At 45.0% G+C, this 72,089-nt stretch overlaps 1 long non-coding RNA gene across 1 annotated transcript; it reads left to right on the top strand.

Moving 5' to 3' along the window:
• Positions 1 to 54,119: 54,119 nt before the first annotated feature.
• Positions 54,120 to 63,726, top strand: LOC118477023 (uncharacterized). Its single transcript, XR_004857961.1, has 3 exons — positions 54,120 to 54,472; positions 55,391 to 55,462; positions 63,380 to 63,726. It is a non-coding gene; the product is annotated as an uncharacterized lncRNA (long non-coding RNA).
• The last annotated feature ends 8,363 nt before the right edge of the window (positions 63,727 to 72,089 follow it).

Here is a 72,089-nt window from a genome sequence, read left to right as displayed (position 1 = left end):
AAACAGGGAGAAGCTCGAAAGTCGTCCCCAAGGGGATGCAGAGTATTACGAAGCTACAAAAAGTCGTTCCTAAGGGAGTGCAGCGTAAGTTTTCTGCTCAAAAGTCGTTCCAAAGGGAATGCAGAGCCAAATACCGCCGAAATAGAAGGCGAAGAAGTTCAAAAGTCGTTCCTAAGGGGATGCAGAACTTATACCGCCGAAATAGAAGGCGAAGAAGTTCAAAGTCGTTCCTAAGGTGATGCAGAACTTATAACACCGAAATAGAAGGTGAAGAAGCTCAAAAGACGTTCCTAAGGGGATGCGAGCTTAAGACTCAAAAGACGTTCCTAAGGGGATGTAGAGTCTGGGTGTGGCTTCGGGTGTGTTTGGACATTCATTTGCACATTACATTACATCATTCATCGCATTCATAAACATTCATGTAGACATTAATAGGTTCATCATCATCATCATAACATAAAACACAGATAGCTACTTCAGCTTTGATGACAATGCTTCGATGAGCATAAAGAAGCAAAGATACGCTTCGTTGTGTACGAAAAGAATGGAAGGTGTTTTTCGCCTTAAAGATACAAGCTTCGTCCACATCAAAGCAATTCATACACGGATAGAAAGGTAAAAATATATTACAAGGTATGAACAAATTTACCGAGTAATGTTCGATTCCTAAATTACAATATCTTTTACAAAGATAATTCAAATGTCTCTAAAGCTTTGTGCAGCAGCTTCATCAGTCTCCGGCAAGCTTCGGATTATTGACCTTCGGCATCGTCATCCTGTACATAACAAAGCAGTATAAGGTAAAAAGTAATCTTAGGAGAAGGTAAGTGTTGGGGACTTGTTCTCAAATGCTATGAATTAAGAACAAGGCAACATAAAATGTTAAATATCAATGCCCTTCGTCCGCCAAAGCATTATTTCCACAAGGATTTAATGAACCTCGGACGAAGGTCACAGGCATAATGCTACGAAGGTTTTCACCTTCGTAAGTGAGCTTATAAAAATAATACAAAGTAAAGTAAAACATGAAATATTAAAGTTAAATATATTGAAAATAAACGACATCATTCACATCTCTTATTAAATGAATTTTAATATCTGAATACAATGTTTAGGTACATTTATACCTTTGCATTTGACAAACAATAATTCCCGAGTGATGCGCTAGCAATAACAGGAATGCGTGAACAGTAAAGGAATATTGTTCACTATTTATAGGCACATGACACAGCTCATGAGGAATTACAATTATGCACCTCATAAAAGTTTACAACAATGACTCAGACCCTTATGGACTAAAAGGTCATTCTATCTTTAAGTCGGTTCGACCCTTCGTCTTCGAATATGCTGTAGTTCCGAAGCTTCGTGAACGGTGTCTTCGGCATCATGTTCAAGCAGCTTTAGCCGAAGCTGTTTCTTTCCGCAGGACCTTCGGCGACGAAGCATGGTCCCAACAGTAGCCCCTTCGCGGTGCTAGATCGTTTTTCATAACGAGCTTGATCCGTGAAAAAAGTCTCTTAGGCTTCAGGAAGCCGAAGGTCCGAAAAACACCTTCCCTGAGCTCGTTGTCGAGAAACAATACAGTTTCCGAGCGCAGAGCGGTCCCACCGTGCAAACCCACCGTGCAGCGGGTGCGAGCAACTGTTTGCCTGGTGTAAAAGTCCTGACGATTCACCTTCTTACCTGCAGCACTATATAAACAGACAGGTAGGTGTGAAGTTACCACAACATTCATTGCTATTGCACTGTTTTGCTGCCAAAAATTTTAACCATAGCCGAAGCTTAACTTTCACGTTCAAACGAAGCTCCTGTTTGGTGTTTGCTTCGTCAGAAGAAGAGCTTCAGAAGAAAAGGTTATTAATTTCCAAGAAATTTTTCAAGACATTCAAAATTAAATGGCCAGAGTGCGCTCTACTGCTAGAGTTGAGCGCGAGGGAGACGAAGCCGAAGGTGCGGAAACTGTTCCTATCTCTGAAGCAATGAAGCGATCTGGATTGATGACATCGGAAGACATCTCTGCTGCTGAAGCAGAACAAGCATCAGCTGCTGAAGCAGAACAAGCAGATATTGAGGAGGCTGATTCTGACGGTGATTACAATATCGCAGTATTGAGCAAGCCTAGTCATCTGGACTTCGGGAAATCGACCATCTCGAAGGCTGATTTTCCAAAGATGGTGAAGTCAGGCTACTTTTGCGAAGATGAGAAAAAGATGATTCGCTTTGGTGGAGAAGAAATTACTCCGAAGCCACAGAAAGATGAAATAGTGATTTTCAAGAGTTTCCTCAAAGCTGGTTTGAGATTTCCTTTGAATAGGATGATCGCTGATGTGCTGAAAAAGTTTGGGATCTATTTTCATCAACTAACTCCTAACGCTATTGTTAGGCTTAGTGTTTATATTTGGGCTCTCCGAAGCCAGGGGTGGAGCCATTTGCCGAAGGTTTCTGCCGAGTACACGAGCTACACTACCAAACTAAGGCCAGAAAGGATGGGCTACATGAAAATTTTGGTTGTTACAATTTTGCCTATCGGAAAACTACAAAATTTCCTGTGATCAGCTACCGAAGCAAGTGGCCGGCAGGCTGGAAATCGGAATGGTTCTACATCAAAGTTGATGACGACAAGGAGAAGCTTGTACAGAGTCTGCTTGAACTAATCTTCGGAGAAACCCGACCCCAGTGCAATATGACACCAGAAGGTCCAACCCAAACGGCGTTGGCTGAATTTAGAATTATTGCAGAGCACATTGGCACTAGGGATTTGGTGCAGGAATTTCTGGCTTTCAATGTATTTCCAACTATGAAGGAATGGGCTATGCCGAAGCTTAAATGAGAGAAGAAAGAGGGGGAGCTTGTCCGACTACCCTATCATTATAAATTCAAGAAATATTTTAAGGCACCCTGCCAAGAATGGCTCAAAACAATCGAAATAATGAGTACTGAAATTCTTGGAAATTACTCTAAAAAAGAGGACCAATTGATGACAGCAGCCTTCGGCACCCGGCCGAAACGAAGGCTAAACAGAGTGCTTGATGCTATAGGCTTTGAATATCCTGATTATGGGCGATTGGGCGGAGATGCTGGAGGCCCGAAGAGAAAAAGAATTTCCAGCGCCGTTGATGAAGAAAGCACCAAAGTGACCAAAAAGAAAAAGGAGATTTCTGAAAAGCTGAGCCCTGAGCCGAAGGTGGCTGCTGCAAGAAAAAGGAAAATTGCATCTCCAGAACCAAAAACGTTGGTTCGAGAAGAATACACTCCTGCGACACCTTTTGCTGCCGAAGTAGAAGAGATTCTGAAGGTAATGACTGAACCCTTGCCTGTCAAGCTAAGTCCGCTGGCGCCGGAACTGACGAAGTTTTTTCAGAAGGACAAAGAAGCTTCGGCAGCAGAAAGTCTTGCACTGCCGAAAAACGAAGAATTATTCAAATAGCAGATGTGATTCATCAGACGCCGCCATCGGCGATAGTGTCAAAAATTGTTTTTGCCGAGACCGCTGAAGCCGAAGGCGCCAGAGCCGAAGCTACCAGAGTGGAAACCACCGAAGCTGAAACCGGCAAAGCCGAAGCTACCGGGGCCGAAGCCGGGACCACGGAAGGTTCGAATCTGGAAACCACTCTTGAAGTTATTGACAATATTCTCCTGAAAATGGCTGAAGAAGAAGCTGCTGTGGCTGCGGTAAACACGGCAACTGAAAAGGGAAAAGAGCAGATCGATGACATTTTAGAAGAAGAAAATTTTAACTTTCAAGATTTGCTTGGACAAGAGCTAACAGGCGCCGAAAAAGAAGAGTATAAAAAATATGCCATATCTTGCGGGTATAAGCCAGGGGCTACGCTATTTGGTGGGGTCAACGAAGGGAAGCTAAGATGCCTTCGGAACCGCACCGAGGCCAAAGTTGTTAGAACCCTCTCCAAAAGCGTTGGCCTGCCGAAGCTAGAAGCGGACCTCTGCAGGTACCAGCGACACCATATCGCCGGAAGCCTGCTCTATGCTAATTTTAAGGTAACAAATTTTATTATTATTATTATTATATATATATTTTTAGGTCGTTTTCTGACGAAGATTGTTTTGGCAGAGTATACTATTAAGTAAGGTTCTAAAAATGCAACAAGATCTCGAAGAGGAGAAGAACAAAACTATCATCAAAGATTTGGAAGAAAAAGTTGAAAATTACGAAGCTGTTCTGAAAAAGAAAGACTTCACCATCTAGGACCTTGAAATCATGGATAAAGAACACGAAGGTGCATTAGAAAAGAAAGACTTTGTTATTCAGTCTATGGAAGGCTCCTTGGCTGAGGTCCAAACCGAGAATGACAATTTAAAGAATGAATTGCTCAAACAATCAGAAAAATCTGAGCAGGAAAAGAAACACCTTGAAGCAAGTCTTAAAACTGAGATGGAGAAGAATTCAAACTTGCAAAAATCCTTGAAGGAACTTCAAGAGAAATGCCTAAGCTTCGGCAGCCGATGCGTGCAGCGGCTGAAGGATGTGTTTCATTCTATCGGAGCCAGCTCTGAAAAATTTACACCTTCAGCTGAAAACCTGCCCAGCACATTAGAATATATTGAAGGCGAGGTTGATGCTCTTGACGAAGTTATTGGTGGCCATGCCGACTTCTGCGCCCTGGTAGCTTCTCGGGGCACAGCTACCGCTTTTCTGAAGGCTGACTGTACGCATGGAAAATTGTGAATAGACCAAACTTCAGCTTGTCATCATCAGATCTGATAGATATTCCAAGCCTAGCCCGAAGCATCGGAAATAGATTTATGACCCAGATTTGGGTAAATGGCGGGCGGAAAATGGCGGGTGACGAAGCTCGAAGTCATCTTAAGCCGGTAAGAAACTTATATTTATTACTTTTACCTTCTCCTTGAAATTTGCACCTTTCTTATTCTGCTCTTTAATATACGTAGGATGACGAAGCTGAAGTATGACGAAGCTGAAGTATGACAAAGCTGAAGTATGACGACCTAAAACTTGATAGTTGCTACAATATTCTTTCCTGCAAAAATTCTGGAGAGACTTTTGTAATATCATTATGGAAAAACTCATGTAAATTTGTACATACCTTGTAATATATTTTGATTCCGCTATCTGTGTACAATCTGATTTGCTGTGGACGAAACTTCTTTTTTGAGCCGAAGGCGAAAAACACCTTCCCTTCTTTTCGTACACAACGAAGCATAATTTTTTTTTCCTTTTTCGAAGTCTTTCCTCATTGCCGAAGCACCTATCTTTTTTGTGTGGTATGATGATGATTCTATATATGTCTAAATGAATGTTTATGAATGCAAATGACATGATGAAATGTATTGTGCAGATGAATATTGGGACACATGTTCAAAAACCATAATCATAGCCCTTCATCCCCTTGGGAATGATTCATATCCTTTTACTTTTCAGCTTCATCGTTTACTTTTCGGTGTATCAGCGTTGACTTTTCGCTGTAAGCCTCCCTTAGGAGCTTCTTCGCCTTTTACTTTCAGCGGAATCAGCGTTGACTTTTCGCTGTAAGCCTCCCTTAGGAGCTTCTTCGCCTTTTACTTTCAGCGGAATCAGCGTTGACTTTTTGCTGTAAGCTCTGCATTCCCTTAGGAACGACTTTTGAGCTTCTCCCTGTTTTCTTTTCTTTTTCCCTTGGCATTTACATTTACATTTTTTGGGGGATATCACTTTTATAGAATGGAAATAAGGAAAAGAAAAATTACATGTTGTGGCCCCATTAAAAACCTTTCTCCCCCTTTGGAAAGGAAAAGGGTGCCACAAAAAAAATAGAAAAAATTACATCAAACTAAACATAATATCGCCGAAGCTCATCCGCATTCCATGATCTAGGAATGTCGTTGCCGTCCATATCCTTCAATCTATAGGAACCGGGTCTTGACGAAGATACTACCAAAAAAGGTCCTTCCCACTTCAGCTGTAATTTGCCTACTGTTTCAGGGTTGGCTACTCTTCGAAGTACCAGATGTTCTGGTTCAATGTTCTTCAGCTTAACCTTCCTGTCACGCCATTTTATTGTTTCGGCTTGATATTTATTGATGTTTTCCACAGCTTGAAGTCTGATCCCTTCTATAGCATCTTTTTCCATAGAGCAATCAGCTTCGTCTTCACCTTCTGCCGAAGCTACCGTTCTTATCAATCCTGCTTTGGCCTCTTCCGGGGTTATTGCTTCATCCCCAAACAATAGTTTGAATGGCGTAAAGCCTGTTGATCTTGACATGGTTGTGTTATGGCTCCACACCACTTTGATTAACTCGTCTGGCCACTTTCCCCTGGGCTGATTGAAGATTGACTTCATTATTCCTGTCATTATGATCCCGTTAGCTCTTTCGACAAGTCCGTTTGACTCCGGATGTCGAACTGATGCAAAATGGATCTTCGTGCCAATTTGATCACAAAATTCTCTGAAAGCTTCAGAATCAAACTGTGTCCCATTATCCACAGTAATGGCCTTCGGCACTCCGAAGCGACAAACAATATTTTGCCAAAAAAACTTTTGAATAGTAACCAAAGTTATTGTGGCTAGAGGCTTTGCCTCAATCCACTTAGAAAAATATTCCACTGCCACTACAACATATCTTAAGTTTCCCTGTGCTGGTGGTAATGGACCTAGTAAATCAAGGCCCCACCTTTGCAACGGCCAAGTGGGTTGTATTAATTGAGTTAAAGACGAAGGTTGTTTTTGATCTCTTGCACATTTCTGACAACCTTCGCACTTTTGGACTAAATCTGCTGCATCCGAAGCTGCCTTTGGCCAATAAAATCCTTGACAAAAAACTTTCCCGAGCAAAGGCCTAGATTCAATGTGAGATCCACACAGGCCTGCGTGTATTTCCTTCATTAATTCTATACCTTCGGATCTGGATAAACACTTGAGCAATAGGGAACAGACCCCACGCTTGTATAGCTCCCCTTCTATTATGACATATGGTCGAGCTCTTGCTTCTATCCTCCTGTTATAAGCTTCTTCGTCTGAAAGAAAATTACCATGAAGGAAAGAGATGATTTCAGTTCTCCAATCTTCACTATAGACAGGGGATATGTTGAGGACCGCTCTTTCAAGAAGCTCGACCGAAGGTGCTTTTATTGTTTCGAAAAATACTTCCGAAGGTAAAGGCAGCCCCTGTGCTGCTGACTTGGCCAATAGATCAGCATATTCATTTTCTCCACGAGGAATATTTTTAACAGAGAATCCTTCAAAAGAAGCCTCAATCCTTCGGACTGTATCTAGATATTTTTCAAGCTTCGGATCTCTTGCTTTATAGCTCTTGTCAATATGACCAGAAATAACTTGGGAATCAGTTTTAAGAATGGCCCTTCTGATCCCCATTGCCTTTAACTTCCGAAGACCCAAGAGCAGGCTTCGTATTCAGCAATATTGTTTGTACAACTGAAATCAAGTCTTGCCGCATAACAAGTTTTAACTTTGGAAGGTGAAACCAACACAGCAGCTGCTCCTGCTCCGAAGGTTCCCCAAGACCCATCGCAAAACACTGTCCATGCTTCGGCATCTTTATTCGTTTCTTCCTCCTGAGCCCCTGGCGTCCAGTCAGCAATGAAGTCTGCCAACGCTTGGGACTGAATCGAAGATCTATGGACATAATCAATACAAAATCCATTGAGCTCTACAGCCCATTTTCCAATCCTTCCAGTAGATTCTCGATTTCTCATAATATCCTTCAACGGTTGTGAAGAAGGAACAATTATGTTGTAAGCTTGAAAATAATGCCGAAGCTTCCTGGAGGCCATCAAAACAGCATACAGTACTTTCTCCAATTCTGTATAATTTTTCTTTGATAAACTAAGAACTTCGGATACAAAATATATTGGGGCCTGCTTCTTGACTTGGCCTTCAAGCTTCTCCTAGACAAGTGCTGCACTTACCGCTGAGTGCGAAGCTGCCACATATAATAACAAAGGAGCCCCTGGCGTTGGTGGAGTTAGTGTTGTTAGATCTATCAAATATTGCTTCAGTTCTTCGAAGGCTCTCTGCTGGACTGGTCCCCATTGAAAAACTTCGGCTGACTTCAGCACTTCGAAAAATGGTAAATTTCTCTCTGCTGATCTAGATATGAATCTGTTGAGAGATGCCAGCCTTCCTGTCAATCTTTGAGCCCCCTTCTTTGTACTTGGTGGTTCCATTCGAAGTATAGCTTCGATTTTGCTTGGATTAGCCTCAATTCCCTTTGTTGAAACTAGGCAACCACGAAATTTCCCCTTCTTCACTCCGAAGACACATTTTTCTGGATTCAGCTTTAAACCAGCCTATCTAAAATTAGCGAAGGTCTCCTGCAGATCAGCAATGTGATTATCTTGCTTCGTGCTTTTTACAATGATATCATCAACATAAGTTAGCACATTCCTGCCTATCTGAGAATGGAGAACCTTCGCTGTCATTATGCTGAAGCTTCCTCCAGCATTCTTAAGCCCCTCAGGCATCCGAAGGTAACAATATGTTCCACTAGGGGTTATGAAGCTAGTTTTCGGTTCATCCTCCTTCTTCATCCAGATTTGGTGATAGCCTGAATAGCAATCCAGCAGACTCATAAGCTCTGATGAAGCTGCTGCATCGACTAAGGAATCTATCCTTGGCAATGGAAACTCGTCCTTCGGATAGGCCTTATTGAGATCAGTAAAATCGATACACATTCTCCATTTACCATTGGCCTTCTTCACCATAATAGTGTTAGCCAACCATTCTGGGTATTTTACCTCTCTGATAACTCCGGCACTGAGGAGTCTTTTCACTTCATTCTGAGCACCTTCGGCCTTGTCATCAGACATCTTCCGAAGCCTCTGCTTTCTGGGTCTGAAGGTGTAACGCCCTGAATTTGGTGGTAGAATTTTTTTCTTCCTTTCTCTCACCAAATTCAGGCGTTACTCTTTCCTTTTTCCTTTTTCTTCTCGCTAAGCCTTGATCTTTTCCAAAGTCACAGCGGGTTTTGGCTTTAGACCTCGTGTAAAGCAAAACCTTAAAACACTTTATTTTGTGTGATGCAACATGCCGAACCATGCATACTTTTTGATTGATTAAAAAATGTGTGTGAATGCTTTCATCTAGAGGAAATTAGAAATTAGGAAAAAGAAAAAAGCTTTTTCTTTTTTTTTCTTTTCTCTTCCCCCCTCTCCCCTTTCGGCCCAACCGCCCCCCCTTCGGCCGGCCCAGCTGGCGGCCCAGCCGCCCCCAACCGTTTCTCCTTTTTTTCTTTTTCCAAAAATCCCCTCCCTCTCCCTCTCTCTCTCTCTCCCTCACCCTCACCCTAACCCTAGCGCCGTCGCCGCCGCCTCTTCCCCTCCCCGGCGCCGCCGCCGCGCCGTCCCCCTCCGGTGAGGTTCCCCCTCCTCCTCCCTCTCCTCCCTCCGACGCCCTCCCCCGCGCCCGCTCGGCCCGGCCTCGCCCTCGCCCGCCCCGGCCCCGGCGACCCCGGCCGCCCGCGCCCTCGTCCGCCTCGGCCCCCGGCTCGGCCGCTCCGGCGAGCTTGGCTCGGCCCCGGCCCCGGCCACCCCGGCCGCCCGCGCCCCCGACCCCGCCCGGCTCGGCCCCGCCCGCGCCGCCTCTCCCCCGACCCCGGCGTCCCCCGCCCCCCGGCTCGGCCGCCTCGCCCGCTCGGCCCCGCCCCCGACCGTTCGGCTGGCCCGCTCCGGCGAGCCCCGTCCCGCGCCCGCCCGCTCCGGCGAGCCGCCCCGCCCCGTTCGCTCGGCGCCCCGGCTCAGCCGCCCCGCGCCCGCCCCCGTGCCCGGCTCGGCCGCCCCTCCGGCGAGCCGCCCCGCCCCGTCCCGTCCCGTGCCCGGCTCGGCCGCCCCCGGCGAGCCCGCCCCGGCTTGGCCGCCCCCGCCCCGCCCAGCGTGGTGGCCGGCCGTGTCCTCGCCCGCCGTGGTCCGCGGCGTCTTCGCTCGCCCGTGCTCGCTTGCCCCGGCGTGCTTGCCCGCTCGCCCCCGCCGTGCCGTGCTCGCGTTGTGACGGCCCCGGCGCGGCCTCGAGCTCGGCCCAGCGTGCCTATGGCGCGTGGCCTTGAGCTCGGCTAGCGCGCGGCCCCGACGTGCGCATAGCTAGTTCGCGGCGCGTGCGTGCGGCCTCGCGCGCGTGCCCGCGTAATGCGCAGTGCCTTGGCACGGCCGTCGTGCCTTTGTCTACCCCCCCAGACGCCCCCGTCTACCCCCCCCCCCCCCCCCCGTGTCCTATGCGCGCTAATCACGTGTTTATATTAATAAGATAGGAGTCTCAATTTGGAAATTGGTTACGTTAGTTAATTTGTATAACTAATCATCTATCTCATTCAATGTTAATCTACTAAAAGTGGTCACGTTTACATTAGTGCATGTAGCTAATTCTTTTGTTAGAACCAATTGGAACTAGAGCACGTAGCGTTGAGTTATTCGTCTACCCGTAGTGCATCTCGAGCATAAGCCTTAACCCCTGCGAAACCTTCCCTCGTTTCTTTCTAACAATGGTAAACTCATTATTGTATGTGATATTCTATGCATGTTTAATCTACTTGTTCTCTTGTATGGTGTATTGTTGGTTTCCTAATGTCAATGGATGGATGTAAGTATGCTTGCAATCGCATAGAGAATGATCCGGTTGAAGAGCCTGAGGAACTCGCAGGAGAAGCCCCTGAGCAGCAGTCGGTTGGTGGAGGCAAGTGTCCCTTGACCTATCTCTGTCCTATTCATTATTTAATTCACCTCCTGCTTTACACATTTATGCCTAAGGATTGACTAGCTTTTGTTATCCATGTCCTTGTCTACCTATCTGGGTTGGATTATTATTGTTTAGCTTTATGCTATTGCTCAAACTCTAATCAATGAACATGATGAGATTATCTATGATACGCTGTTTTCCCTTCTCCTATTATGATGTTGTACTTGTGGTCTTCAAGGGGGCTCGAACGGTTTCTCGAGTGCCTCTCCGTAAGGACCTGTACTATGGATGACCGCCCAGGAAAACATTGCAACCATGAGAGTGGAATGGGATGCCTTTAGCTGAATAATTAGAGGATCCGGGGTGTAGATCACTTAGCCGTCGTGCCGTCAATGGGGCTCGGTGTATGCGGCTCGCTCTGCCAAGTTTGGGTTCGCCCCTTGGGGAGGAGTGCGGTGCATTTAGGAAACCTAACGGGTGGCTACAGCCCCGGGGAATCTTTGTAAAGGCTACGTAGTGATGCCCTGCTGGGTCACCTTGGTAGTGACCAATGGAGAGTCATGATCTCCGGGCAGAAAGGGAATCACGGCTTGTGGGTAAAGTGCACAACCTCTGCAGAGTGTTTGAAAACTGATATATCAGCCGTGCTCGCGGTTATGAGCGGCCAAGGGAGCTCCAGTGATTAGTGGTACTTGATCAGAGGCATTATGGTACAGGTGGCTATGAGATCGATGGTTCTGGTTATGGCTATGGTGCTGGTAAGTGGTATTCTTTCCGTTTGGACAGGGTACATCGGGCTAATAACTTGGGTTAATGCTAAAACCTGGCCTTCTATTAGTAAATAATAATCTGACCAATTAAAAGCAACTTCTTGACTTATCCCCACATAAAGCTAGTCCACTACAGCCAAACAGGATGCTTGCTGAGTATGTTGATGTGTACTCACCCTTGCTCTACACACCAAACCCCCCCATCCCCAGGTTGTCAGCATTGCAACCACTGCTCGGGAGAAGATGAAGCTGTGGAAGGAGACCTTCAGGAGTTCCAAGACTACGGCGAGTTCTAGGCGTGGGTTAGCGGCAACCCCCAGTCGGCTGCTTGTGAAGGCCGCGTTTATCTACGTTTCTTTTCCGCACTTTGATTTATTGTAAGGACTATATGGACGTCTCAGACGTATGATGTAATCGACTACTATTTCCCTTTTAATACTATTTTGAGCACTGTGTGATGATGTCCATGTTATATAACTGTTGTGTACGTGAATAACTGATCCTGGCACGTACATGGTTCGCATTCGGTTTGCCTTCTAAAACCGGGTGTGACATAAGTGGTATCAAAGCCGTGCTGACTGTAGGACTGCTAACCTAGAATAGAATGGTCGTTCTAAGGACTATAGACCTCTGTCCCTACCTTGACTTTGATATCCCTTCAAAAGTTGGTCATACCGACCAAACCTATGTTCTACTATACATTATACCTTGCTGAAAATTGTGTTTTATTCTAATCCTTCATTTATTTATGATTCATTATTTGCTGGTCATATTATTTATGTCCTCACCCTTTTGCTTGCGATGTCTTTTGTAGATGGCTCGACTTAGACACACTGCACGAAAGTCCGTCATCCCCTTCTTACCCTCCCGCCTTGCTGAGCGTCCGCTTCGCCGTCCCGTGGCCGGACAGTCCAGCCACTTGGAGAGACTGCACCACCGCCTGCATGAGGAGCAGGAACGTCGACGACAGGAGCAGCAGGGCTCTTCCTTCTCGCTCCAGCAGGAGATAGAGTCCGTGAGGAGCTGCTCCCCCGTGCTTCCTCTGGAGGCGCCCCCTGCACCACCACTGGGCGCCCCAGCTTCTGGAGTAGCTGCTGGAGGAGACCCAGACGACGGAGGTGGCGACGACAGCTCGAGCCACGACACCGACTTCTCTGCTAACCATGAGCCAGAAGGATGGGTTGCTCGACCCATCGCTCGCGACGCTGCTCGCGGGTGTCACTTCCACGATGCGCTCGACACCCTGCTACGTTGGGCACTTAACCGGCGTACTTGGTCCATCGAGTATCGCTGTGTGGTCTACCAGCACAGTCGCGGGGTCTACCCGGACCGCTGGGAGGCAACCTGCTTGGTGCGCCGTCCGGAGAATAGTCTCCAGGGTGCAGAGGCCTGCTCAAAGCACTATTCTATCTCTGAGCGGGACTCAGCTGAGGCAGCCATGCAAGATGCTGCACGGCGTGCGCTTTCGCACTACTGCTCGGTTCTCGGTAGGGTAGCTGATGGTCTTGACCTGAAGTATTACCCCCGCCGTCCATCTGGCAGCACAGGAGGCGTGATTGTCTCACCTATCGGTGAGGACAATCCTAGGTTGAGCAGCACAGTCAACCTAGCCGCCGTGCTAAACACGAAGCTGGACCATGAATTAGACGAGCTGAGTAGGGCTCGTGCTGAGATCGCCCTGCTGCGGGCTGAGCGCGCGGAACGTCGTCACCTGGATGATGGTTCCCCCGCTCCCATCGGGACTCAGCACCCGTACAGCTCACCTCGGCGTGGACACCGGTCTTATGGCAATCCCGACTGCAAGACCAAGATAAATCTAGAACCATAGATCGATAGAGTTGGATCGTGTAATTAATACAAAATATATACGTAGAAGCTTCAGTCTTAGCGTTAGTCTCGCTCTTAGTTAGTCTTAGTTAGACAGGGTAGTTTGCTATATCCTGTGCATTTATGTTTGTCATGATGAACTATGTTTGGTTTGGATCTTTGTAATGACTGTCACCAGAGTGTGGGTATCCCCTGCATTTTGGTTTACCTATTATGTTAATGGAGTTAGTTATATAGTTGGGAAACCTTTTATTCCACTTTCCTCTTTATCTGAGAAGTTGTGTGGTCTGTGTTGGAGATCAGTGAAGATGCTCATATGTTCAGTGCTGTTGAAGAATTCTATACTCTTTTCTTATGCTGCAAGATTTGCCAGATCAGTTCTGATGTGTGGTTGCATTCTGTAGATGTCAGAGAACAGGCGCAGAGGAGGAAGGCGTGCTCAGCAGGAGCGAGCCACTCAACAGGAGGAGGTGCCCCAGCAACAGCACCTACCGCCCCCGCCCCCGATGTCGATCGAGCAGATGTTTCTGATGCAGACTCAGGCAGTTCAAGCCATCGGTCAGACTTTGGCCGCCATTCAGCAGCAGCAGCAGCAACAGCAGCAGGCCCCACCTCAGCCTCAGATGCCTCAGATGCCTAGAGACAAGCGTGCTGAATTCATGAGAGGTTATCCACCAACGTTCGCTCACTCTTCTGACCCCATGGATGCTGAAGACTGGCTGCGCACTGTGGAGCGGGAGTTGCATACCGCTCAGTGCGATGATAGAGAGAAAGTCCTGTATGATCCCCGTCTGTTGAGAGGAACAGCCCAGTCATGGTGGGAGTCTTACCTCGCCACCCATGCCCACCCTGACGCCATCACCTGGGAAGAGTTCAGAGGAAGATTTCATCAGTACCATGTTCCTGCAGGTCTGATGACTGTGAAGAAGGAGGAGTTCCTGGCTCTCAAGCAAGGGCCGTTGTCTGTCAGTGAGTACCGGGACAAGTTTCTGCAATTGTCTCGCTATGCTCCTGAAGATGTCAACACCGACGCCAAGCGACAGTACCGTTTCCTGAGAGGCTTGGTTGACCCTCTTCAGTATCAGCTGATGAATCACACCTTCCCGACATTCCAGCACCTGATTGACAGAGCAATCATGACAGAGAGGAAGCGTAAGGAGATGGAGGATCGTAAGCGCAAGATCAGTGGACCTCAGCCTGGAAGCAGCAATCGTCCTCGTTTCTCAGGCAACCAATCTCAGCAGTTCAGGCAGAACCAGCGTCCACCTCAGCAACAGCAGCGATTCCAAAGGCAGTATCCCCAGCACCAGTATCAGAACCGTCAGAGCAATCAGTCAGGAGGTCAGTTTCAGAGGCAGAATCAGCAGGCACCTCGTCTTCCTGCCCTAGCAGCCCAGCAGAACAGTCAGGCAGCACCAGCTCAGGTTGGAAACAGAGCATGTTTCCACTATGGAGAGCAAGGCCACTGGGTGATGCAATGTCCGAAGAAGGCAGCCCAGCAGCAGTCAGGCCCCAATGCCCCAGCAAAGCAGAATGTGTCTCAGCCAGGAGCAGGCAACCGCTCTCAGCCACGCTATAATCATGGAAGGCTGAACCACTTGGAGGCTGAAGCAGTTCAGGAGACCCCCGGCATGATAGTAGGTATGTTCCCAGTCGACTCCCATATTGCAGAAGTGTTATTTGATACTGGAGCAACACATTCTTTCATTACTGCATCATGGGTAGAAGCACATAATCTTCCAATTACTACCATGTCAACCCCCATTCAAATTGACTCAGCCGGTGGTAGAATTCGAGCCGATAGCAGTTGTTTGAATGTAAGTGTGGAAATAAGGGGGATAGCGTTTCCTGCCAACCTTATAGTAATTGGTACTCAGGGAATAGATGTCATCCTAGGGATGAATTGGCTAGATAAGTATCAGGCAGTTATCAATTGTGATAAGAGGACCATCAAGTTGGTGTCCCCACTAGGAGAGGAAGTGGTGACCGAGTTAGTCCCGCCTGAGCCAAAGAAAGGAAGTTGTTATCAGATGGCTGTCGATAGCAGTGAGGCAGACCCGATCGAGAGTATCAAGGTTGTGTCCGAGTTCCCAGATGTGTTTCCAAAGGACTTACCGGGTATGCCACCAGAGCGGAAAGTTGAGTTTGCCATAGAGCTTCTTCCTGGAACCGCCCCTATCTTCAAGAGAGCCTACAGAATATCTGGACCAGAGTTGGTTGAACTTAAGAAGCAAATTGATGAGCTGTCAGAGAAAGGTTACATCCGGCCAAGCACCTCGCCTTGGGCCGCCCCTGTCCTATTTGTGGAGAAGAAAGATGGCACCAAAAGGATGTGTATTGATTATCGAGCTTTGAATGAGGTCACGATCAAGAACAAGTATCCCTTGCCCAGAATAGAAGATCTGTTGGACCAGTTGAGAGGAGCCAGTGTGTTCTCCAAGATTGATCTGAGGTCAGGTTATCATCAGCTCAGGATCCGACCTTCGGACATTCCGAAGACGGCATTCATTACCAAGTATGGGTTGTATGAGTTCACAGTGATGTCTTTTGGTTTGACCAATGCACAAGCGTTCTTCATGAACTTGATGAACAGTGTATTCATGGATTATCTTGATAAGTTTGTGGTGGTATTCATTGATGACATTCTGATTTATTCTCAAAGCGAAGAAGAGCACGCAGATCATTTGAGGATGGTATTGCAGAGATTGCGAGAGCACCAGTTGTATGCAAAGTTGAGCAAGTGTGAATTCTGGATCAATGAAGTCCTGTTCTTGGGTCACATAATCAACAAAGAAGGATTGGCTGTGGATCCGAAGAAAGTGGCAGACATTCTGAACTGGAAAGCGCCAACAGATGCTCGAGGAATCAAGAGTTTCATTGGAATGGCCGGATATTATCGGCGATTCATTGAAGGGTTTTCGAAGATTGCGAAACCAATGACAGCGTTGCTAGGCAACAAGGTTGAGTTCAAGTGGACCCAGAAATGTCAAGAGGCCTTCGAAGCGCTGAAAGAAAAGTTGACTACAGCGCCTGTCCTAGTCTTGCCTGATGTGCACAAGCCCTTCTCGGTGTATTGCGATGCTTGTTACACAGGTTTGGGATGTGTGTTGATGCAAGAGGGAAGAGTGGTGGCTTACTCGTCCCGACAGCTGAAGGTTCATGAGAAGAATTACCCAATCCATGATCTAGAGTTGTAAGCAGTGGTTCACGCACTGAAGACATGGAGACACTATCTGTATGGACAGAAATGTGATGTTTACACAGACCACAAGAGTCTGAAGTACATATTCACTCAGTCAGAGTTGAACATGAGGCAACGAAGATGGTTAGAGTTGATCAAAGATTATGAGTTGGAGATTCATTACCATCCAGGCAAAGCAAACGTAGTGGCAGATGCTTTGAGCAGGAAGAGTCAAGTCAATCTGATGGTCGCTCGTCCGATGCCTTATGAGTTGGCCAAGGAGTTCAACAGGTTGAGTCTCGGATTTTTGAACAATTCGCGAGGAGTCACAGTTGAGTTGGAACCTACCTTAGAGCGCGAAATCAAAGAAGCGCAGAAGAATGATGAGAAGATCAGTGAGATCCGGCGACTCATTCTAGATGGCAGAGGCAAAGATTTTCGAGAAGATGCAGAAGGCGTGATTTGGTTCAAAGACCGCTTGTGTGTTCCCAATGTCCAGTCCATTCGGGAGTTGATTCTCAAGGAAGCTCATGAGACAGCCTATTCGATTCACCCTGGCAGTGAGAAGATGTATCAGGATCTGAAGAAGAAATTCTGGTGGTACGGAATGAAGAGGGAAATCGCAGAGCATGTGGCTATGTGCGATAGTTGTCGAAGAATTAAGGCAGAGCACCAGAGGCCTGCTGGATTGTTGCAACCGTTGCAGATCCCTCAGTGGAAATGGGATGAAATCGGTATGGATTTCATAGTCGGATTGCCTCGCACTCGAGCCGGCTACGATTCCATTTGGGTAGTAGTGGACCGCTTGACCAAGTCAGCCCACTTCATACCAGTCAAGACCAACTACAACAGTGCAGTATTTGCAGAATTGTATATGTCTCGGATCGTTTGTCTTCATGGTGTGCCAAAGAAGATAGTGTCAGATAGAGGAACGCAGTTCACCTCCCATTTCTGGCAGCAGTTGCATGAAGCCTTGGGCACGCATCTGAATTTCAGTTCAGCTTATCATCCGCAGACAGATGGCCAGACCGAAAGGACCAATCAAATTCTTGAAGATATGTTGAGAGCCTGTGCGTTGCAAGATCAGTCCGGATGGGACAAGCGATTGCCTTATGCAGAGTTTTCCTATAACAACAGTTACCAGGCCAGTTTGAAGATGTCACCATTTCAGGCGCTCTATGGAAGGAGTTGTAGAACTCCGTTGCAATGGGATCAGCCTGGAGAAAAGCAGGTGTTTGGGCCAGACATTTTGCTTGAAGTCGAAGAGAACATCAAGATGGTCCGAGAGAATCTGAAGATAGCGCAATCAAGACAGTGAAGCTATGCAGACACAAGAAGAAGAGAGCTGAGTTTCGAAGTCGGAGACTTTGTCTATCTGAAAGTGTCACCGATCAGAGGAGTCAAGAGGTTCGGAGTCAAAGGCAAGCTAGCACCCCGCTACATTGGTCCGTACCAAATTCTCTCAAGGCATGGAGAAGTGGCCTATCAGCTCAGTCTGCCAGAGAATTTGTCCGCTGTGCATGATGTCTTTCATGTGTCTCAGTTGAAGAAGTGCTTGCGTGTGCCAGAAGAGCAGTTGCCAGTGGAAGGTCTTGAAGTCCAGGAGGACTTGACCTACGTTGAGAAGCCAGTGCAGATCCTTGAGGCTGCAGACAGAGTCACCCGAAGGAAGACCATCAGAATGTGCAAAGTTAGATGGAATCACCATTCAGAGGAAGAAGCAACCTGGGAGCGTGAAGATGATCTGATGGCTAAATACCCTGAGCTCTTTGCTAGCCAACCCTGAATCTCGAGGGTGAGATTCTTTTAAGGGGGATAGGTTTGTAACGCCCTGAATTTGGTGGTAGAATTTTTTTCTTCCTTTCTCTCACCAAATTCAGGCGTTACTCTTTCCTTTTTCCTTTTTCTTCTCGCTAAGCCTTGATCTTTTCCAAAGTCACAGCGGGTTTTGGCTTTAGACCTCGTGTAAAGCAAAACCTTAAAACACTTTATTTTGTGTGATGCACCATGCCGAACCATGCATACTTTTTGATTGATTAAAAATTGTGTGTGAATGCTTTCATCTAGAGGAAATTAGAAATTAGGAAAAAGAAAAAAGCCTTTTCTTTTTTTTTCTTTTATCTTCCCCCCTCTCCCCTTTCTGCCCAACCGCCCCCCCTTCGGCCGGCCCAGCTGGCGGCCCAGCCGCCCCCTCCCCCCCTTCTTCCCACGTGGGCCCCGCGCCGGCCCTGCCGCGCGCCCCCCCTCTCCCCCTCACCTTTGGGCCCAGTCGGCCCAACCGTTTCCCCTTTTTTTTCTTTTTCCAAAAATCCCCTCCCTCTCCCTCTCTCTCTCTCTCTCCCTCACCCTCACCCTAACCCTAGCGCCACCGCCGCCACCTCTTCCCCTCCCCGGCGCCGCCGCCGCGCCGTCCCCCTCCGGTGAGGTTCCCCCCCTCCTCCTCCCTCTCCTCCCTCCGACGCCCTCCCCCGCGCCCGGCCGGCCCGGCCTCGCCCGCCCCGGCCCCGGTGACCCCGGCCGCCCGCGCCCTCGGCCGCCTCGGCCCCCGGCTCGGCCGCTCCGGCGAGCTTGGCTCGGCCCCGGCCCCGGCCACCCCGGCCGCCCGCGCCCCCGACCCCGCCCGGCTCAGCCCTGCCTGCACCGCCTCTCCCCCGACCCCGGCGTCCCCCGCCCCCCGGCTCGGCCGCCTCGCCCGCTCGGCCCCGCCCCCAGCCGTTCGGCTGGCCCGCTCCGGCGAGCCCCGTCCCGCGCCCGCCCGCTCCGGCGAGCCCCGCCTCGGCCGCCCCTCCGGCGAGCCCCGCCTCGGCCGCCCCTCCGGCGAGCCGCCCCGCCCCGTTCGCTCGGCGCCCCGGCTCGGCCGCCCCGCGCCCGCCCCTGTGCCCGGCTCGGCCGCCCCCGCCGCGCCCCGGCTCGGCCGCCCCTCTGGCGAGCCGCCCCGCCCCGTCCCGTGCCCGGCTCGGCCGCCCCCGGCGAGCCCCGCCCCGGCTCGGCCGCCCCCGCCCCGCCCCGGCGTGGTGGCCGGCCGTGTCCTCGGCCCGCCCGTGCCTCGCCCGCCATGGTCCGCAGCGTCTTCGCTCGCCCGTGCTCGCTTGCCCCGGCGTGCTTGCCCGCTTGCCCCGCCGTGCCGTGCTCGCGTCGTGACAGCCCCGGCGCGGCCTCGAGCTCGGCCCAGCGTGCCTATGGTGCGTGGCCTTGAGCTCGGCTAGCGCGCGGCCCCGACGTGCGCATAGCTAGTTCGCGGCGCGTCCGTGCGGCCTCGCGCGCGTGCCCGCGTAATGCGCAGTGCCGTGGCACGGCCGTCGTGCCTTTGTCTACCCCCCCAGACGCCGCCATCTACCCCCCCCCCCCCCGTGTCCTATGCGCGCTAATCACGTGTTTATATTAATAAGATAGGAGTCTCAATTTGGAAATTGGTTATGTTAGTTAATTTGTATAACTAATCATCTATCTCATTCAATGTTAATCTACTAAAAGTGGTCACGTTTATATTAGTGCATGTAGCTAATTCTTTTGTTAGAACCAATTGGAACTAGAGCACGTAGCGTTGAGTTATTCGTCTACCCGTAGTGCATCTCGAGCATAAGCCTTAACCCCTGCGAAACCTTCCCTCGTTTCTTTCTAACAATGGTAAACTCATTATTGTATGTGATATTCTATGCATGTTTAATCTACTTGTTCTCTTGTATGGTGTATTGTTGGTTTCCTAATGTCAATGGATGGATGTATGTATGCTTGCAATCGCATAGAGAACGATCCGGTTGAAGAGCCTGAGGAACTCGCAGGAGAAGCCCCTGAGCAGCAGTCGGTTGGTGGAGGCAAGTGTCCCTTGACCTATCTCTGTCCTATTCATTATTTAATTCACCTCCCGCTTTACACATTTATGCCTAAGGATTGACTAGCTTTTGTTATCCATGTCCTTGTCTACCTATCTGGGTTGGATTATTATTGTTTAGCTTTATGCTATTGCTCAAACTCTAATCAATGAACATGATGAGATTATCTATGATACGCTGTTTTCCCTTCTCCTATTATGATGTTGTACTTGTGGTCTTCAAGGGGGCTCGAGCGGTTTCTCGAGTGCCTCTTCGTAAGGACCTGTTCTATGGATGACCGCCCGGGAAAACAGTGCAACCATGAGGGTGGAATGGGATGCCCTTAGCTGAATAATTAGAGGATCCGGGGTGTAGATCACTTAGCCGTCGTGCCGTCAATGGGGCTCGGTGTATGCAGCTCGCTCTGCCAAGTTTGGGTTCGCCCCTTGGGGAGGAGTGCGGTGCATTTAGGAAACCTAACGGGTGGCTACAGCCCCGGGGAATCTTTGTAAAGGCTACGTAGTGATGCCCTGCTGGGTCACCTTGGTAGTGACCAATGGAGAGTCATGATCTCCGGGCAGAAAGGGAATCACGGCTTGTGGGTAAAGTGCACAACCTCTGCAGAGTGTTTGAAAACTGATATATCAGCCGTGCTCGCGGTTATGAGCGGCCAAGGTGAAAGGGAAATGTGCCCTTGGGCCATTTCTAAGTATTTTGGTGATTTAGTGTCCAACACAAGTGCCTAAGTGTAAAATGGTGGACAAAGTACAAATCAAGGATAAAGGTATGTTTCTCAGACTTAGTACAATGTTTTAGAGACTAATGTTTTGTGTCTAAGTGCTGGAAACAGGAAAAATCGAATTGGAAATGAGATGGCTTTGTTCAGCCAAAGTCTGCTCAGTCTGGGAGCACCGGACTGTCCGGTGGTGCACCAGACAGTGTCCGGTGCGCCAGGCTGGCTCGAGCGAACTGGCCGCTCTCGGGAATTCACCGGCGACGTACGGCTATAATTCACCGGACTGTCCGGTGTGCACCGGACTGTCCGGTGAGCCAACGGGCGGCCGGGCCAACGGTCGGCCGCGCGATCTGCGCGGGACACGTGGCCGAGCCAACGGCTAGAAGGGGGCACCGGACTGTCCGGTGTGCACCGGACATGTCCGGTGCGCCAACGGCTCTCTGGCTGCCAACGGTCGGCTGCGCTAGTTAAGGAAAGAAATCGGGCACCGGACAGTGTCTGGTGTGCACCGGACTGTCCGGTGCGCCACGCGACAGAAGGCAAGGATTGCCTTCTCAGATTGCTCTCAACGGCTCCTAGCTGACTTGGGGCTATAAAAGGGACCCCTAGGCGCATGGAGAAGTACACCAAGCATTCCTACAACATTCCTAAGCACCAAGACATCAAATCCGCGCCTTTGATTCCTTGCGATAGCAATTAGAGCTCTAGTTGAGTAGTGAACTCTTTGAGTTGTGTTGTGAGCTCTCGTTGCGACTTGTGTGCGTGGTGTTGCTGTGATTTTCTGTCTTGAGTGTGTTGCTAATCCCTCCCTTGCTCCGTGCCTCTTTGTGAATTTCAAGTGTAAGGGCGAGAGGCTCCAAGTTGTGGAGATTCCTCGCAAACGGGATTGAGAAAAAGCAAGCAAAACACTGTGGTATTCAAGTGGGTCTTTGGACCGCTTGAGAGGGGTTGATTGCAACCCTCGTCCGTTGGGACGCCACAACGTGGAATAGGCAAGCGTTGGTCTTGGCCGAACCACGGGATAACCACCGTGCCATATCTGTGATTGAATTCTTGTGGTTATTGTGTTTTGACTCCTCTCTAGCCACTTGGCAATTACTGTGCTAACGATTAACCAAGTTTTGTGGCTTAAGTTTTCAAGTTTCACAGGATCACCTATTCACCCCCCCCCCCCTCTAGGTGCTCTCAATTGGTATCAGAGCCATTCTCTTCAAGAAGGGACTAATCGCCCGAAGAGATGGATCCTAAGGGAAAGGGGATGGTGGTCAACAACAATGAGAAGGAGTCTATCTTCAACGAGCCGAAGAATGACAAGTCGACCGACTTGGGCTCGAGCCACAAGCGCAAAGACGGGAAGAAGAAGAAGACAAGGCGCATCAAGGAGATCGTCTACTACGACAGCGACGAATCTTCCTCTTCTCAAAAGGATAACGACGACGACTACGAGAAAAAGAAAACGGTCAATTCGAACTTTTCTTTTGATTACTCTCGCATTCCTCAAAGTGCAAATGCTCATTTATTATCTATTCCACTTGGTAAACCTCCTCATTTTGATGGAGAGGACTACTGATTTTGGAGTCACAAAATGCGTAGTCACTTGTTCTCTCTCCATCCTAGTATATGGGAGATTGTAGAGAGTGGAATGCACTTTGATAGCTCGGATAGTCCCATGTTCATTAATGATCAAATTCATAAGAATGCACAAGCTACTACTGTTCTTCTAGCTTCATTATGCAGGGATGAATATCACAAAGTGAGTGGCTTGGATAACGCCAAGCAGATCTGGGACACCCTCAAGATTTCACATGAGGGGAACGACGTCACCTTGCTCACTAAGATGGAGTTGGTGGAGGGAGAGCTTGGACGATTCGCGATGATAAGGGGCGAGGAGCCGACACAAACATACAACCGGCTCAAGACCCTTATCAACAAAATAAGGAGCTACGGAAGCACACGTTGGACGGACCACGACGTCGTCCGATTGATGCTAAGGTCCTTTACCATTCTTGATCCTCATTTGGTGAATAATATTCGTGAGAATCCCAGGTACACCAAAATGTCGCCCGAAGAAATCCTTGGAAAATTCGTAAGCGGGCGAATGATGATCAAGGAAGCGTGGTACGTGGACGACGCTCTAAACGGTCCAATCAATGAGCCTCAACCCGTTGCTCTCAAGGCAACAAGGAGCAAGGAGGCGTTACCCAGCAGGGTAGCACAAATTGAGGCCGCCGGACTTAATGATGAAGAGATGGCCCTCATCATCAAGAGATTCAAGACGACGCTTAAAGGTCGCAAGGGACAGCCAAGCAAGACCAAAGCCAAGGGGAAGCGCTCATGCTTCAAATGCGGTAAGATTGGTCATTTTATCGCTAACTGTCCCGATAATGAAAGTGATCAGGAACACGGGAGCAAGAGGGAAAAGAAGAAAAATTACAAGAAGGCCAAGGGCGAAGCACATCTAGGAAAGGAGTGGGACTCGGATTGCTCCTCCTCCGACTCCGACAATGAAGGACTCGCCGCCACCGCCTTCAACAAGTCATCCCTCTTCCCCAACGAGCGTCACACATGCCTTATGGCAAGGGAGAAGAAGGTATGTAGTCGAAACTCTACTTATGCTTCTTCAAGTGAGGACGAATCTAGTGATGAGGATGAAATAGATTATTCATGTTTATTTAAGGGCCTAGATAGAACCAAGGTAGATAAAATTAATGAATTAATTGATGCCTTGAATGATAAGAATAGGCTTTTAGAAAAACAAGAAGATTTGTTGTATGAAGAACATGACAAATTTGTAGAAGCACAAAAATCTCATGCTTTAGAAGTTAAAAGAAATGAAATGCTTTCTTGTGAATTATCTTCTTGCCATGAGACGATTTCTAGCTTAAGGAGCATTAATGATGATTTGAATGCTAAGATAGAAATAGCTAGTAAATCAACAACTTGTGTAGAAAATATTGTTATTTGCAATAGATGTAAAGACTTTGACATTGATGCTTGTAGTGAACACATAGCTTCTATTGCAAAGTTAAATGATGAAATGGCTAGTCTTAATGCCCAACTTAAGGCTAGCAAAAGTGATTTTGATAAACTAAAATTTGCTAGGGATGCCTACACGATTGGTAGACACCCCTCAATTAAGGATGGGCTTGGCATCAAGAGGGAAGCCAAGAACTTAACAAACCATAAGGCTCCCATCTCCGCCAAGGAGAAAGGGAAGGTCCCTATGGCAAGTAGTACTAAAAAGAATCATGCTTTTATGTACAATGATAGAAGACAGTCTCATAGGAATTGTAATACCTTTGATTCACATGCCTATGACTCTTATGCTATGTATGCTTTCAGTTCTTCCTATATGCATGGTAGAGATATGCCTAGGAAAAATATTCATCATGTGCCTAGAAAGAATATTGTTCATGCTCCTAGAAAAGTTATGAATGGTCCCTCTACAATTTATCATGCCTTAAATGCTTCCTTTGCTATTTGTAGAAAGGATAGGAAGATAGTTGCTAGGAAATTAGGGGCAAAATGCAAGGGTGATAAAGCTTGCATTTGGGTGCCTAAGGAAATTGTGACTAACCTTGTAGGACCCAACAAGAGTTGGGTACCTAAGACCCAAGCCTAAATTTGCCTTGCAGGTTTATGCATCCGGGGGCTCAAGCTGGATTATCGACAGCGGATGCACAAACCATATGACGGGGGAGAAGAAGATGTTCACCTCCTACGTCAAGAATAAGGATTCCCAAGATTCAATCATATTCGGTGATGGGAACCAAGGCAAGGTGAAAGGTTTAGGCAAGATTGCAATATCCAATGAGCACTCTATCTCTAATGTGTTTTTAGTTGAGTCTCTTGGATATAATTTACTATCTGTCAGTCAATTATGTAATATGGGATATAATTGTCTATTTACAAATGTAGATGTGTCTGTCTTTAGAAGAAGTGATGGTTCACTAGCATTTAAGGGTGTACTAGACGGCAAACTTTATTTAGTCGATTTTGCAAAAGAGGAGGCCAGTCTAGATGCATGCTTAATCGCTAAGACTAGCATGGGCTGGCTGTGGCATCGCCGCTTAGCACATGTGGGGATGAAGAACCTTCACAAGCTTCTAAAGGGAGAACACGTGATAGGTTTGACTAACGTGCAATTCGAAAAAGATAGACCTTGTGCAGCATGTCAAGCAGGTAAACAGGTAGGAGGAGCACATCACAGCAAGAATGTGATGACCACATCAAAACCCCTGGAGCTGCTACATATGGACCTCTTCGGACCCGTCGCCTATCTAAGCATAGGGGGAAGTAAGTATGGTCTAGTTATTGTTGATGACTTTTCCCGCTTCACTTGGGTGTTCTTTTTGCAGGATAAGTCTGAAACTCAAGGGACCCTCAAGCGCTTCCTAAGGAGAGCTCAAAATGAGTTTGAGCTCAAGGTGAAGAAGATAAGGAGCGACAACGGGTCCGAGTTCAAGAACCTTCAAGTGGAGGAGTTCCTTGAGGAGGAAGGGATCAAGCATGAGTTCTCCGCTCCCTACACACCACAACAAAATGGTGTGGTAGAGAGGAAGAACAGGATGCTCATCGATATGGCAAGAACGATGCTTGGAGAGTTTAAGACCCCCGAGCGTTTTTGGTCGGAAGCCGTGAACACGGCTTGCCACGCCATCAACAGGGTCTACCTTCACCGCCTCCTCAAGAAGACATCGTATGAGCTACTAACCGGTAACAAACCCAATGTATCCTACTTTCGTGTATTTGGGAGCAAGTGCTACATTCTAGTGAAGAAGGGTAGAAATTCTAAGTTTGCTCCCAAAGCTGTAGAAGGGTTTTTGTTAGGTTATGACTCAAATACAAAGGCGTATAGAGTCTTCAACAAATCATCGGGTTTGGTTGAAGTCTCTAGCGACGTTGTATTTGATGAGACTAATGGCTCTCCAAGAGAGCAAGTTGTTGATCTTGATGATGTAGATGAAGAGGACGTTCCAACGGCCGCGATACGCACCATGACGATTGGAGATGTACGGCCTCGGGAACAATTGGAGCAAGATCAACCGTCTTCCTCAACTATGGTGCATCCCCCAACCCAAGATGACGAACATGTACCTCAAGTGGAGGCGCATGATCAAGGGGGAGCACAAGATGTTCATGTTGAAGAGGAAGAAGCACCTCAGGCACCTCCAACCCAAGTTCGAGCGATGATTCAAAGGGATCATCCCGTCGATCAAATTCTGGGTGATATTAGCAAGGGAGTAACTACTCGATCTCGATTAGTTAATTTTTGTGAGCATTACTCTTTTGTCTCTTCTATTGAGCCTTTCAGGGTAGAAGAGGCCCTGCTAGATCCGGACTGGGTGTTGGCCATGCAAGAGGAGCTCAACAACTTCAAGCGCAATGAAGTGTGGACACTGGTGCCTCGTCCCAAGCAAAACGTTGTGGGAACCAAGTGGGTGTTCCGCAACAAACAGGACGAGCACGGGGTGGTGACAAGGAACAAGGCTCGACTTCTGGCAAAAGGTTATGCCCAAGTCACAGGTTTGGACTTTGAGGAGACTTTTGCTCCTGTGGCTAGGCTAGAGTCCATTCGTATTTTGCTAGCATATGCCGCTCACCATTCTTTCAGGTTGTTCCAAATGGATGTGAAGAGCGCTTTCCTCAACGGGCCAATCAAGGAGGAGGTGTACGTGGAGCAACCCCCTGGCTTCGAGGATGAACGGTACCCCGACCATGTGTGTAAGCTCTCTAAGGCGCTCTATGGACTTAAGCAAGCCCCAAGAGCATGGTATGAATGCCTTAGAGATTTCTTAATCGCTAATGCTTTCAAGGTTGGGAAAGCCGATCCAACTCTTTTCACTAAGACTTGTAATGGTGATCTTTTTGTGTGCCAAATTTATGTCGATGACATAATATTTGGTTCTACTAATAAAAAGTCTTGTGAAGAGTTTAGCAGGGTGATGACGCAGAAATTCGAGATGTCGATGATGGGTGAGTTGAACTACTTCCTTGGGTTCCAAGTGAAGCAACTCAAGGACGGCACCTTCATCTCTCAAACGAAGAATACGCAAGACTTGCTGAAGCGGTTTGGGATGAAGGACGCCAAGCCCGCAAAGACTCCGATGGGGACCGACGGACACACCGACCTCAACAAATGAGGTAAGTCCGTTGATCAAAAGGCATACCGGTCAATGATAGGGTCATTACTTTACTTATGTGCTAGTAGACCGGATATTATGCTAAGCGTATGCATGTGTGCTAGATTTCAATCTGATCCTAAGGAATGTCACTTAGTGGCAGTGAAGCGAATCCTTAGATATTTAGTTGCTACGCCTTGCTTCGGGCTCTGGTATCCAAAGGGGTCTACCTTTGACCTAATTGGATATTCAGATTCCGACTATGCTGGATGTAAGGTCGATAGGAAGAGTACATCGGGGACGTGCCAATTCTTAGGAAGGTCCCTGGTGTCATGGAACTCTAAGAAACAAACTTCTGTTGCCCTATCCATCGCTGAGGCCAAGTACGTTGCCGTAGGACAGTGTTGCACGCAACTACTTTGGATGAGGCAAACCCTCAGGGACTTTGGCTACAATCTGAGCAAAGTCCCACTCCTATGTGATAATGAGAGTGCTATCCGCATGGCGGAAAATCCTGTTGAGCACAGCCGCACAAAGCACATAGACATCCGGCATCACTTTTTGAGAGACCACCAGCAAAAGGGAGATATCGAAGTGTTTCATGTTAGCACCGAGAACCAGCTAGCCGATATCTTTACCAAGCCTCTAGATGAGAAGACCTTTTGCAGGCTGCGTAGTGAGATAAATGTCTTAGATTCGCGGAACTTGGATTGATTTATAGCATACATGTGTTTATGCCTTTGATCATGTTCCTTATGCATTTTGTTGCTTAGTTATAGTGCTCAAGTTGTACAAACACTCCCTGGACATCACAAGTCCGTTGCAATGTGATGCACATATTTAGGGGGAGCTGTGCTACAACATGACCCTTTGAGACTAACCATGTGCTTGAGTTTGCTTGTTTTAGTCTCGAAGGAGGTTTGAAAGGGAAAAGGTGGACTTGGACCATGAAAGACTTCCACTGCACTCCGATGAGAGGGTAACTTTTCCAAGTTCATCTTTATACTCTTATTGCCTTTGTACTCTTATTTGAAGATTTTGGTGAGGCAATGGGGTTAAAGGGCCAAGATTGATCCCGTTTTGGTGTTTGATGCCAAAGGGGGAGAAAATAAAGGCCAAAGCAATAGATGGATCAGCTACCACTTGAGAAATTTTGGAAATAGTAGATTAGAGCTTTTGGAGCTTTTGGTCAAAACTCTTTTATTGTCTCTTATGTCAAAAGTTGGCCTCTTGTGGGGAGAAGTGTTGATTATGGGAAAAAGGGGGAGTTTTTGAAATCTTGATTCAATTTCTCTTGGAATGACTCGCTTTATGTCTTAACATGTGTATTTGACTTAGACATAGAAATTTGAGTTTGATTTGCAAAAACAAACCAAGTGGTGGCAAAGAATGATCCATATATGCCAAATCTGAATCAAATCAATTTGAGTTCTTATTTGAAATGATTTTGTATTTGTTCTACTTGCTTTATATTGTGTTGGCATAAATCACCAAAAAGGGGGAGATTGAAAGGGAAATGTGCCCTTGGGCCATTTCTAAGTATTTTGGTGATTTAGTGTCCAACACAAGTGCCTAAGTGTAAAATGGTGGACAAAGTACAAATCAAGGATAAAGGTATGTTTCTCAGACTTAGTACATTGTTTTAGAGACTAATGTTTTGTGTCTAAGTGCTGGAAACAGGAAAAATCGAATTGGAAATGAGATGGCTTTGTTCAGCCAAAGTCTGCTCAGTCTGGGAGCACCGGACTGTCCGGTGGTGCACCGGACAGTGTCCGGTGCGCCAGGCTGGCTCGAGCGAACTGGCCGCTCTCGGGAATTCACCGGCGACGTACGGCTATAATTCACCGGACTGTCCGGTGTGCACCGGACTGTCCAGTGAGCCAACGGGCGGCCGGGCCAACGGTCGGCCGCGCGATCTGCGGGGGACACGTGGCCGAGCCAACGGCTAGAAGGGGGCACCGGACTGTCCGGTGTGCACCGGACATGTCCGGTGCGCCAACCGCTCTCTGGCTGCCAACGGTCGGCTGCGCCAGTTAAGGAAAGAAATCGGGCACCGGACAGTGTCCGGTGTGCACCGGACTGTCTGGTGCGCCACGCGACAGAAGGCAAGGATTGCCTTCTCAGATTGCTCTCAACGGCTCCTAGCTGACTTGGGGCTATAAAAGGGACCCCTAGGCGCATGGAGAAGTACACCAAGCATTCCTACAACATTCCTAAGCACCAAGACATCAATTCCGCACCTTTGATTCCTTGCGATAGCAATTAGAGCTCTAGTTGAGTAGTGAACTCTTTGAGTTGTGTTGTGAGCTCTCGTTGCGACTTGTGTGTGTGGTGTTGCTGTGATTTTCTGTCTTGAGTGTGTTGCTAATCCCTCCCTTGTTCTGTGCCTCTTTGTGAATTTCAAGTGTAAGGGCGAGAGGCTCCAAGTTGTGGAGATTCCTCGCAAACGGGATTGAGAAAAAGCAAGCAAAACACCATGGTATTCAAGTGGGTCTTTGGACCGCTTGAGAGGGGTTGATTGCAACCCTCGTCCGTTGGGACGCCACAACGTGGAATAGGCAAGCGTTGGTCTTGGCCGAACCACGGGATAACCACCGTGCCATCTCTGTGATTGAATTCTTGTGGTTATTGTGTTTTGACTCCTCTCTAGCCACTTGGCAATTACTGTGCTAACGATTAACCAAGTTTTGTGGCTTAAGTTTTCAAGTTTCACAGGATCACCTATTCACCCCCCCTCTAGGTGCTCTCACAAGGGAGCTCCAGTGATTAGTGGTACTTGATCAGAGGCATTATGGTACAGGTGGCTATGAGATCGATGGTTCTGGTTATGGCTATGGTGCTGGTAAGTGGTATTCTTTCCGTTTGGAAAGGGTACATCGGGCTAATAACTTGGGTTAATGCTAAAACCTGGCCTTCTATTAGTAAATAATAATCTGACCAATTAAAAGCAACTACTTGACTTATCCCCACATAAAGCTAGTCCACTACAGCCAAACAGGATGCTTGCTGAGTATGTTGATGTGTACTCACCCTTGCTCTACACACCAAACCCCACATCCCCAGGTTGTCAGCATTGCAACCACTGCTCGGGAGAAGATGAAGCTGTCGAAGGAGACCTTCAGGAGTTCCAAGACTACGACGAGTTCTAGGCGTGGGTTAGCGGCAACCCCCAGTCGGCTGCCTGTGAAGGCCGCGTTTATCTACGTTTCTTTTCCGCACTTTGATTTATTGTAAGGACTATATGGACGTCTCAGACGTATGATGTAATCGACTACTATTTCCCTTTTAATACTATTTTGAGCATTGTGTGATGATGTCCATGTTATGTAACTGCTGTGTACGTGAATAACTGATCCTGGCACGTACATGGTTCGCATTCGGTTTGCCTTCTAAAACCGGGTGTGACAGAAGGATGGATCAACATTGAGCGAGTGCTCAATAACATCCCTGTTAACTCTGCAAAGATCATTAGCTGACCAAGCAAAAACATCTTTATTGTTGAACAAAAACCTTATCAAGGTTTTTTCCTGTTCTTCGGACAGTTGAGATCCCAATAGCACCTTCTGCTCTGCTATGTCCTCACATAAGAGCATGGGCTTCGGCTGATCAGCCGAAGCAGCTTTTTCCCTTCTGAACTTGTATTGCTCACAAGCTTCAGCTCCATCTATATTATGGATTGCTTTTGAGTCTGTCCAATTTCCTTCGGCCCTTCTGGCAGCTTCCTGACTTCCATGAATAGCAATGGGCCCTTGGTCCGAAGGTATCTTCATGCAAAGATAAGCTGGATGAAGAATTGCTTCGAAGGCATTGAGAGTACCACGACCAATGATTGCATTGTAAGGGTATTCCATGTCAACAATATCAAACACAACTTGTTCAGTCCTTGTGTTGTTGATAAATCCGAAGGTCACTGGCATTGTGATTTTGCCGAGTGCTACAATCTGCCTTCCTCCGAAGCCGCAAAGGGGATGTGTGGCATCATGAATTTTGTCTTCGGGCTCTTGCATCTGTCTGAAGGCCTTAGCAAATATGATATCAGTTGCGCTACCTATATCAACCAAAACATTATGGACCAGAAAGCCTTTGATCACACAAGAGATAACCATAGCATCATTGTGCGGGTAATCCTTGAGTTGAAGGTCCTCTTGGGAGAAGGTAATTGGAATGTGAGACCATCTTAACTTGATGAAGGGTCCTTGCACCCCGACATGTTGTACCCTTCTCTGTGCCTCCTTCTTCTGCTTCTTGTTGGCTGGCTCTGAGCATGAACCGCCTGTTATCGGGAGTACAAACTTCGGAGCCGAAGCAACTCCAGCTTGAATGTTGAACGAAGCCATCAACTCAAAAAAAAGTGGAAGTGAGTTCACCAGAGGTGGGCGCCAATGTTGGGGACTTGTTCTCAAATGCTATGAATTAAGAACAAGGCAACATAAAATGTTAAATGTCAATGCTCTTCGTCCGCCGAAGCATTATTTCCACAAGGATTTAATGAACCACGGACGAAGGTCACGGGCATAATGCTACGAAGGTTTTCACCTTCGTAAGTGAGCTTATAAAAATAATACAAAGTAAAGTAAAACATGAAATATTAAAGTTAAATATATTGAAAATAAACGACATCATTCACATATCTTATTAAATGAATTTATAATATCTGAATACAATGTTTAGGTACATTTATACCTTTGCCTTTGACAAACAATAATTCTCGAGTGATGCGCTAGCAATAACAGGAATGCGTGAACAGTAAAGGAATATTGTTCACTATTTATAGGCACAGGACACAGCTCATGAGGAATTACAATTATGCCCCTCATAAAAGTTTACAACAATGACTCAGACCCTTATGGACTAAAAGGTCATTCTATCATTAAGTCGATTCGACCCTTCGTCTTCGAATATGATGTAGTTCCGAAGCTTCGTGAACGGTGTCTTCGGCATCATGTTCAAGAATCTTCAGCCGAAGTTGTTTCTTTCCGCAGGACCTTCGGCGACGAAGCATGGTCCCAACAGTAAGCAATAGGTACAAGTTTAATACCAGCTTAAGATGACTTCGAGCTTCATCAGCAGCTAAGTCCCGCCCACCCTTCATCCAAATTTGTGTTATAAATCTATTCCCAATACTTCGGGCTAGGCTGGGGATATCAGCTAGGTCTGCTGGTGATAAACTGAAGTTTGGCCTGTTTACAATCTTTCCGTGCGTGCAACCAGCCTTCATAAAAGCTACAGCTGTGTGCGAGAAGCCAGCAGGGCACAGAAGTCACCATGCCCAGCTATGACTTTGTCACGCACCTCAACTTCCCTTTCAATATGCTCGAAGTTGCTTGGCAAGTCTTCAACCGAAGGTTCAAATTTTTCAAAGCTGGCTCCCACTGAGTTAAAGATCTGCCTTAGCCGTTGCACGCAGTGGTTGCCAAAGTTCAAGCAAGCATTCCGAAGCTCTTATAGGGATTCTTGCAATTTTGAGTTTTTCTCGACTTCGGCTCCAAGCCTTGCATCAAAACTTTTCTTTTCTTGCTCGAAGTTTTCTGATTTTCGGAGGAGTTCATCGTTTAATCTGGCAACTTCGGCTTGGGCTTTTGCCAATGAACCCTCCATTGTCTGAAGAAGGAAATCTTTATTTTCTAGAGAAGCTTCATGGTCTTTGATTTTCTTTTCCAAGCCCTCGATTATAATCTCATTCTTTTTATCTTCGAGGTCTTGTTGCATTCTCAAGGCTTTGCTTAGCATCATACTCTGTGCAAAATAACCTTCATCAGAAATCTTTGCTTCATCACAAAACAATAAAAAGTTGAGGAAAAAACTTTACCTTAAAATTGGAATAGAATAAGCTGCCGACGATATGTTGTCATCGGTAGCTGCTGATGTCGGCTTCAAGCTTCGGAAAACCAACACTCTTCGACAGAGTGCTGATAATCTTCGCCCCAGTACGGTATCGAATACATCCTAAGGCTTCTTCATTAATTCCGCCAAAGAGCATGGCTCTTGGCTGGTAGCCACAGGATATAGCATACTCCTGCAGCTCCTCCTTCTTGGCCTTGGACAATTCTTGACCAACTAGGTTCTGAAAGCTAAAGCCTTGTCCTTCCGAACTGTCTTCAACAATTTCTTTCCCTTTCTCAGGCCTTACGACCAAGACTTCTTCTATAGCCGCAGTAGTTTCCTCCGCGGCCAAATCCAAGAGCACTTTATCAATAGCAGATAATGTACTCTCCAGATTGGTAGCTTCGGCAGTTGCAGCTTCGGCAGAAGTAGCAACTTCGGCAGCTGGTGTCATTTTTTATGCTGAGGCCGGCGGTGGCGTTTCCTCAATGGCTTGCATAACAGTAACAATTCTTCGCTTTTTTGGCCCAACTGCCATTTTCGTTGCCGAAGGCTCGTCCTTCTTCTGTAAAAGCTTCGTCAGTTGCGGCCCTAGAGGACTTAGCAGCTTGATAGGTAAGGATTCGGTCATTACCTTTAAAATTTCTTCTACTTCAGCAACAGAAGGCGTCGAAGGAGCTTCCTCTTCTATCTCAGCCATCTTCGGCTCTGGAGTTGTAGTTTTTCTCTTCTTCAAAGTCGTCACCTTCAGCCTAGGACTGGATTTTCTCCTTTTCAGAGTTTTTTCGTCCTCTTTCACCATCCTAGCAGCCTGTCTGCTCAGAACACTGACAACCCTTTTCTCTTTGTCCCTTCGGCACCCTTGCTTAGTCGTTCATAATCAGGGTATTCAAAGTTTAAAGCGTCCATTACCCGATTCAACCTTCGTTTTGGTCGGGTGCCGAAGGCTGCAGTCATTAGTTGATCTTCTTTTTTGGTATAATTGCCCAAAATTTTGTTGCACATAGTCTCAATCATCTCTAGCCACTCTTGGCAAGGCACTTTGAATTGTTTCTCAAACTTGAAGAGATAGGGCAATCGAACAGGCTCATTCTTCTTCTTTGTTCCTTTCAGCTTTGGCATACTCCATTTACTCAACGTTGGAGATACCCTGTTGGCCAAGAATTCTTGCACTAGATCCCTGGTGCTGATGTGTTCAGCCACCACTCTGAATTCTGCTATGGCCAGCTGGCATGGTGACCCTGGCTTCATGTTGCACAAGGTATGGTCATCCCGAAGCTTAAACATAGTGGGCTCATGACCATCGTGTTCAACTTCTCCCTCTTCTCATCGGCCTTGATATAAAACCACTCACTCTTCCAGCCAGTTGGCCACTTGGTGCGATAGCTGATGACCGGAGCCCTCGTATCCTTGTGATACGCGAAGTTATAACAACGAAAATTTTCATGTAGCCCGCCTTCTCTGGCCTTTGTTTGGTAATGCAGCTCATGCACTCAGCAAAAACCTTCAGCATTTGGGTCCATCCCTTGGCTTCGAAGGGCCCAGATGAAAATGCTGAGCCTAACGATGGCGTTAGGGGTCAGCTGATGAAGAAAGATTTCATAATTATCCAAAACTTCTCCAATCATCTCGTTCAACGGAAACCGTAATCCTACTCTGAAAAAGCTTTTGAAAACTACCACTTCATCATCTTTCGGTGTCGGAGTGGTTTCTTCCCCGACAAAACAAATAAGCTTCTTCTTAGCTTCTTCGAAGTAGCCCAGTTTCATCATCATGGGCACGTCAGCTTCAGACACGGTAGATTTCTCAAAATCCAGGTGGCTGGGTTTTGATGGGATCAAAATGCAAAAATCTTCTCCTTCTTCATCAGCATTTTCTTCTTCAATATCAGCCTGCTCAGCCTCGACACCAGAAGTACATTCGTCAACGGCTCCCTCCATCACAACTAATCCCGATTGTCTCATGACTTTGGAGATCGGGGATGTCTCGGTGGCTTCAGTCTCCTCTCCTTCACGGGGCACCCTCGCAGTCGAGCGTACTCTAGCCATCTGATGGTGAATCTTTTGCGGTTTTTACGAAGCTGATGTTTTTTACAGTTTTGATGAAGCTCCCACTTTTGATGAAGCTAATTCAAAGTCATGATTCACTCGACAATGCAGCGAAAAAGCTTCGGCTATGGTTGAATTTTTTAACAGCACAACAGTGCAATGGCAATGAATGCTGTGGTAACTTCACACCTACCCGTCTGTTGATATAGTGCTGCAGGTGGGAAGGCGAATCGCCAAGTCACCTGCACCCGCTGAACAGTCACCCGCACCCACTGAACGGTGGACCACTCGGCGCTTGGGAAGTGAATCGCCAGAACATTCGTACCCGCTGCGTGGTGGGGCGCCTTGTGCTCGGAATATTTTAATCGTTTCTCGGCAACAAGCTCAGGGAAGGTGTTTTTGGACTTTCGGCTTTTCGAAGCCTTGGAGATGTTTTCACGGATCAAGCTCGTTACAAAAAACGATCTAGCACCGTAAAGGGGCTACTGTTGGGGGCCTGCTTCGTCGCCGAAGGTCCGTTAAGCAGAAACACCTTCGAAAGATCAACACAAAAGCAAACTCGGTGCGAAGGTACATGCCGAAGCTACGATCCAGGGAGCTTCGGCATAGTGACATGCCTTGAAACGAAGGGTTGCACCGACTTAAAGAGGAAAAGACCAATCAGTCCATGATGGTTGTGTCTTGATTGTAACTAGTTATCAAGGACATAAATGTAATTCTGATAGGGCTGCGTCCCGTGCCTATAAATAGGTGAATAGTACCCCGTACTGTTCACGCTGACTTGTATTCACTTGTGCGTCACGCTTGGATTTTTGCCTTCTGCCAAGCCGAAGGTACAAATGTAATTCAATATTGCTTTTGTTTATCCATGATAATATAATAAATATATATTAATAATGTCATATGATTATTCAAGTTGTCTCTTATATTTCATATGCTTTTTCTTTCATTAACATAAACCGCTATCATGAAGGTACGTCCTTCATGACCTTCATCTGAAAATCATTATATCCTAAGGGAGATAATGCTTCGAAGGACGAAGGGCATTAACCTTTAACATTTTGTGTTGCCTTGTTCTTAACTCATAGCATTTGCGAACAAGTCCCCAACAATGAGATACAATGATGATACTATGGTTTTATTCTGGATATGATGACATACTTGTGGCATTTAAGGGGACTCGAGCTATTTCTCGAGTGCCTCTCCGTAAGGACTGGTTCATTGGATGATCGCCCGGGAAAACAGTGCAACCATGAGGGTGGAATGGGACGCCCTTAGCTTAATAATTAGAGGAACTGGGGTGTAGTTCGCTTCGTCGTCGTGCCATTAATGGGGCTCGGTGTATGCGGCTCGCTCTGCTAAGATTGGTTCACCCCTTGGGGAAGAGTGCGATGCATTTAGGAAACCTAACAGGTGGCTACAGCCTCAGGGAATCTTTGTAAAGGTTTCATAGTGAATTCCTGGTCATTCACCTTGGGAGTGAGTAAGGGTCTTGCAAGCCCGGGCTAGAGAGGGAATCATGACTTGTGGGTAAAGTGCGCAACCTCTGCAGAGTGTTATGAAACTGAATATCAGCCGTGCTCGCGGTTATGAGCGGCCAAGAGAGCTCCATTGATTAGAGACACATCGATCAGAGACGCTTTGTTCACAGATGATGATGAGGATAATGTTGGTTTTCTATTATGGTTATGATTATGATTATGGTTTCTGGTATTCCTTCCGTTTGTAAAGAGTACTTTTGGGTTAACAACTTGGGTTTAATGCTAAAACCTGGCTCTCTACTAGTAATAATTACCTAACCAACTAAAAGCAACTGCTTTCAGCCTAACTCAACAGAAAGCTAGTCCACCTCAGCCAAACGGGACATTTGCTGAGTACGTTGATGTGTACTCATCCTTGGTTTCACAAAACACCAGGTTGCCTTTGATGCAATCTATGCTCAGGTAAAAAAGAAGGCATCGAGGCGGATCTCCAGGAGTTCCAGGACATCGACGAGTTCGAGGATTAGGCTAGCGACCTCCCCCAGTCAGCTGCCTGTGGTGGGTTGTTTACGTTGGCTACGTTTCGATTCTGTGTACTTTGATTTATATTATGTAAATGGCTCTAGTCTGTAATATTATTACATACTCTTTATTGTAATTTGAAGCATTGTGCTATGATGAGTCATTTATGTAATCGCTGTGTACGTGAATTACTGATCCTGGCACGTACTTGGTTCACATTCGGTTTACCTTCAAAACCCGGTGTGACATAAGTGGTATCAAAGCTCGTGCTGACTGTAGGACCGCTAGCCTAGAGTAGCAGGCCGTTTTAAGGACTTATTGATTATTACTTCACCCCATCCTCGATTCTGCTTCAAAATATTAGTCACCTCGACTAATTCTATGTCGTGCTCCTATATGCCCCCTTGCCAAAAGTATTTTATTCCAGTATGGTCTATACTTTTCTCAATCTATTAGATCTGATCTCACTCTTGTGCTTGCAACATCTTTGTAGATGCCCCTGACCATAACCTTCTTGTCTTTTGGATCCCTTCCTCTTTCGTCATTAAATTGCTACCATTTCGCAATCTTTATTCCCCTGGTATTGACATGCTCGTATCCCTGGATTCTTTAATACTCTTGTTTCAATACCTACCTCTAATAAAAACTCTGTTGCCTATTTAAACATTTCAGTTTATATGTCCATGATATTACTGTCTTTTGAGACCCTTTCCTATTCTATTGTTAAGTCGTTATCTTTTGGCAATTTGTACTCTCTTGGTCTTGGTATGTTCGTACCATTGGAATCTTGCATACTCTTATTTTTATATATGCTTACCTTTATATCCCGATATCTGTTTAAGACATTTTAGTTAACATGCCCTTGACCACCCTTGTTTCTTAATGATCCATGAGCGGTCATTCTACTTTGCATATCCTTGATGATCTCGTTGTCTCCTTGTAACTCCACTCGGTAATGAATCTTTACTTCAACCCTTCTGTTGGAACCTTACCGATCTTACCCTTGATTGTTTTCTCCACTTTGTCGTTTCACGAGTCTTGCCTTAACTGTATCCTTTGTTATGCTTTTAATTATTATCATATGCACCCTTGACACCTCTATATCCTACATTGATGTTTGTCTCATACCTGTCCTTTAAACTCGCCCCTCTTCCGTCTCATACCTTCTTTCTCTTGGTCGTATCCTCTTCTTTGGCTCGCGAGTTTGTAACCTCATCCTTTGTTGTGCTTTCGTTTCTTATTGCCTTTACCCTTCTCATCTCTCAGTCTTACCTTGGTGATTACGCTATGTTCGCTATCTAAAACCTCCAATCTCCCACCTTAGTTCAAGCGTGGTCTCTTACTTATCTCACCCGTGGTTATATCCTATACTTTACCACTTGCAAGACTTATCTTAACTCTATTCTTGGTTGTACCTAGATTCCTGGTTTTTATGCACATTTACCTCTTCCTTTATATCCTTGCCTATTATCACCTTTGACCCTTGACCTCTCTCCATATTTACCATGATGCTTACCTATTTTTTAGCCTCACTTATTCCATTTCAATCAGAGAGTGTTGTTTTCCCTATCCCGCTCTTGTTCGTTTCCTCTCTCTTTGTCGCCTTGCAAGTCTTGTCTCACCTTAACTTCATCCTTTGTTGAGCTTTTGTTTGATATCATCCCTACCTTTGTAATCTGTAGATCTTGCCTTGATACTTATCTTAGGTCTGCTTGTTGAAATCCCCTCTTTTCTATCTCAATTCGAGAGCTATGTTTTACTTATCTCACCCTTGGCTATATCCTCTTCTTTACCGTGTGTAGGCCTATACTTAACTCCATTCTTTATTGTATTTGTACCACTTGCTCTTCTATGGCTTCATCTTTTCTCTTACACCCTTGTCTGTTATCGTGTTTGGCCCTTGCGATATTTATGTCTTCTACCTAAATGCTTACCTTAAGCTTATCCTTTAAATCCCCCCTTTCTTTCAACCTAGTTTGAGTGTTGCGAGTTACCTACCTCTCCCTTGATTTCTTTTCACTTCATGTCGCCTTACAAGTTTTGTTTCAATTCCATCATTTGCTATGTGTTTTATTTGCTATCACCATCTCCTTGTCATCCATCGATCTTGCCTTGATACTCATCTTTATTCTGGCTCTTTAAAATCTCCTCTTTTCCACCTCAATTGGAGAGTGGCTGTTTAGCTATCTGGCCCATGGACGTACCTCCTTCTTTTTCATTTGCAGGTCTTGTCTTAACTCCATCCTTTGTGGTATTTATATTATTGGTTCTTATGCACATTTACCTCCTCTCCTACATCCTTGTCTGTTATCACCTTTAAACCCTCGTGATACTTATGCCCTTGCCCACATGCTTACTTTGAACCTACCCTTTATAGCCTCCTCTTTTTCATCGCTGTTTGAGGATAATGCCTCACCTACTTCACCATTGATTGCTTCCCCTTCTTTGATGCCTCACAAGTTTTGTCTAAAATACATCCTTGGTTGTGTTTGTCTGTTATCACTGTAGCCCTTGTCATCCCTTGATCTTTACCATGATGCTTATCCTGCACCTTCATTTTAAAGCCTCCTCTCCCATTTCATTTCCAGAGTGTTGTCTTACCCCTCCCCGCTCTTGTTTGTTCCCTATTCCTCTATCGTGTTGCAAGTCTTGTCTTAACTCGATCTTTTGGTGTGCTTTTGCATGTTACCTCCTGCACCTTTGTAATCACTAGATCTCTCAATAATGCTTATCTTATGCCTACCTTTTGAATTATCAGCTTTCCCATCTCGGTTTGAGAATGGTGTTTTACCTATCCTGACCTCGGTTGCATTTTCTCTCGGTCAGTTACAACTTTTGCTTTAGCTCCATCCTTTATTATGCTCATGCCCCTATCCTGCATGTCTTATTATTCCCCTTGCCTTTCGATGGCTTTAAAGTAGTTTCCCTTTGTAAGAAGGACCACCATTTAATTAAAAGGAATGTATAGCAACGAGATGTTTGTTGTTGTGTGCTCGTGTTGTTTGTCCTTGTGTGATGACTGATTTGCTTCTTTGTGATGAATGTTGATGTGTTGTGGCCTTTGGTCCGCAATGACATCAGTTTACTAGCTGAGTGTCATAGAGTTAGGTAGTTGGTTGCTCTCTCTATTCTCTCCTTAATCCATCTATGCTTACCATTTCTATCTGTACCCTTTCCTCTTGCACCTGTCTGGTTGGCAACCTCCAACCTCTCTTAATCAGTCAAGATCAGAGTTGGCAGCATCTTCACCAAGTGCATATCAATGCTCCTGTTAAGGGGGTTAGCCGCTAACCCCAATGAAGACAATGCGATCAACATCAACCAACAAGATCAGAGTGGCGCACGAAAGCGTGTGTGGGTCCTAACCCACAGGACCAGGAGATCCTCAAGAATTGCATCAATCGGTCTCAAGCATCTGAAGGTCAAAGAAGTTAGTCCACAAGTTAAGTTTTTAGAGTCAAAGTCAACTCAAGAAAGCTGTGAACAACTAATGAACCAATCTCATTTTCTTGCTAGCCTCTTCTTGAATCTCAAGGACGAGATTCTGTTAAGGGGGTTAGATCTGTAACACCCTGAATTTGGGGGTATAAAATTTCTTTTCTAATATCCACCAAATTCAGGTGTTACTCTCTCAGTTCTTCACTTTCCTTCTCTTTTTCCTAAAAATGAAGAATTATTTTGTTTTTATATCGGCATAAGCCTCGTAAAATAAAACCCTGAGAGAGTCCTTGTTTGTTGCATAGCATGCCGGAATAGTAGTCTCCTTAGTATGTTCATTTATTGTGTCTTGGCACTCATTCAAGATTCTCGAAGCTCATTTGAATTTCAAAGTTTAGAAACCAAAACCTAAATACCCAATAGCAAAAGAAATAAGAAATAAATAAATAAAAGAGGAAGCTTCAGCCCCCTCCCTTCCCTTGGGCCCAGCCCACTTGGTCGTCCTCTTCCCCCCCCCCCCCAGGGCCCACTCGGCGCACGCGGCCCACCAACGCGTCCCCGTGTGGCCCACCCCAGCTCGTGCCCCCTCTCCTGCGGCCTGGCGGTCCATCCCACACGGCCAGCCCACCCCGCACAGCCCAGCAATCGTGCCCCTAGGCCCAGCCGCCTTGCCCAGCCACGTCCTCCCATGGCGGCCGCAGCGCACAAAGCCCAGCGCTCGAAACCCTAGAGCCGCCGCCTGCAAGCCGCTTGCCCAGCCACCTGCGCGCGCTCTCCCTGCCGCGCAGAGAGTGGACGCGCTCGCCTGCCTTGAGCGTGGTGGGCGATTGCCAAGCGCCGCCGTTGTCACCGCTATTCGATGCGGTGAGCTCACCCATCTCTCCTCTCGTCCTCTCCTTGCCCCACCTCCCCCTCTCTCTCTCTCTCGTGGCTTGCTCCCGGCGCAGCGGCAGCCGTCTGGCGCAGGCACGCGGCCCCGGCTCAGCGGTGCGGATGCACGGCCCCGGCTCGGCGGCCCGCCCCAGCGAGCCTCCCTAGCCAGCTTCGGCGGCGTGCGGATGCGGCCCCGGTACCAATCCACCCCCCAGTGCGCGGGCAGCCCCGACGCGCTGGCTCGCGGCCGGCGTGGCAGCTCGCGGCGCGCGCAGTGCCTTCGGCCATGGCACCCGGCGCATGCGGCCTGGCCCCGATGTCCTGCGGTTCGGCCCGGCGCGGCCAGCCTGCGCGGCGGCCCGGAGCGCCCTCGCGTGGCCCAGCCGCGGCCTCCCTGGCTGGTTCTTCCCTAGTGCGCGACGTGGCCGAGCTCCCCTCGTGCGTGGTGCAGCCAGCGTGGCTCGAGCGGCCCTGACGCAGCTGCTCGCATCCTTGCACGTCGCGCAGCACTGGTTCGTGGATGAGATGGATTGTGGCCACATGAGATCCCATCGTATTGAATCGTGAACGAGTACATATTCAATGTGTATGCATAGCAGATACATCTGATCTTGTTCTAATTGTGATAACTTTGTAATCTTGTCTAATGCACGTTAATAATAGTATTTTATCGCATCACAGGTTTTGGCTAACTAGTGTATTGTTTGTTTGTCTAATGGTTAATAAAATGACATTATAATTTAAGTGTAGCTTTAACTTGCCCTTTTATAAATACTTATTAATATGATTGTCGATTCAAATGTTTGTGAATCAATACTTGTTTAGTATAAAACGACATTTATTTAGTGGTTTCCGCGCTTCGTGCGTGCTGATTTACATGTCATTCGCGCGTTGTCGCGCGTATGGATTCGCGTGTACTGTTCCGCACGTGGTGTCGTGCTGGGCCACGCGTCGAAATCACGCTAAGTCGTGTGTATCCGCGTGTCGTTCGTGCATTGTTCGCACGTGTCGTTCACCCATGCCGCACATGCTATTTCGCGCGTGTCGTTCGCGAGTGTCACACATGTTGTTCGCACGCGTTGTCGCTCGACGTTCGCGTGTATCGCATGTTATCCATGCGTGAGATTAAGCCATTTGCTTATAATCACTCATTGCAGTTAATTAACTATTTAATCGTCCACTATTAAACTAGTAAGTTAGTCATAACTATATAGTAGTTTTAATCTACATTTGATGTCAATTAATGTGATTGCATCGAATTAAATGTTCTAACTAATATTTTTTGCGTAAACGTTATAACTTCTCGACCGTAGCTTCGACTATCGCGGTTCTTTTCCTCACGTAACCGTGGAAGCGCTCTCTATTTTATAATGCTTGTTTTGATAATATTTTATCTTGTGTGGTGTAATGTTCTTATGCAAGTATATGTTTGCTTGTGTCTGTTTGTATTCGTTGCGCGTCGCGAATAGATCGTGAGCCGTTTCCGAGCTTCGAGGAATCGACAGTCAAGCTTCGGCGACCAAGTGATTGAATCCTTCGAGTTCTACAAAGTTGAAGACCCTGAGCATCTGTTTGGTGAAGGCAAGTGTCCTCTGACCCATTATATTCCATTTACTGTATAATTCACTGTCCCGCATACTATGAACAACATAAGGATTGACTAGCTTTCTATTTACCTTGTCCTTGATTACCTTTTGGGTTACTATGGTTAGCTTCATGCTAGCGCTTTACTTTAATCAATGAACATGATGAGATATAATGATGATACTATGGTTTTATTCTGGATATGATGATATACTTGTGGCATTTAAGGGGACTCGAGCTATTTCTAGAGTGCCTCTCCGTAAGGACTGGTTCGTTGGATGACCGCCTGGGAAAATAGTGCAACCATGAGGGTGGAATGGGACGCCCTTAGCTGAATAATTAGAGGAACTAGGGTGTAGTTCGCTTCGCCGTCGTGCCGTTAATGAGGCTTGGTGTATGAGGCTCGCTCTGCCAAGGTTGGTTCACCCCTTGGGGAGGCGTGCGGTGCATTTAGGAAACCTAACGGGCGGCTACAGCCTCAGGGAATCTTTCTAAAGGCTTCGTAGTGAATCCCTGGCCATTCACCTTGGGAGTGAATAAGGGTCTTGCAAGCTCGGGCTAGAGAGGGAATCACGACTTGTGGGTAAAGTGCGCAACCTCTGCAGAGTGTTATGAAACTGATATATCAGCCGTGCTCGCGGTTATGAGCGGCCAAGGGAGCTCCATTGATTAGAGACACATCGATCAGAGACGCTTTGTTCACAGATGATGATGAGGATAATTTTGGTTTTCTATTATGGTTATGATTATGATTATGGTTTCTGGTATTCCTTCCATTTGGAAAGAGTACTTTTGGGTTAACAACTTGGGTTTAATGCTAAAACCTGGCTCTCTACTAGTAATAATTACCTGACCAACTAAAAGCAACTGCTTTCAGCCTAACTCCACACAAAGCTAGTCCACCTCAGCCAAACAGGACATTTGTTCAATACGTTGATGTGTACTCACCCTTGCTTTCACAAAACACCAGGTTGCCTTTGGTGCAATCTATGCTCAGGTAAAGAAGAAGGCGTCGAGGTGGATCTCCAGGAGTTCCAGGACATTGACGAGTTCGAGGATTAGGCTAGCGACCTCCCCCAGTCAGCTGCCTGTGGTGGGTTGTTTACGTTGGCTACATTTCGATTCTGTGTACTTTGATTTATATTATGTAAATGGATCTAGTCTGTAATATTATTACTTACTCTTTATTGTAATTCGAAGCATTGTGCTATGATGAGTCATTTATGTAATCGCTGTGTACGTGAATTACTGATCCTAGCATGTACATGGTTCGCATTCGGTTTACCTTCAAAACCGGGTATGACAATGATGTTGTGGCACCTTGCCTCCAAAGACTGAATAAGCTCTTGCTGCAGCCTTTATTTCTACCTGTGGTGCACGGAACTTTCGTTTGCATGCCCTCGAGATGCTTGAAAATTTGGATGTCAAAATAGATTCGTATGGTGGTTGTCATCACAACCGTGATGGCAAAGTGGATAAAGTGGACACCTTGAAGCGGTACAGATTTAGCTTGGCATTTGAGAATTCTAATGAGGAGGATTATGTAACAGAAAAGTTTTTTTTCCAGTCACTGGTAGGCATTTTCAGAATTTCTTGTGTCAAACGATAGTTGTTTAAAGAAGTCGAAGCATTGCTCTAGTACTCGTATTCTATATTGGGTGATCGGTTAAATCCCATAGATCGTCTAGATTAATAATCGTGAATAGCTATTTATCATGGTCATAATCTGTTGAAGGTAAGCCGCATCGGTTGGTCCGCTTTAGTTAAAATCCAAAAGCTACTTTGTGGCCATCACCGTTCTTGCGATTTCACGTAAATGGTTCTTGGTAAGCTAAATTATTATCTATGTTAGTTGGGTCAATGAATGGTTGGGCTAGATGTCTCAGTTGTGTACATAATCTTCAAATAGACGTATGTTACATGCATGGTCAAATTAATAATACGAAGATTAACTCTAGAGTTTCCAGCGTCTAGATGATAGACGTTGTCAATATTACGTATAATGAATTTTTGTTTGTCTATATGGTGTCAATACCCTGTGATTAATTATGTGCATATATCTATTTTATGGACGGGAGAAAACCCCGGATGTTTGGGAGAAGTCGAAGGTGTAGGTGTGCAACACCTGCGGGGTGTCTGGTGTTATGCGTGGACCGGGTAGCGTCGTCGATTTAGTGGGTTCAAGTCGGATTTTAGTAGGGCGAGTTGATTCGTTATTCCTGTTAGTTGAATTGTTGGATAGATTGAATAAATATATGTGTGGTGCGAAATAAAATTAAAATAGTTCTTTGTGAGCGATGCGGTATAATTAATAATGCGAGGGATACGTTTAGCATTTAAATTAATTAGCCAATAAGTTATGTTTAGGCAAATTGTGTTACGTGTGTATAGTTTGTTGTTTCGTAATGTTTGCGTTAGATTCGGTTAATCTAGAGAAGCGTGATTATTGCGCTTGGTCGTATGTTGATAACTAGTGTTTGCTTATGAAGTGTTATAGTGCCTCATCATTAAGTATTTAATTTTATATTGCGGAGCATCATAATATATTGTGTTACTCTTCCTTGTTCTCATTCATGTGCATTATGCATCTCATTAGGTACGCTAGTTGCTCACGTGATGTGAAGGACAAGAACTGAGTCGACCCCAAGCCGATGCAGAGAGTGGACATCTCCGCAAGACGATGTCGTCAGTCGGGCCAATCTGAAGATGGATAATCTGAACAAGTGCCAAGACAAAGGATAGTCGCCAAGTGGACGTCGTCTAACAAACACTAACATAGTGTTTATTCTAGGCAAGCCCCGGTGCATTTGCCACCTCCTTCTGTTTTAAAAAGTTTTATCACCTTGAATGATGCATTAGGTGATAGGAGTTGTGTGATCAAATAGTTGATGCATTTCCTTCCTTGATTAAACAACCCTAATACCTGTTTTATGGAAATTTAGTGATGCTTAGCCCTGCTTATTAATTTTGGATGGTTTTTAAAAGATGATGTGTAACACTGGATATGGCAGTTGTGAAATAAAAGGACTTGTGATGATGAACCCATTGCGGCCGCAACGATTTCATCATTCAAGTAGGGTACCTCTCTCAGGTATCAAGTTTTGGGGAAATAATATGTAATGTAGACCAGACGTTGAGCAGGAAAGTTTGCCCATATGTGTCAATTAAGGACCGTTCGATGTAGGCCTAATGAGGCGAGACTTTGTAACTAGCCATATGCTCTGGTAAGCCTGAACCCGGCTATTCCATACATGAAAAGACAACCGCGCACTGGGCGTGGGAGATGGTGGGAGTAGCGTGTACCCTCCTGGCTAGAGGTTGGATGGAGTAGTGTGCTCCCAGGTAGCGCAGACCGGTTCACGTTGTGGAGGATCTATGGGAACGATTGACATATGCAAGGGTTAAGTGCTACATATGTCGTGTGGTTAGGGATCCCCAGCTAGGTATAATCAGTTCGAATCATCGTTGCTCCTCGGTTATGGAGACTCAACTCACTGACCACTCATCGTAGTTGATAAGTGAAATATGAATTGGCTAAAATAAAACTAGATCAGGACAAGTGAATGATCTAGATTAGGCAAATTTAGAATCAGGTAAGAACTTAACTTGATAATTAAAAGATGGCTTAAGGATTCACTATTAGTAAGCGTTTCAGCAAAATGAGTCCTTGATTATTGCTTAGCCTTACCTTGATTCCTAATTAGCCAGCATATCATTGAGTGTCTTTTTCCTTAGACGGGTAAGACTTGCGAAAGTACACTTCGTACTCAGGGTTTTCGAACCCATGTTGTTGCAGGTACTAGAATTGTGCTGCTGTGGATGGTGTTAAGCGCCGGTGGGCACGGCCTTCTTATAAGTCTAAGTACTTCTTCTATACTTCTTATTGAGGGTTGTCATTGATCTAGCATATATTTCAAACTTATAAATAATTTTATAACATTTCAAAGTTTATTGCTTTGAACCACCTTTGTAACCACTCCGATAAATATAATGTAAATTTGTTGTAACTTGTAACTTTTTGTAATAAAGAAATTCCGCTGCAAAATGTTGGTGTGTGATTTGTGTTTACTTAATCTTGCGATCCTGATTGTAAGTGGTTTATCCGGGGTCCTTGGGACACTCGGACGGATCCTGTTAAGTTATCTGGCGCACATGCATAGCCATCTGAGGTCTTTGAGACAAGGGCAGGTGCATGTGGGCCCAATGACTTGGGAGGTTATGCCACACTAGAGAGCTGCCAAGAGTATGTACCGCCGGTTCGGGATTGGATGGTGTGTTACATTCATTAAATAACCATGCATATCTAAATCCATGTCATTAAAAATGTATTATGCATGAAGGATTAAGGGACATTTAGTCCATAGTATGAGGTTTCTTTAACTTTAGCAACTCACATGTCTTCCACATATAAAGGGTTGCTAAATAAGAAACTAGTGCTTGTGCTACTAATGCCATCTCTTGTGTTGAGTTTATACATACAAAATCTAAGTTAAGAGATTGTGCTTGTTTTAAATTGGATAAATCACAAGCTTAAAGGATAATATTCAACTAAACTAAGATGAAGTTGATAAGAGGCCAAGGTATGGAAACTTCCTCTCCTTCTATTGTTTTAGTATTCTATCCTTAGTGGGATGTACCATAGTATAGGTTAAATTCCTTGCAATATAAAATGTTCAATAGTTCATATAACTTTGACCTCAACCATATATGTGCACTAATTTAAAGGAATTTAATCTATCCTTAAGGGTTTCAAGAATGATGATTCATTTGCCATCCACATATAAGGATCATCATTTCTAAAACCCTCCCTTTTGTTTTTAATGCTCCCTTTTCTAAGTGTTTAAACAAGGTCCTTCCAAGTGCTTTCAAGATAGATTCAAAATCTACAAATATAAGAGTCTTGGTTCTTTCAATCATTGAGTTTCAATTAGTCTCATATCAAGTATGATCGAATCAAGCAAAGATGAATGAAGTTCAAGATCACTTGGTTGGATGAAATCATAAAGAGAAAAGAGATCACAGTTAATCAAGAAGGGAGTTGAAATGTCATGTAAACCAAATAATGAAGATGTAGTGATATAATCATAAAATATCCTTAATTATGATGTTTGAGGTTCATATTAGCATGCTTTACCTTTTAGGACTTCTATTGATATACTTTCAGTTATTAAACCTTCAATTGGTATAATTTTCATCATCTATGTAAAGCATGTTATGTTAAACCAAGATATAGTGCAAACATCTCCTTTAACCTCGTATTGTTGATGTGCATGAGTGTACTTTTGTACTCTTGCATGCACAAATTGAGGGAGAGTTTAGTCTATATTTTGTGAGACTAATGATTTATTTCAAGTTAATGTTGTGTATGTCTCACACCTTGGAGAAAGGAGAACATCAAATGAGGATGAGTGGTTCCATAGAAATGGTCAATGAATTTGTGTAGTTCTTTGAAGGGAATGAGTTTCTCTTGATTGTTTTTGAAGAGGAAAACTCTTTGGCATTCTAAATTGACTCAATCCAAGTCTTGATGAAGATTCATGGGCATCAATGAAAATCATCTTGTTTTTTGCAAAGAAGTATCAATCATGTCAAAGTGCTAAGTTGGAAAATTCATGATTATAATAGAGACCATGTGGCATAGAACAAAGGTGTGTCACTCCATGAACTGTTGTATTACATTTATGTATCTAGGCTCTTACATGCTATTGTGTGCATGTGTATGCAATATCTTAAGTCACACCACAAGGTTGCACTTGTGGTGACGATTAAAAAATCTATAGATATTTGACTGATACCTCTTGTGGTGATGTCATGAGTTAGTCTTAAGTCATCTTAGTGAGGCATGAGACAAACATGCTAAGTTCTCAAGAATCTTGGCTTAAATTATTGCATATCATGTCTATTAGTATACCATTTTATCATGAGTAATTCCTTAAATTGGTACAATTTCACATTTTCATATTTTGCTTATACCAAGGTTCAAATTGTAGAACTTAATCCCCGGGCCTCACAAGTCCAAATGCATAAGCTAAACAAATATTCATCACTTGTATGCACACATTTAGGGGGTGAATGTTCTATAATTTGAATCTTTGAGACTAACTTCATTTCCAAGTCTATTGTGTGTGTAGTCTCAAATTAAAAAGGAACTTTCGGGCAAAGATAATCGCTTCCACTACAAATTTGATGGGTATCAAAGATTCTTTGCTCCAACAAATGTTTACTTTATACATTTCATAAGAGGATGAGTTTCTCTTATATATGCTACTCCAACGTCATCTAAAATTGGTAAATATGTATCACATCCTTTTGGATTGCAAATGTCTGAAGTAGCATAACTTATAAATTCTCCTGTCTAGAACTTAATTGATTAAATAGTGCACTTGTTCCTTATGTAGCATGATTATCTTCAATTGATACTCTTTCTATGCCAATGGTACTTTAAATTGCAAATAAGTACTCTTAACAGGTATCAATTGAAATCATATATATGTGTGCACTAAAACTTGAGGAGAACTTAGTGTAGAATGCAATTAGTGATCTTCTTATATATCAAATTGTATCAATTGGTGGTTTTCAATTGGTATTTTACGTACATGATCACTAGTTGTACAATCCATGTTTGTGCAATTTTCATGTTGCATCTTGTTGTGATAAGAAAATGCTAGGTGACATCTAGACTCCAGGTATCAAGATTCACCTTCGATTTAATATGACAATCTTCATTTTGGACCTATGTCACAATTATGCCAGAAGAGCTTGCAAATGAATTTTAAATCCAACATAAGTCTCGAACCCCCCTTAAAAAGGTAAAATGCAAAGGTACATCACTTCATGTCACTTCTCCATTACCTTTGTGCCAACTATGGACCCTTTTCAAGATGGTGTGTTCAAATCTTGCTTAATCATAATTTCGTCCATTTATATCATTTGCATCCTTTTTGGAGATTTATGACAAAGGGGAGAAATTGTGCATTAAACCTTACCTTTAGTCTTATGTATGTAACTAAGTGTAAGAAGACTTTTAAAAAGGGGGAGAAATAATTGACAAAAGGGGGAGAATCATAAGTAAAACATAAAATTTGGAAAATTGATGAGTGCATAGTATGTCATGAGCATCACGTTTATTTTACGACACAATGCACCCCACGAATAGTATGATACAAGTTATTTCCATACTTTGAACTATCCATACTTTGGCATTTGAGGCCGAAATTGGTATTTTCTGAAATGCACATATTTAGGGGGAGGAAACTATTTCATAGGATTCAAAATCTTATTTATCAAATCTTATGTAAGCTTTAAATGTGTTGTCATAAATCACCAAAAAGGGGGAGATTGAAAGTGCATCCATCCCTTTTGTGGGTTTTGGTGACTTGGATAACAACACATTTAAAGGTCTAATAAGTTTGCTAAGTGTTGAACAGGAAATTCTGTATGATGAACATACTTCAATAGTGTATAATGATTAGTGAACAAATGTTCAAGACAAGGTTAAATAACCAATGAGACAATGCAAATGGATATAATATGGTCTTCATATTGGTTTGAATATATGGACAAGATCTAAGAAATCACTATGCATAAATATGATTAGAATAGAGGTTGAAGTGATTAAGAGGATTGGTCAAGCCAAAGTGAATAAGATATGAGGAATCGTGAATTGGCTTGACCATATTACTATTAGTCCATATATGCTTCTATGAGAATCAAACTAGAGCTTGATTGATCTTAGCATTTATATCTAGACGACATTCATGCACGGTTCACAATATTGAAGAAATGATTCTCTCAATGGATGCTTAATATGATGTGACTTAATAATGGCTTTATAGGATGAAGATAGCAAGGAAAGGGCTTCGAGGGACTAAGCGAAGGTGAAGGCCATGCGACGGCTTGTGGACCGAGGTACCATGGCTATGGTGAAGAAGAGAGTACTTGCACTAAGTCGATGAACTAATCAGCTATGAAGAGTTATATTGTGTTGATGCTTCGATAAGGTGACTTGAAGCCATGATTTGAACTCATATATGGTGAAATGGTTCAAGTCATAGGGCTTGATTCATGTTTCCTTCAAAAGGTGAGACACCAATTACTCAATGAGTTTGTGATCCTTGTGAAGAAACGCCATGGAGAAATCACACATGAGACATCAATTACTCAAGGAGTTTGCTTAATTATATTTTATTTAACTTGAGTATAGGAATCGTCGTACTATCAAGGGGAATCCAAAAAGAAGGTTGGTGTTTGCCGAAGCTCAAGCCTCTAAATTCAAAATCTATTTTGAAAACCAAAATTCATTGGACACTATTTATGCGGCTGTTGTTAGGATTGAGAAATGGAGAGTGTTCTTGTTGAAACGCAGTTGAGATTCTTCAGCCGAGTTGAGCTTTTTCAACATACTTTAACATTCTCATCTGAGTTGAGCTTCTTCGGCTGAGTTGAGCTTCTTTAGATGGGTTGAGCTTTGACTTCAGCTTAACTTCAATTGTGAAACTCTCTGGTCAAAACTAGTTGAATCTGCCTCCGGGCCAATTCAACCTAGGTTTTCTCTCCTGAACTCTCTAGTCAATACCAGTTGAACTGGCCCTAGGGGCAGTTCAACCAGTAGTCTTCCAGTCTGACTAGCACACTGTCTATCAGCCTACCACCAGGTGGTTCAACCGACCCTGCACAGAAAAGTTCAGCCTAGTGGCTAGTATTGAAGCCCCACCTATATATACTCACTCCTACCTCTCTCCCCACACAAGAGCACACACCAAACGCCATTTCTAACTTGAGAAACACTCCCCACTCTCTCTCACACACCTCTTGCCTCTCCCATTTCAAATCTTTGGAGAGAAATCTTTGAGTGAGATTGAGAGCTGCGGTTTTTGTGCTTCATCTCCAAATCCTTCTTGCTCTTCTTGATTCGAGCTTTGGTACTACATCGAGTTCTTTGTGATTTGTTACTCTTGGAGCTTCTAGCTCCTAGACAACTAGGTGTCGCTTGTGAGTCTCCAAGTCTTGTGGAAGACAACAAGAAAGTTTGTATTACCCGCTCGTGTGAGAAAATATTAGTGTGTGGGCTTGACCTTTGTGGTCGACAAATGTAGGATTAGGATTGGAAGAGACTCCGCTCTCTGTGGGTGCCTCAACGAGGAAGTAGGGCACCTTGGTGGTGTGACCGAATCTCAAGATGAATCTTGTGTTTTTGCTCATTGTGTCTATTTGTGTTCTTCGTTTTCTCACTATTCTGTGGAAGAATTATTTATATCTTTTTGGTGTGTGGATTTTGAGGAGTGCCCTTCTCAGATCTACTACTTTGAATCCTATGCATCATCTAGGACATCCCATTAGGAAAGTTAATTGAGTGATGTTAGTTACTTATTATTGATTGTTGTGGATCAAAAACAAGACAACACAAATATTAAATATCAAGGACCTTCGTCCTTCGAAGCATTATCTTCTTTCTGAGATAATGGTTCTTGGACGAAGGTGGTGAAGAACGGGTCTTCATCTTTCACAAAAATAATAGTAAAATATAATATTACATTTAGTATTCACGCTATTTTGTATGTTAAAATAATGTCATAATTTAGATTACATGCTAAAGAAGCTCTACAAGAATTGTATTACATTAGTACCTTCGGCTTGCTCGAAGGAGAGAATGAGAGAATGGCTTTCAATGAAATCGTGAATAGTACGGTGGTACTGTTCTTCTATTTATAGGCATGGGACGCAGCCCAAGTAAAAGTACAATTATGACCCTAATGCATATACATTATTATAATACATATACTAAGGATAAATGGGTCTTTCCACTGTTGATTTGGTTTCTTGTATGACCTTTGGGATCACCTTAAGCCGAAGCTCTGATTCTTGTCGAAGCTCTGTTGTACCCCTTGTGTATCTGCCATAGCTTCGGCATTTAGCCCTTTGACGTATCCATCAAAAATGGTTTCCTTCATTCTGAGGACCTTTAGCAGAGAAGACCCCCAACAGTAGCCCCTTTAAGGTGCTAGATCGGTTTTCATAACGAGCTCGATCCGTGAAACACACGAAGGCTTCTGAATGTCGAAGGTCCAAAAAACACCTTCTATGATCTTGTTATTAAAAAACGAATAAAATAGTTACGGCCTGTATCGGTCCAGCGATCAGTCAATGTAACTGGTGTGGTGGTTCACCTTCTTCACCTGCAGGACTATATAAACAGATTGGCTGGTAACAAGTTATTACAGCATTCATTACAACTGCACCATTGTGCTGCTAAAGATTTTTTCTACAACCGAAGGTGTCTGTGCTCTGTTCGCCTGTTAACTATTCTTCGGCCCAAGTGTTGATACAACTGTGATCTAGCTTCGTCTTAGGAACTCAAATGGTTAGGATTAGGTCTACTGCTAGGCTGATGGGTGAGGGCGCAGAAACCGAAGCAACTGAGACAGCTCCAATCTTGGAGATTATGAGGGATTTTGGAATGGTTATTCAGGAGGGAGAGGGATATGTGCCAGAAAAAGATACCATTGATGCCGAAGCTAAGACTGTTGATGCTGAAGCTGTGTAATACCCAACTTTTAAACAATAGAGAAGTGGAGTAGATATTTTTTATATAGATGTGCTCTTCCTTTATGATCATATGAATAGTAAATAGAAATAAATAATCTATTCATATCATGCTGGTATTTTTGTTGAGATGCATCTTAATAGAAACCTGAATAATCAAACTCTCATTGGATTCAAAATTCAAATGGAAGAAATTGAAAAAACTAAAATCTAGAAAGAAAATTCTAATGAAGTTAAATATTTTTTCCTTAATTAGATAATAGGGAGAAAAATAAATAATATTAATGCAAACAATGGGAGTTATATTCATATTAGGATTTTGTTTGATATTTGGAAGTTTGAAGTTCAAAACAGTAGTTTAAAATTTAGTTTGAATTTGGAAATAGAAAAGAAAAAATGGGAAAGAAAAAAAAGAGAAAAGGAGTAACACTATACTTGGACCGAAATTGCCGGCCTCGGCCCATCAACTCGCATCCAGCACTCACCTGGGCACCGACAGACTAGGTCCTCGCGTCGGCACACCAGGTAACCACAGTCCGCATTAACTCGCATCCGCGCCTCTGATCCCACACCGACCGGTGGGCCTCAGGCGCCAGTCGCGGTCGCACACCGGGTCACTGCGCTGCGGGCCCCGCGTGCCATTCCCACACAATGCTACCCCGCGTAAACAAAAATAGTGCGCGGCGCGCTGGCGACCTAACCCCAGCTGACACAACCCCCCTCCCCAATGTAACCACAGTCCGCATGGCTAGGGCTATAAATTCTAGGTCGTGCTCACCCCATCTATGACCGTCGTTGAGAAGAGAGCCCACGAGTTCACCAGAGAGAAGGAAATGAGAGAAGGGCGTGGGTGAGTGGGAGATTTGGTCGCCGATCTCGACCTCATGCCACGGGCTTGCTTTGGGCTCCGCAAGAGGGTGGGAGGAGTCGCCAGGGACCAAGGAAGGTGCTCGAGTGTTCTATTGGGTGCGGGAACCGGCAGTCACCGGCAATTTCTCGCCAGACCGCACAATGCCATCGTGGGCCGCTGCGTGCCGTGGGTGGCTCTTCGGGCGTCATTCCTGTCTCCAGTAAGTGTCCCATCTCATATGTCGTGTTCCCTTTTGCACATAATCCTAGCAGGTTTGGGGAATCAGTCGTCGGCTGGCCGGGACGGGTGTCACCGGCGGGAGCTTCGCCGCGGCATTATGTGCACCACCGCCCTATCACGGCATAGGAGAAGGATGCGTGGTGGACGTCGATTTAGGGAGTGGCGGTTGAGATTAAAAGCCAAGGTTTTCCCTTCGCGCTTCGAATCTAGGCCATCAGATGCGATCGGACGGATCCAACCGATCGTGCCCGTTTAAAATCCCCGCCGTCGGTATTGGATCCATTGGCTACCGTCGCGTACCACTTCGATACAGTTCAGATCTAATCTGGATCGCGGAATTCTAATCATGCGGCCAGAATCTGCCCGTACTCTTTCGGTCGTGCCATTTTGCGTAAGGGCCATTGTTCTTTGTTAGAATAAACCCGCCATCCAATCGTAGTTGGAAATAAATTACACCCGAGCCCTAGAATTTGCAGTTTCACCCTTATACTCTTTGGTATTTGTGTCCACTCCATTAAGACACCAGAATTAGTAAAATAAATCAGAAAAAGGTTATTGATATAGAAAATAAATCCCGAAATTTAATAAAATCATAACTTATTTATTCTAACTCTTTTTGATCCGTTCTAGTTGCATTAATTTTGCATTAATATTGTTTATCATCTAGTAGGCTAATTTCAGGGTAAAACATATGGTCAAAAGCATGCACTTAATTTGTTTTATGTCTAACTCCTAAATCTTCAGAAAATCATAACTCCTTTACCGTAACTCCGATTTTAGTGGTTATCGAACCTACAATCTTGTAGCAACGCGTAGAACATTATTATGCGGTATGTTCTTATGTTTGGTGTGATGTTAATTTCTCCTATACCATGTTTGTTTGTATTGTTGCGAGTAGACGAGCAAGTGATCAAGGACCCCGGTACTCAGCAGGTGGAAAACTCTTAGCAGGAGTAATTGAAGGAAAGTTGTATCCTTGATCACTTTTCTTTACCCAATAATGTTCTTGTTAATCATTATGATCTGCATAGGTTAATTTTGATGGGACCCAATAGGTCACCCAAGTTTGGTCATCTTAATACCTTATTTACCACTGAACTTTTGGGTATTATATGCTATTGCTTTATGTGGTTTTGGGTGTTAAGATACACATTATTCATGATCATGCAATTTATTGTCAATGAGTTATTTACTGTTCATGATAAGATCATTATGTTAATGGGAACATGGAGAACCACGCGGGAAAACAGTGATGCCACAAGGGTGATATGGGACGTCCTTTGCTGACTAATTAGGAAAGCTAGTGGAGGACTATCTTACACAAAAGGGGCAAGGGCAGTAGGGGAGTTGTCGGTATAGGGAGGTTCTCGGGTTGATTGTGCTGCGATGGCTTTTCAGACGGGGGATTCCTATATCGCTCACCTTAGAAATCGTACTGGCTTTTCTAAAGCTAGTGGAACTTTATAAAGGCCTCGTAGTGCTACCCTGCCTCGCCTCCTCGATAGAAGTGTATGGAGTCCGAACAACCCCGTGGCAAATGGGTAACACGACTTGCGGGTAAAAATGCGTGTAACACCCCTGGTGTTACAAGAACTAAAATTTGGGCATGGCATCATATGCATTGACATGTCATTATGTTTGTTACACCTAGGATGCATCCACTAGGCTAAAACTTCAAAACAAGTTGTGATGTGATGACTTGAAGTGCTTCTAAACCTTAGAATATGGTACTTAACCAAGGTATAGAAATATGTGGGTATGTGTGATACCAAATTGAGTATTATATCAAACGTTAGTGGAAATGTTCATAAGAGACTAAACTTGATGGATTTGAGTGGCACACAAACCCTAGAACACTCAAAACCCTAATAAGAGCCCTAGAAACCCTAATTTGTGCCCTATAAGGCGATTTCAATTTCTATACACTTTTGGACCAACGTGCATATATCAAAGTGGTAGAGTATCAAAAACTAAACAACATTTACATTGGAAGATTTTCAAGTGATGTGGAGCAAAATGGAGTAATTTGCAAAAGCCCCAATGGCACCATGTGGTATAAACTCTGAAAATGAGTGACATTAGGTCAGGTTTATGCCCTTGTATCTCTTAATCCATGAAGGTTTTGCCCTAAGTCATTACAACAAAATGGTAGAGCTATGTTAGTAGTTCAAGTTTGATTAAGTGACTAAGCTTTGGAACTGTATGGAAATTGGAGAAAAATGGACCTCAAGTTAGGATGTCAGTCACCACTGAAACTGAAATTCGACTGTCACTAAACTAGGATGAACTTTGAGATCGATTTTGCATAGGATCCAGTGGCTGTTTTATCGAGGTTGCTATAACAAAATCAAAGCTGGTTTGTAGAAGAACAACTTTGCTACAGATGGATTAGTGGGTTGTTACATAAAAATTTGAGAAAAGAGCTCCTGAACTTGCTCTGTCAGAACAACTGAATGGGATCGCGATGGTACAGTGGACTGAACAAGAATCCAGGTTCAAGGCATCTCGCTGCCGGTGATCTCCGCGCCGTGATCCATGCAGTCGCTATGATTCATGCCTAGTGGTGCGCGGATATCTATGTGAGGTGAAAGATCTCGCGCGGAGAATGAACTTGGGGCACTGTTACTGCTCAATCGTCGTACCCGCTTGCACCGGTGACATGGCCGCGCGACCACCGCCATCGTGTCGCTGTTTCCCTCGGTCACGACACGCCTTAAGCTGTTTCACCACGTCGTCGTGTGCCGTGAAGACTAAGCAGTGACCGTCGTAAACCTTTGCCCAGTAAATGCCACGATAAGCGACTCCAGTGACTTAACTTTGCTCCGGCCGCTAGCTTGCCTTTCCCAAATTCGGAGCCACCGCTTGCAGACGCTACAAATTGAGTGTGTGGCCTACTCCGTTAGCCTATTACGAAGCCAGAACACCAACTCTCGCCCCCGATTAGCCACCGTAGACCGCGAATTTGGTTTTTCCCCCAAATCGGCCAAAATCGCCGTCGTGAGGTATCTCGCCGTGGCCAGCCGATCTCAGGTCCGTTCATCCCCTTCTGTGCCATGTTTTAGCATCCTTGAATGTTAGTGTTGCTCATAGGCCCAACCGATTGAGCGCTACCGTGTTCTGGTATCGAGAACATCATCTCGTTGCCGCGGAACACCTCCGAGAGCACGCTCACGTCGACCCACTCCTCCACCCCCGCTCGGACCAAACTAGTGTGTGTATGTTGGGACGAAAGCGAACACGCCACCCTTCGCTCGTCAACTTCGTCCTCGCCTTACGCTGGCGAAGGCTGGATCCATAGAACCCGCCAGGATAGGCCAAGGGCGCTAACCGGATGGAGGCCTGTTCGACCCCCTTCGCTCACACAAGACAAGATGAAGGCCCCGCGAAGTCTGTAATCTCCCACTCCCTCACCACCAAGAGAGGCCCATGTGCGGTTCGGCCCATAGAGTTGGGCCCCGCGTGAGCATGTGTGATTAGGGCCGTGTCTGTAATAAAGTTTACCGTAATGACTGTCTATAACCTCCCCTCGTGGGAATATTCTGGGTATAAACCAGGTACTCGCGGGTCTAAATGTCTTTGATAGGGACAAACGGCCCCTCGAGTACCTATAAATACCCCCGTACTTTGCCTAGGCAAAAGGGGCTAACGAGGCTTTTGACATCGTGTGTTAAGCTTTGCAAACTCTCTCCCTAATTTCTCGTTGGATCAACCTGTCTTGAAAGGCAGGTTACAACATTTGGCGCCCACTGTTCGTGCGACGAAGAACAACCCGCGATGGCCCCTAAGAGAGCAACGTCCAAGGCCGCCGCATCCATCGACGACGAGGTGAAGGCAGCACTACTAGCGGAGAAGAAAGGCAAGGCCCTCGCGGACACCACCCCTAAGAGGCCTTCGAAGACGACACTGTCAACAGCAACAGACAGAGCCAGGATCACCCCACCCTCGACGGCACTGTACGCACCTGCAGTTCCGAGGGCGCACCACAAGCACCACATCAGGCTTCGCTCCGCTACAGGGCAAAGACACCATAGTGGACAGAGAAGTCATCGGCATCTCAGCCGAAGACCAGCTAAAGATGCGAGCTCTACGCATAAAAAACAACCACCCGCAGAAGCATAAAGAAATCCTTGAAGCCAAGGGTCAACGAGTCACCATGCAAGCCAAGGTGCGCCAGATGATACAAGATGAAGGGCAGAGAGCTCGGGAGCTAGAGCAAGAGATCACGCTCATACAAGGCGAAGGCCAATACAACCTGCAGCGCGGACCCCTTGCACCGTCAGCGCCTCTCCAGCAGTACATTCAAGTCGAAGACCCATTCAAACCACAGCGTGGCCCCTTCATTCCACCAGCTGCCGCTTTCCAGGAGATCAACTATCTCGACGAGCGAAGTCCTCTGGCTCCGCAACTCCAGGCATCACCCTGGCCCGCCAACTTCAGTGCAGGCACCTACCCCAAATGCAACGGTAGCACCGACCTGGCTTAGTACATCATGAGCTACGAGGTCACAGTCACATCATCCGGAGGGGACGACACCACCATGGCCAAGTCCTTCATTATCACCCTCGAAGGCCCTGCCTTGACTTGGTAAACCAGGCTACCGCCACTGTCCATCGAGTCCTGGAAAGGCCTTCGCGACAAATTCCTACTCAACTTCAAACGGTACCGACACGACACAAATGCCTTGGCCGAGCTATCTCTCTGCAAGCAGCAAGAAAAGGAAACCCTTCATGAATACTACAGGAAATTCCTGATGCTCAAATCGCAACTGCCATAAGTTGACGACCACCTAGCGATCCACTACGCCATCAGTGGTCTTTGGGCAGACATCCTGTACAGTCATTGCATCAGGGACCCACCCAAGAACCTATAGGAGCTATACCAACTATTTGAGAAGTATGCCAGGTCTAAGGAGCTTCATTAACGCAAGGTTGAATCTTCGAGGAAGCCCAAGGACCCTCCGCAGTCCAGTAGAACCTGGACCAGACCGGCGCAGCCAGACTCCGACCGGGACAATCGCAATCATCAGCAGGTGCACACCATAGCCAATCAACACCTAGCTGGAGAGCCCACTCGTCGTCAGTAATACCCCCCAAGGCCGCGGCAACGGCGCAAGAGGAAGAGGTCGTGGACGGACACAACAACCACGAAGATTCTATTGCTTGTTTCACGACGAAGACTGCGCACACCAAACAAGGGACTATCCGTAGACCAAGGCCACCAGGGACGGAATGTCTAGAGCTCAACCAGCCGAGAACCAGCGGGTCGTTGCACACACTTACCATCACCAACAACTCTACCACAACGAGCAAATCCAGCATCCACCCAACCATGTTTACCAGCACCATCAAAGGGTGCAGGTTCTACCACCACCGCCTCCGCATCACCTGTAACACCCCTGGTGTTACTGGCACTAAAACATGAGCATAACGTCATGTGCATTAACATTTCATGATTGTTTGTTACACCTAGAATGCATTCACTAGGTAAAATTTTCAAACAGGTTGTGATGATGTGACTTGAAGAGTGCTTAACCTTAGGGTAGGGTACTTAACCCTGGAATTAGGACCTATGGATGGAAATGAAGCCAAGGTGATTAAAATCTCAAAAGTCTTTGGAAATACCCAAAAGAGATTAAGAGTGATGGATTTGAATGGCACAAAGACCCTAGTGTGCCCAAAACCGTAAAAGAAACCCTAGAAAACCCTAATTGGAACCCTAGGGGGGTAAATGTAAATTTTATGCACTTTTGGACCAAAGTGAAAATATCAAAGTGATAGAACACCACAAACCAAGTAACTTTCACATTGGAGAATTTTCAAGTTGAATGATGAAATTTGGACTTATTTGCAAAAGGGTCACATGGGCACTATGTGACTAAGTCTGAAATTTAGTGTATTGAAGCCAACTTTGGAGCTTTATATCTCTAAATTCATAAGGAATTTGCCCTAGGTCATTGCATCAAACTTATAGAGCTATGTTAGGAGTACAACTTTGATTAAGTGATTAGACATTGGTGCTGTACAAAAATAGGAGATAATTGGGCTTGAAGTTGGGCTGTCAGTCAGCCCTTGGACTAAATTATGATCACCAGTGAAGCTAGAGGAACTTTGACATTGAATTCGAGTAGGATCCAGTGATTGATTGGGTATGGTTACTATAACAAAATTAAAGTGGGATTATAGGACAACAACTTTGTTATGGATAGATTAACAAGTCGCCACACAAAAATTGGAGAACCAAGCGCCTTGATTTGCTCTATCAGAACTTCTGATGAAGAAGGCCATGATACAGTAGCCTAAACCCGAATGCCAGGTTCAGTGTATCGTCGCCGGTGAGCTCGTGCCAAGATCCGAGTTCGCTGGGGGAGATTCGTGCTTGCCACGCAGTGGATAACGGTGGGGGAGTAAAAGATCTCGGGGGGGTGGATTTGGTCGCGGGGTGAAACTTATCGATTGCGCCTGTAGACGTGCGACGTGGCCGAGCCGCTGGTGTCGTCGTGGTACGCCGACGACCTCAATTACGCCACGCCGTAGCCCTTTACCACGTAGTAGTAACCGTGGCACGCCCGGACTTGCCATTTCGGAGCCATTGCACCTGCTGGCGCCACGACGGACCCGCCAGTACAATGTCTTGTCGCAGCCGTGCTTCGCTCTCTTCCCAAATTCGGAATAACCGTGGTCAACCTCTATAAATTTAGTACCTCCCTTGCTTCGTCTCCTCATCACGAGCCTAGTGCAACTCTAACCTCGGCCAGTCATCCACCATAGCCCGAGTAATTCCGTTTTCCGCACTGCCGTGGGCACCCCTCCGTCGACCCACTGTCCTGTCCCTTCACCCGCCTTCCTAGCTACCGTTCTTGAGCTCTAGTATGTCACTAAAGCTTACCGTGCCCTTAATTTGGATGTTGATGTACTATATCGTCATGAACACAACGGGAAAGACTCCATCTCTGCGGGGTGTATGTAGAACAAGCTTTAGGGCATCATTCGGTTTAAATTAGTGGTTCCCAGTTAGTTGCCAAGGTCTGAATTAGGCGTAGACCATATTAGGGCGCTGATTATTGCGTATCACGGCCGGTGTGAGTTCTCCGGACTACGCACGCCGTCGTCCATCGTCGGGGACCCGAGTTTGCGAAGATAAGAAAGAAGAAGGGGCTCGGTGCACTTGGTAGTGAGACAGTGAATAGTAACTAGGGACTCTTCATCAGATATTCGAACAGTCAGGGTCCTCAGTGCAAAATAGCCAGCGCGCACGGGCAAGTTTCGCCTGGACGTGGGCCGACTCGGGCTGGTTTCAGCCCATCACTGTTCATCATTTCCCTTTTATTTTATGCCAGACTTAGGGAATTTATAGGAAATTCTAGAAAAAAAGGATAAAATCATGGGACCAATTTTACTAGACTCCTAAATTCCCCTAGTATTTAATAAAAATAGTTCCAAGATTTTTAGTCCCAACTAGGAATTATTTAACAATTAATAATGCCTAAAGCTTGTCCTTTAGAATTTTAGAATTCAATTGGTAGTTCCAATAATCATAAAACTTTTTGTATAAACTTGATTTGATAATTAGAGCCATTGGGTAAAATTTGGTATGTTTTGGACATTGTTTGATTCCCAAACCCAAAACCCTAGCTTTCTTAGGTAATAATTGACGTATCCCAATAAAGCACTAACTCAGAAAACCCTAGTTACCCAGGAGTACCATGAAGGAAAGTTATATTCAAGATATAACTTACCATGTTTTATCGTAACTGCATATTCATAGCATCACATGAGCATTCATGTATATATATGGTTGTGTATAGAAAACAAAGAAGAAGTGAGTGTCGAAGAAGAAGAGACTGCACCACCAACTGAGACTCTACCTACCGGGAGTAGTTTTTATTTCGATATTTGTGGAACAGATCCCGAATCCCCTACAACACAAGGCAAGCCCCGATGCATTTACCTTTTCCTTATGATTTTAAACTCTTTATCACTTGAATGATGCATTAGGTGATAGGAGTTGAGTGCTAAACCAATTGCTGCATATCCTTCCTTGGAGCTGTTTACCCTTCCTTGATTACCTGTTTTGTTAAAAAGTTTTCTGATGCTTAGTCTTTCTTTAGAAAACAAAAATGTTTTGGTTTTAACAAAAGATGATGCTTTAGATGGAATGGGAGGTTTTCAAAAATAAAACTTGATGGTGGATCCATCATGGCCGTGATGGGTTCAACATCGGACAAGATGTACCTCTGTCAGGTACCAAGTTTTGGGACTGAAAATGATAAAGACGAGACCGAGCGGGTGACTTGCATGAGAAGGAAGTCTCGGTGTAGTGTCTCCATCTGAGTCGATTAAGGACCGTGTCGATGTAGGCTTGCTGATTGAGGACCTTTTAGCTGGCCACATGCCTTGTCATGGGTAAGCTTTGCCTCGGGGAGACCAATACCGGAAAGGCCAACACACAATGGGAGTGGAGAGATGGCGAGAGTAGCGTGTACCCTCCATGGCAAGAGGCTGGACGGTGGTGTATATGTGCTCTCGGTTGGCGTGAACCCGGTCTGGTCTTGAGAAACCCTGTGGCAAGTTGACATATGCAAGGGTTAAGTGCTACATATGTCGTGTGGTTGGAGATCCCCAGCTAGGTATTAATCGATTCGGATCGCCGTTACTTCTCAGATACGAAGACTTGGTCACTGCCCTACACGTAGCAATCCAGTGAAATGAAGGGTTGATAAAAGACGGCTAGTATAGGCCAAGTGCTTGAACTAGCGTAGAAATAACTCTAGATACAGGTAATGACTTAACCTGGCAATAAAACTGGATTTTTAAAGATCCACTATTAGTAAGCATTTCTGCAAACAGAGTCTTTGATTCTTGAATAGCCTTTCCTTGACTCCCTCAAGCTAGCATATCCTTGAGAGTCTTTTTTTCTTTTGTCGGGTAAGAGTTGTGAAAGTACACTCCGTACTTAGGGTTTTCGAACCCATGTTGTTGTAGTTGAGGAAACAACAGAGTTTTGTTGTTTCTGTTCAAAGGCGGTACCCAAGGAAGAGCCCCAGCAGTGAAGTTGGTCGCGGGAGGATGTTGGCCTCCCACTTTGAAAACAATAAACTTGTGTGTGGGAGGGTGTTTTGCCTCCCTGGTCTGTAATAATATTCTATGCACTGTAATATCCTGGTTTTGTAATAATAATACACCCTCTCTATATTGATGAATGTAAATTAAGTTATTGTAATTTGCTTCCTCTTATTCTTTCCTCCGATGTGATGTAATATCTACGTGACAGGTGAAGCGCTCTTGGGCAAAATGTTGAGGATACAGTTACCGAACTTGTCGAGTGATTATGTGCATCTATAGGGTTGTCCAAGGTCCTTAGGACAAGGACAACTGTAGGTAGGCCTAATTCGTTGGGAGGTTCCGTAACAGCTGGTATCGGAGCGAAACCCATCTTCTCAGATATTACGTAATACTTCAAAAGAATTTTTAAACACTTACCTAGAAATATTCTTTCATTCTTACCTTACCACTTTCTGGTAGTCCCTTATCTTGTATAGTTGGGTAACAGAGTGCAATATATAAGAAGTTGGGGATCAACGAAGGTCGATTCCATAATTATCAGGTTATGCATGCATCATGTCTAAGAATATACTAATAAATCTTATGGAGATATGGCGCATACTAGGAAAACAGCGCGCAAATCTACTAGACCTTTTGGCGTGCCACAACATCAGCTAGCTTCCAGGCACGAAGGAAGTAGTAGTTAAGAACAAGTATCCTCTCCCTCGGATCGATATTCTATTCGATCAACTCACTGGAGCCCGAGTGTTTTCTAAAATTGATCTTAGATCGGGCTTTCATCAGATCCGAATTCGACCCGAGGATATACTCAAGACCGCATTCACCACTCGGTATGGGTTATTTGAATATTTGGTTATGTCTTTCGGATTAACAAATGCTCCAGCCCACTTCACATACTTGATGAATTCGGTATTCATGCCCGAGTTAGACAAGTTTGTGGTGGTCTTAATTGATGATATTTTAATATATTCCAAGAATGAGGAGGAGCATGCAAGACACTTGCGGATTGTGTTAACCATCTAAGAGAACATCAACTTTATGCCAAATTCAGTAAATGCGTGTTCTGGTTGGAAGAAATCCAATTTCTTGGACATGTTTTGTCTGCTAAAGGAATTGTGGTCGATCCCAGCAAGGTCAAGGATATTCTAGAATGGAAATCACCCACTACAGTGCATCAAGTTCGAAGTTTCCTTGAATTGGCTGGTTATAACCGCAGATTTATTCCGGATTTCTCCAAGATTGTTAAACCCATTACTGGGTTATTGATGAATGATACTAAGTTTGACTGGTCCTCTAAGTGCAACGAGGCCTTTGAACAACTGAAAGTATTGTTGACCACTGCACCGGTTTTGGCCCAACAGGATATTGAAAAGTCATTTGATGTGTATTGTGACACGTCAGACAGTGGACTTGGATGTGTCCTGATGCAAGAAGGACGAGTAATAGCTTATGCTTCAAGACAGTTGTGTCGGCATGAGGAACATTATCCAACCCATGATCTCGAATTGGCTGCAGTAGTTCATGCCCTTAAGATTTGGCATCATTATCTACTGGGAATATATGTCACTTATATACGGATCATAAGAGTTTGAAGTATATCTTCACCCAGTTAGAGCTAAATATGAGGCAAAGAAGGTGGCTCGAGGTAATCAAAGATTATGACTCGGAGAAATTATCACCCATGAAAAGCTAATGTGGTGACAGATGCTTTAAGTCGCAAGGCTTCTTGTCATTGTTTCACAGTAAGGACACCTGACACCACTTTATGTCAAGAAATAGAAAAGTTGAATCTAGCGATTGTACAACAAGGAACTTTGACACATTTGAAGCTTGAGTCAGTTCTTCTACAAAGGATTATTGATGCTCAAAGCACATACAAGGGTATGAAATATATTCATGAGAAAATGGAGGTCGGCAAGGCTAATTGTTTTAGGAAAGATGATCAAGGATTAATATGGTTTAAAGACCACATAGTGGTGCCAAAGGATGCAGAAGTCCATCAACAAATCTTGGACGAAGCTCATCTTAGTCGGTATTCCATTCATCCTGGAAGCACTAAGATGTATCAATACTTGAAACAACATTATTGGTGGACAAGAATGAAAATTGAAATCACACGCTATGTGGAAAAATGCGACACTTGTAGACGTGTCAAGGCGATACATATAAAGGCCGCTAGACCGTTATAATCTTTGCCAATCCCAACTTGAAAATAGGAAGATATCAGTATGGGTTTCATTGTGGGATTTCCCAAGACCGCTAAAGGATTTGATTCTATCTGGGTCATGATCGACCGGCTTACAAAGACAGCTCATTTCCTGCCAGTCAAAATATATACCTGGTCATCACCTATGCTCTGATATATGTGGCTCGTATTGTCAGTTTGCATGGAGTTCCAAAGATGATAGTGTTGGACCGGGGACCGCAATTTGTATCCAAGTTTTGGGAGGAGTTGCACAAATCTTTGGGTACTAAATTACTCCACAGTTTAGCCTATCATCCTCAGACAAGTGGACAAACTGAGAGGGTGAATCAAATACTTGAAGATATGTTGCGAGCATGTGTCCTAGAATTTCCATAGAAATGGGATGATTGTCTGCTATTGATAGAATTTTCCTATAATAATAGTTATCAAGAAAGTATTAAGATGGCACCGTTTGAAGCTCTGTACGGACAACGATGTAGAACATCCTTAAATTGGTCAGAACCCGGAGAACAGTGGTTTTTCAGGCCTGACTTGGTTAAAGAAACGGAAGAAAAAGTCCAACGTATAAGGCACAATCTGAAAGAAGCTTAAGCTCGACAGAAAAACTATGCGGATAAACGATGTCAACCTTTGGTTTTTCAAGCCGACGATTATGTATACCTGAAAGTATCACCGATGAAGGGTGTTCGCCGGTTTGGGGTTAAAGGAAAATTGGCACACCGATATATTGGCCCATTCCTCATTCTTGAGCGATGTGGACAAATGGCGTAAAGACTTCAATTACCAGAATCATTGTCTGCGGTGCATAATGTGTTACATATATCTCATTTGAAGAAATGCCTTCGGATTCCTGATCGAACTGTAGATGTGGTGGATGTTACTTTGGAACCAGACTTGACTTATTTAGAACATCCCATTTGAGTTCTGGATCAGAAGGACAAAATCACTCGAAAGAGGACTCTAAAGTTTTATAAGGTACAACTGAACCAACACACTGAAGAAGAAGCTACCTGGGAGACTCAAGACTTTTTAGAAAAAAAATTCCTAGGTTTTTAGCTTCATGTAACCTGTAAGATTTATGTACTTTACTGTAAAGATGGAACAAACCTCACCCCACCCCCTGCTCTGTAAGATAAATAAGGAAATAAAGTTGTGACACGTTTCCTTTTCCATTACTTACCCTAGGACCTTAAATCTCGAGACAAGATTCTTTTATGGGGGGAAGGATGTAACACCCTTGGTGTTACAAGAACTAAAATTTGGACATGACATCATATGCATTTACATGTCATTATGTTTGTTACACCTAGAATGCATCCACTAGGCTAAAACTTCAAAAACAAGTTGTGATGTGATGACTTGAAGTGCTTCTAAACCCTAGAATAGGGTACTTAACCAAGGGATAGAGGTATGTGGGTGTTGGGGACTTGTTCTCAAATGCTATGAGTTAAGAACAAGGCAACACAAATGTTAATGGTTAAAAGTCATTCGTCCTTCGAAGCATTATTTCCCTTAGGATATAATGATTTTCAGACGAAGGTCATGAAGGACATACCTTCATCATCGCAGAACATGTTAATGAAAGAAGAAACATATGAAATATAAGAGACAACATGAATAATCATATGACATTATTAATATATCTTCTTCTTATTAACATGGATAAACAGAAACAATATTGAATTACATTTGTACCTTCGGATTGATAGAAGGTAAAAGTCCAAGTGTGACACACAAATGAATACAAGTCAGCGTGTACAGTACGGGGGTACTGTTCTGTGGCAGAACCGCCCGAATTATTCTAGCTTAAGTGCCTAAGTCACACCTCAAGGGCGGCAACACACTTAAATCGGAATAACCCGTCAGTCCCTCAGATCTAGTCTGATAAAGCCACTTAACCAGGATCAAATACCACATACTCACTCGAAGGCGTGTCACAAAAGAAATACAATAAAATAGGAAACCTCAAATTTAAGTACTGAATTATTACACAAATCAGAGTTTTTCAAGTTGCTGGTAAGAGTTCATAAAATAAGATGCAGTGGATATTCGATGTCGTCGATAGCGAGAAAATGGGCAAGGCCTAGCCCACTACTCGTGCTCCTCTCCTGCCAGAGTAGCATCCCACTCGACCGTCCAACCCAGTGGCAGGGTGGTAGGCCAAGTCACACCATCAACCATATCCTGAAGCGTACCTGCAAAAATTATGCCACAAGCAAGGCTAAGTATACTAATACTCAGCTAGACTTACCCGGTGTGAGGAAACTACTCCTCTACCTCTAGACCATGCAGCTGTTTGGCTGAGGGGTTTGGTTTGCCAAAAGCACTAGCTGTATCTAAAATCAAGTTTTAGCCTTTCAATTTCTAGCATCATTAGCTTTACTAAGTTTGATCCTTCTAAGCATACATCGTAGCAAGCATTTTAGTACACACAACAAGTTATCTCATGTCTCATTTCACTTCTTACTCAATGTAGTACAAGGGGTCAAGCAGTCTCATTAGCTGCGAGAAGCTGACGATTCGAATCGAGTTTGTATCCTTGCAAGGTAAACCTAAACACACGACATGTCAGGGTACTCCGACCCCACACATGTCAATCGTCCCTATCGATTCCCCGTTCGCGTCCAGGCCTCACCGCCTTGGCATATAATGCTCCACTGACCCCGGCTGTCGTCGTGCAGTGACCACACTTGTACCCACCATAGCTAGCATGGGAGACCCAGTCTCAGGTCGCGTGAGGGATAAAGTCCGCGCCCGGCTTCACTCAGGTACTAGGTTTATCGGTTACCATATTTCCCGACATGTGTTTAGTACGTTCAAAAACTTGACTCAGGTATCCACACATTAATCCTTAATTCCTTTTTCCCGTCTCATGGACAAGGCATCCTCCCTAGATCCAAGTCCATAAACTAACATAGATCTCGTTATCAAGATGAATACAATCAATTCCTGACCTCGCGCGAGTGCTAGAAAAATCACTCGACTTCTACCGAGATCCTGATTAGCAAAGCAGCTACTCGACCTAGCATACTAGTATCCATCTCAAAAAGGAATCCTAAGTTCATGCAACTAGAGGTTTCAAGCAACTCCTACACTTAAGTGCACAATACAATCCTACAAGCATTAAGTGTAGTAAAGTAGCATATATAAATACAGTTATGCATAAAACTGGGGCTTGCCTTCAATAGCTGGGGCTGCAGGGAGATCCTCGATGGCAGCCTCGGGAGCTTGCTCCTGGTTTTCCTCTTGGACAGTTTCTTGCTCGGGGATGCGCACGTACTCTCCGTCAGCGAGATTACAATCTAATGAATGCAATGAGTAAGATACATGCATGATATGATATGTGCTTTAGCAATTAAACTTTGATGGTGAATGATCCACTTAAATCAGATAGAGTTTCATCTTGCTACTAAAGATTTTTGGTGGTGTACTTAGTAATTTAGATCACACTCAGTTAAACAAAGTGGTAAGTCCATTTTGGTGTTCCACTGAATTCTTTTTAAAGCCTTAGTGAGAATTTGCCAAGATTTCTAGTTGAACTTATTGGGGCGAGGTTTATCTTTCATTTCTTTCCCTTTATTTCTTTTATGTTTTTAAAGTGGGTTTGAACTACAAGTTGTCTTAATAAATTTCCAAAAAATTTGTAAACATTACAGTGGCTTCTTACTGGTGTATAATTCTCTGTCCTAAAATTTGGGGCTTAAAGAGTGAATAGTTCTCTCTGGATAAAATTATCAAACATTAGGGCAGAAGGGGTGTATTGAACTACAACTACCATTTAACAGTAGGTTATTCTCTAAGACTTATTTTTGCTGGCATTTAGATATTATGACATGACTTTGTACAAACTTTTAGCCACTAATATCCTTTAGTCATTTTACTATGATTTTCTAAAGTTTCTAGTCAAAGGGGTGCTTTCTACTACCACTATATTTGAAAAATATCAAACAACATATTTCTGATTTTTCCTAGCTTCTTCTTTGTGCAAGAGCAATCATTCTGAAGTTTGGCATCTTTTTGCTTAAGGGAAGGGTGGTAGGAATTATTTGGATTAAATGGTCTTTTTCATGAAGTATGGCAATGGGTATTATTTTGCAGCTTCCAATTGGGTTTTGTATTTTTCTCTGGTGGCCTATCTCATTATTGATCTAGAAAAATTTTATTTGCCCATTATTGCACCATTTTTGGGTTGCTCATGATTTAATTGAAATATGACCCATTATCAAGTTCTTTTTGTTTACCCTACCTAAAATGATGGGCTGGGGTGTTTATCATTTTTGTGGTGGAGTTCTAATGGTTACAAGTCCACTGGATTTTTATAATTAATTTTGAAATTGTTTTTATAATTATAATAATTGTTTTTTTGGTTTGATTAATACCTAATAAGACATTTCACTTTGATTCTGTTCTGGACTAGAGATCCCTTTATTTTTCATAGATTTTCTGTTACTTAAGTAGGCTTGGAAAAATATTTGCACTCATTGTTCATTATTTTCTAACGCCTTTCTGATTTTCCTAAGTTTTAGGCAAAAATGGCTTTTAATAGATATCCCTTCTTAAATTTTCAATACTGGGGGTTCTCACTATTTTTAAACAGTGTTTAAATGGGGTTTGAACATCTACAAATTTCCTTAGGTTCAGCACAGAAGCATAACTAATTTTCTTTAATTTAATAAGGTTTGGTCAGTTTCCGTAATTAATTTCAAATTCTAAAATTTAAAACAGAAAGCATGGGGTTCAGTAAATTTAATTGGTAGTCCATAATATTTAGAATCCAGTAAAATTGGTTTGACAATTTTTGGTTAAATATTTCTCAAGTTATGAATTTCCTAAGTTCTCTGTTCATTAAAAAGATTAAACAGAAATGATTAAATGGGAAACGTCTTTGCATCGGGGTCCCTGGCAGGTGTTTTCAATTTCCCTTACAGACTAGTCCTTAGGTTACTATTCAAATGTGCCACTGACAGTTCAGAAAACCCCCTGGGGTTCCACTAAACCTAACCTGAGGTCCTTCCCGGAATTAAACAGTTCTCGCGGCGGAGGAAAGGGTGGAGGGGCTTACCGGCGGCGAGACTGCTCCGGTGAGGTGGTCGAGGGTGTAGGGGAGGTCCTGAGGGTCACGGCGATGTGCGGGTCGCCGTCGGGGATGGTCGGAGTCGGCCGGTCCACGTGCGCAGGCAGGGGAGCTCGTCGGCGGTGAGGAGTCCGGCCTAACCAAGGCACAATTGATCAATCAAATGGGTCACAGAGCTTCACCAAGGATCAAGGAAGGTGTGTGTGTGAGGAATTGAAGAACGATTCACCGGATTGCTCGGTCTACGCGCGCAGGCGGGCGGCCGAAGTCTGGCGAGGATGATCTTGGTTCTCCGGTGAAGTTCTGCCGGGTCCGAGAGCTTAGGAAGCTTCACGAGCTACCAGCGAAGCTAACCGAGGGGCAGGCGGGGCTTGGAAGTGACCAGGGTGGGCTGGCCACGGTGGCCGAGGCTCGGGTGGCAATGGCGGGCGGAAGAGAGCTCGCCGGAGCTAAGGAGGGGTGTCTGGCCGGCGAAGGTGAGCACGGGGTGAGGTGAGGCGCGCCCGGGGAGGCTTTATAGGAGCGGGCGGGCACGGCCGAGGGTGAGGCTCTGACAAGTGCTCGGGGCGTGCGCGGGCGAACGCCAGTGTGCGCTCTGGCGCCTGGCACAGCGTCGAGCACGAGGCAGCGCAGAGAGGTCGAGTTCAAGCACGAATTGGCTCCAAATCTTTGAGATTATGGCCATGATCCCGTTGGGAGATCTCTTCCCCTGACATTCCTTTGTCGTTTGTGTGTGGAGGCTTGCAGGTTTTGCTGACTGGATTAAGAGATAGAGAGGGAAGAAATCGGGTTTGTCTCACTGCCGCGCGCAGAGAGAAGATCCCGTGTTTGACGTGTTCAGAGCACGCGTCCCGATGCCATCTTCTGGTATGAGGTAGAGGGGTTAGTTAGGCACATTTTTTCAATGGGGTCATTAGGATTTGAGCTAGGGATCAAGGTGAACACGCTCGGTCTTTGGCTCAAGGGCTAAAATTCAGAAATCTGAATTTCAGAAATCCCTATTGAATCTCCACTTAAAAAGCTTGTTTGGAGTTTTTATTAAACTATTTTGGCCAAGCTTTCATAATCTTTATTGTAGCTTATTTAGTATATTTCAATGTTTATAATTGGCCTAAACCATGATTTTATATTTTTCATGGTCTTTTACCCCTTTTCTTTATCTCTACTTAGATAGCTTGATTAGGGTTGGTGTTAGGGTTTTAACATTTTCCCCTTTTGAAAATCTTATTTGTTTGGAACATGATTTGTTAGATAT

The sequence above is a fragment of the Zea mays genome, chromosome 4, assembly GCF_902167145.1.
Source record: "Zea mays cultivar B73 chromosome 4, Zm-B73-REFERENCE-NAM-5.0, whole genome shotgun sequence".
Lineage (NCBI taxonomy): Eukaryota > Viridiplantae > Streptophyta > Magnoliopsida > Poales > Poaceae > Zea > Zea mays.
This window is presented reverse-complemented; position numbering and strand designations above follow the sequence as displayed.